The following is a 71,115-nucleotide window of genomic DNA, read 5'->3' on the forward strand; positions in this document are numbered from 1 at the left end:
GTCGGGGCAAATTTGAAGGCAAAAGATTGCTTGTTCAGGTAGCCAACTGATTGACACTATTGTTCCTCACCTAAACTAAGGCTGTTTGCCCTCCATTTTGAGGAAGTAGAATCTTGGCGAGGAGTGAAATGGGGAAGGGGAACCAGTGCTGCTTTTCTGGCAGACAAGGAGTCGGGGAGGGGCCCCACTACTTTATTTTTGTACAAAGGAAATGAGCTTTGCATAGCACTGATACCACTGATAAATTATTCACTCTTATGGCACCCTCATAGTCCTAACCCCAAACAACAAAGACGGCATTCAGAGTGGGAGGTGAATGATCTATGTGCCTGCACCCAGTGGGCCTGGCCCACAGAAACGCAGGGGGTGGAGCTGGCTCTGCCTTCCAGCACATGAGTCCCAAGCAGTCAGCTCAGGAGGCTCCATTATAACCAGAGAACAGCCTCATGCCTCACCTAACGGGTCACCTAGTAGCCTCCTCTGCCAGGAGTTCCAAGCCAGTTCTTCAGAGGCTCCTCATTCAGTGCAACCTACCACCCTCCCAACCCCCACTGCTCTTAGTTGGCACACACACGGAACCCAGAGGATCACAACCTGTTCCCACTCTCCTCTCTCAAATGCACAGTGCTCCACTTCAGCGGCCCGGGGTTCCCGGGTTCAGAACCCCGGGCACAGACCTACACAGTGCTCATCAAGCCATGCTGTGGCAGCATCCCACATACAAACTAGAGGAAGACTAGCACAGATGTTAGTTCAGGGACAATGTTCCTCACCAAAAAAAAAAAAAAAAAAAAAATCAAATGCATTCAGCACAGAGGGAACAAGTGAGTGAGATGACAGGGACTCTAGTGTACTCTGAGCCCATGTGCTCACAAGTTTAATCTAATACCTAATTCCTCATCAAGCCCAGAGAAAGATGGTTTTATCATCACTATTTTATAAATGGGGAAGAAAATGAAGCCCAGAGATGTTCAGATGCCCAATCCAGGATTTAAACTTGTCTTCCAATATCGTTCATTCAATACATACTTAAGTACTTGCTGTGTCCAGGGCTAGCACCAGGCCCTGGGAAAACAATGGTGAGCAAAGACACAGCTTTGTCCTCATGGAGGTGACAGTCTATGGAGGAGGCAGACATGAAAGAGTCACCCCAGCAGATGTAAAATTGCAAAGGTGACAAGTTCTACTAAAGCCTCCAGTAAGAACAATTGAGCGATATCAGGGAAGGCCTCCTTGAGGAAGTGACGTGAACTGAAAGCTGACGGTAGCTAACCGGGTGAAGATGGGCATGAAGAGGATCCTATGTGGAGGACGTGGCATGTGCAGAGGCCTTGTGGTGGGAGCAGGCATGGTGAGGGTGAGTCTGAAAGAAGGTCCAGGTGACTGGAGGGCAGGGAGCAAGGGGAGGCAAGGTGCAAGATGAGCCTGGAGAGGCTGCAGGGACCAGACCCTGCAGGGCCTTGTAGATCACTTTAGAAGTTTCCAGAGCAGTGGAACTTGAGAGTGGTTTTAGACTTTGGGGAGGAAGTGACAGGTCGGATTTGTCCTTAGCAACCACCACCCTGGGCCCAATGAGAAGCGGGTCAGAGTGGGTGTGGGGCTGCTGCAAATGAGCAAGAAAATAATGTGGATGGAAAGGAGAGATGCAGGATTGAAGAGATTTTTTAGGAAGTAAAGAGCTCAACGATGGATTGTACAGTGTGGAGAGTGAGGGGAGGGAGGCATCCAGGATGGCTCCTGTGAGCTGATTTGGGTTCCTGGGAGGCTGTATTCACTGAGACGAAGAATACCGTAAACTTTTTCTCTATCCCACACTGCCTTACGCTAAAGATTTGAAGGTGGTCACTGGGAGCACAAGTTCCTGAAAAACCAAATAGGTGTAAAAAGTGGTTTTCAACAAAGGGTAGTGCTTTTTGGTTGCCAGAATGACTGAGGGGCACTGATGGCATGGAGTGGGCAAATGGTGTCAGGGTTGCTGAACAGTCCTACAAAGAGAGCAAGAGTCCCACACGTCAAGAACTGTTTCATCCTGAATGCCAATAGCATCCTTAAGAAACACTATAAAATGCCGGGTGTGTATTATAAGAAACTATAGGATGTTCTAGGGATATTTGGAGGAATTGTCCTGGCCGTTTCCTCCCATAATACAATTCTTGGGATCAGATGAAGCAGAATGAAGGGATAGGTGGCACATGACACCCGTCTCATTTCCAACCTTAACTTTTTTTTTTTGAACGGGGGGTGGAGATATCCAGGAAGCTTTTCTCAAAATTCTGAACAAAAACGATGGCCTTCCTTTAAAAATCTACATGCAACATTTTGCATCTGTCCTTCCCCTGCCTGGAACGCGCCTCATTCCGGCGTGGGCTCCTTTTCATCTCCGTCCCACACCCAGCCCATCACTTGCTACCTCCTTAGCGTTTTGCTACCCTCACAGCACAGGTCGCTATGGGAAATCAACTTGTTTCCTGGTAATCCGCTTCCTCCATTAGAAAGTAAATTCCGTGAAAGCAGAGCCCTCGCCCTTCCTGCTCCACGCTGGGTCCTTAGCGCCCAGTTCCGCGTCTAGCGCCGAAAGCAGGGAGTTTTCATACTATTTCGGAAGGGTGCACGAACCCGCTACAGTACAACCACCGGATCCCAGTCCCGAGCCCTCAATCCGCGACGTCTCACTCCTCCGCGGCTGGCGCGAACCTTTTCCGGCGGAGGACAAGCAGGTCTGCGCAGGCGCGCCCCTGGCCCCGCCCACAGGCGACGTCACTCGGGCCGTTACGGCGCGCAGGCTGTTACGGCGCGCGATTTAAACCGCTCCAGCGACGCGGGGAGAGAGATGGGAACTCTCTGCCCAGGTGAGGCTGGGTGGGAGGGACGCGCTGCGGCGAGGGCCCGGCGCGAAGCGGTGCTCCGAGCGGGCAGGGCAAGCGGGCCTGAGCGGGGAGTGCGGATGTTCTCGGCCTTGTTCTCTGAGGGCCGAGGGGGAGTCAGGCCGGCGGCGGGGAAGGGACGGGCGGGCGGTGGAGTGCGCTCCGCCAATCAGGACGCGGCTCTGGCCAGCGTCGGGAGCGCGCGCGGGCCGGCCCCACTCGTCGGTTCCCGAGCGGGGTGTGGGGCGCCCTGCCCCCTGGGGTCCTGCCCCGTGCCTGGTGTCTCTCCATTAAGAAGGGGGTGTTCCTGGAGTGCACGTTAGTTAGGACCCTCGAGGCGTTGTGGTTACCGCTGTATGCTTAGCGCGCACGCATCTAGTTTTACATTCGTTCAGCAAGTACTGAGCGCTCCCTTTGGGCCAGACCCTCGGTCAGGTGCAGAGATACAGTAAAGAACAAAACAGACGGGATCCCAACCTCTGGGAGCTTGTATTTTAGTTGAGGAGACACAGTAAACAAACGAAACAATTACAGATGAGGCTGTGATTGAGAAAAGCGGAGTGGGGGAGGGGCCCCTATGGATTAGGGATTCAGGGAAGATCTTTTTTTTTTTTTTTTTTTTTTTTAAAGATTTTATTTATTCAGTTTTTTCCCCCCAAAGCCCCAGTAGATAGTTGTATGTCACAGGTTCACATCCTTCCAGTTGCTGCACGTGGGACTCGGCCTCACGTTGGCCGGAGAAGTGGTGCCTCGGGGCGCTCCCGGGATCCGAACCCGGGCCGCCAGCATCAAAGCGCGCGCACCCAACCGCCAAGCCACGGAGCCGGCCCTCAGGGAAGATCTTAAAGCAGAGACTGGGGAACGTGTTCCAGGCAGAAGGAGGCAGTGCAAAGGGCAAGCAGGAAAGCCTGGCTTGGGTTAGGACGGGAACACTGGCTAAATAGTGAGGTCACTCAGGTAGCCAGGGACTTTGTAGGTCTTGGTAAGAGGTTTGGGAATTTAGAGTTACGTTTTGGACATAGTAAATGACTTACCCGAGAGACAGTCAGGTGAAGGAGTAAATAAACACTTGGATAAGAGTTTGACACTTAGGGGAGTGATATGGGTCAGGAAAGTGGCCCATGGATTGAGAAATAAGTTTGGACATCATCATCATCATGTAGATCGTAAAACCGTGAGATGACCGTGAGATGACTAGGAAGACCCTGTAGAGAAAGCACCCAGGGCCAACATTTAGAAGCTGGATAGGGAAGGAAGAGCTGGAAAAACTCAGAAGAAAGTGGTATCATAGAGGCCAAGATTGTTTCACGAAGCAGGAGGTTGTCAGCTGTTTCAGATACTGTTGACTCTCAAGAGAGATGAGACCTGAAAAGTGACCGTTGGATTGAGCGACCTGGAAGTTGCAGGTGACTGTGATAAGATGGTTTTCATTAAGTTGGGGGATGGGAGCCAGACCGGAGGTGAGGAAGTGGTTGCAGAAAGTGTTTTTGAGCTCAGTAACCATCTGTTGAATGAACAGGTGCATGATATTAAAGGCAACGAGGGAAATCAAAGAATATTCCAAGAATTGAAGCGTGTGTCTAATTCCCATCTTGAGTCTCCCTCCTAGACAAGTTCCTCCCTCAGTGCTTCCTATTTCTATTAAGGTCTCTTCTGCCAAGGTCCAGCTCCCTTCCTTACCTTGCAGTGCCCACACCGAATAGTCACAAGCCTTTTTGGTTCAGTCTCTAAAAATGCCTCTTGCCTCCTTCCGTTTTTACTTTTTCTTTTGTTTGTTTTGACCTCAGCTGAGAGTCATGTTAATCATACACTTCAGCTGGTGGGAAGCTATTCGGGGAAAATGTAAAGTTCTCCTTGTATTTTTTTTATTCTCTTTTGTCTCTATTCACCACTCCTTTTCCCTTTCCCCTCACATGGGCAATCATTTAGTATTTATTGTGTATCACTGTTTTTAGTGTGTTCCTATAAAATGTTATATTGTACTTTTTTTTTTTGTGAGGAAGATCAGCCCTGAGCTAACATCTGATGCCAATCCTCCTCTTTTTTCTGAGGAAGATTGGCTCTGAGCTAACATCCGTGCCCATCTTCCTCTACTTTATATGAGACGCTGCCACAGCATGGCTCGACAAGCAGTGTGTCAGTGCGTGCCCGGGGTCCAAACCAGCGAACCCTGGGCCGCTGCAGCGGAGAGCGCGCACTTAACCGCTTGCGCCACTGGGCTGGCCCCCTATATTGTGCTTTTTTTATATCACCAGTTCTGAACCAGCTGAGATGAACATTCTTATTCTCATTTGGAGGATGAAGAAGCAGGTGCTTGGAGCATTTACTTGCTTGAAATTTCTCCAGTTGGTTAGTGATGGAGCTGGGGTTTGAAGCCAAGCCTTCTGATTCTTAAATCTGGAAACTCCCTCAAGGTCTCTCAGTTCCTTCATCTCTTTCTTCCAATGATCTTGTTTCTTGCCCTACCATAATAGGCCATAGCCACTGACTACCGTCATTATCAACAGCTGCAACCACTCTATCTCAGTCTTAAGCACCCCACTTCCACTCATATCTTTCCACCTCCCTCCCCCTTGTTCCCCGACGCCAACAGTCTTTTGACCCGGCAGACCTATGTTCTGCTTTTCACTGTCCCTCACCTCTCATGTCCTCGTTCCCCTCCTTACTTGGCTTACATGCCGTGGTCAATCAACATAATCGCTCCCTTTCATACACCTGTAACTCCTTGCCGTCTTGCTTCTTTACACTTGCTTGACAAAATCATAACCCTGGTTAATTCCGGCTCTTCCCCAGCCACTGCACACTGATAGTTTCAAGGGGCCCTAGAGCTGCCCAGCAGTCATACTGTATTCCCTGGTTCTTCCCCTCTCCTTCTCCTAGATGACTGTTCCCTAATCTCCTTTCTCTCCTAAAATCTCCAGTACCTCGTCCCTAGCCCTCACCCTTAGCTGCTGAGTTTTTGGTTTTTATTCACCTCCTATTTTACTAAGAAGATAAAAGCAATCAAAAGAGAACATCCACAAGTCTGCGATTGCACCCCCTCCCCTCTCTGCATCTGTGCCTGTGTTCTCTGCCTTCCTTCCTGTTGCTATGGATGGGCTGTCTGTGCTCTCAGCAAAGGCAACCCCTTTACCTGCTTGAGTACATGGTTTAGCAACTTTTCCCCTTTCTTCTGCATGATCTCTGTGAGTATTGGTTCCCCAAAGATGTCCAGAACCAGTGAATGTGTTATCTTACATGGTAAAAGGGACTTTGCAGATATGATTAAGTTAAGGATCTTGAGATGAGGAGGTTATCCTGGATTATCTGGATGGGCTCAATATAATCACAATGGTCCGTATAAGAGAGAGGAAGGAGGGTCAGAGTCAGCGAAGGAGCTGTGATGACAGAAGCCAGAGGGTGAGGTGATGGGAGGAAGGGACCACAAGCCAAGCAATGTAGGCAGCCTCTAGAAGCTGAAAAAGGCAAGGACACAGATTCTTCCCTAAAGCCTCCAGAAAGAATGCAACTCTGCTGACATCTTGATTTTAGACTTCTGACTCCAGAACTGCAAGAGAATACATTTGTGTTGTTTCAAACCACTAAGTTTGTGGTAAGTTGTATAGCAGTGATAGGAAACGAATATAATCTCTTTGCTTCATTCTTTCTACCAAGCTGGGGTTTTTTCCATCTTAAAATTACTTTCTTGACCTCACTTCCCTTTCAACTGCCTCCCTCCCATTTCTCTCCTTTTACAGCATAAGTCCTTGAAAACCTTGTCTCCACTTGCTGTCTCCAATTTTTCTTCTCCCATCTGTCTTAAATAGGTGCCTGTTTGACTTTCTCCTCCTCCCCCTGCTATTCTAGGAAAACTGCTCTTGTCGAGATCACCGGTAACTTCCAGGTTGCTAAACCAATCATCAGTTCTCAGGCCTCATCTAATTTGACCTCATTTCAGACCTCATTAATTTGGCAGTGAATTGTCAGAAACCCATCAGCCCCCCAAGGCACCCAAACTATAGAGGTTCTAGCCATAGAATATTAGAGTTGGAAAATGTCTTGATGGGAAATGTGCAGTGAACTTCCAGTCCTGTGACAGGCCCCAAGCCCCTCTTTAGATACGGGAAATGTGCTGGTGAGGTTTCTTGAGCAAATATTTTGTTCATCACTCCTTCCTCCCCTGAAATATTCTCTTCACCTGGCTTTTAGAACACCACATTCTCCAGGTTTTCTCTCTACCTCACTAGTTCACATTCCCCATCTCTTTTGCTGGTTCTTTGTTCCTTCTCTTTAAACTTTTGAGGTATTCTAGATCTCAGCCTTCTGCTCTTCCCTATCTACACTCATTTATTTGGTGTTCTCATCTAGCCTTAGGGCTTTGAATACTCTCTGGATGCTTATGATATCCAAATTTATATATCCAGCCCAGAACTTTTCCCTAAACTCTAGGCTTAAATATCCAACTGTCTACCCTACCCTAGTTGGATGACTAGTGAGCATCTCAAGCCTGGCGTGTCCCAAACTGAGCCCTGATCTTGCCTCCTTTCCCCACAAACAAGCTGCTCCTGTGGTCTTCCTCTGTCAGGTCACGGCAGCTCCATTTCGTCAGCTGTTCAGGGTGACTTTGGAGTTATCCTGATTCTTCTCTTTTCTCCTATGCCCTGCATTTAATCCATCAGGAAATCTTGTTGGCTGTGTCTTGAGACCATACCCAGCGTCTGACCACGTCTTATCACCTCCACAGCTACCTTTCTGGTCTGAGCCGCCCTCGTCTCCTGTCCTGGTTATTGGTAGTCACCTCTTAGTTGATCTTCCTGCTTGTCAATTCTTGCTCCCTTTTCAGTCTATTTTCAGCGTAGCAGCCATAGGGATCTTCTTGAAGCATAGGTTAGATCACTTTATTTCTTTTCTCACCACCGTCCTATCACTTCCTTTCTTGCTCCACGTGAAAGCCAAAGTCTTTACGGTGGCCCGGAAGTTGGGCTCCTGTGCCTCTCCCAGTTGTCCTCCCTTGCTCTGACTAGTTGGTGCTCCTGCTGCAGCAGGCCCTGGAGAGCCTGTCTCACTCCACTTGGCCACACTGGCCCCCTTGACGTGCCAGGCACGTTCCCACCTCCGTACTTGCTCTTCCCTCTGCGTCGATGTAGCTTCCCCCAAAAATCTGCACGGTCTGGATTCTGATGTTCCTTTCTTGGTGAAGCCTTTCCTGACCACTGTATTTAAAATAGCCTTCCACCTCCACTCCCCCGTCCTCCTCTTTCCCCTCCCATGCTATGCTTTATCTCCCCTAACATGCCATCTGTTTTCTAACTACTTCTTATGAAAAGGTTCAAACACGCTGGGACACTGAAAGACTAAGACAGTAAACAGCTTTATACTCACTACCTAGATCCAACTCTTGTTAACATTTTGCCATGTTTTCTTTATCCTCCCTCACACACACACATCTTTGGCTGATTCGGTAACAAGTTGCACACTTCATGTCACGTTACCCCTAAGTTGTTTCTCATGGGTCTCCCAGAAGTAAGAATATTCTTCTACATACCATAATACCGTTATCACACCTAGGGAAATAAAAATCAATTCCCTAATGTTATCTGTTATCCAGACTATATTCCACATTTCCCTGTTTATCCCCTAAATGTTGTCTATAGCTGATTTTTGTTTGACCAAGGATTGGCTGAAAGTTCAGATATTGTTTTTAGTTTGTATGACTCTCTGGTTTCGTTTCGAGAAGAGTTCTACTTTTTTTGTATGTGTGTGTGTGAGGACGATCAGCCCTGAGCTAACTTCTGATGCCAATCCTCCTCTTTTTTGCTGAGGAAGATCGGCCCTGGGCTAACATCTGTGCCCATCTTCCTCTACTTTATATGGCACGCCACCACAGCATGGCTTGACAAGTGGTGCGTCGGTGCGCGCCCGGGATCTGAACCTGCAAACCCCGGGCGCATGGAACGCGCCCTTGACTGCTGCGCTACCAGGCCGGCCCCACCTACTTTTTTTTTGATGTTGATTTGTTTAAGAGACTAAGCCGGTTGTCTTGTAAACTGTCCCACATTCTGAATTTGTCTGAAAGTTTCCTTGTGATATCATTTAACTTGTCCCTCTAGCCCTTGTATTTCTTATAAACTGGAAGTTAGATCTAAAGTCTTAGGTTAAACATCTTTGGCAAAAGTATTTTATGGGTGATGCTATGAATTTTATATTTTGTCCCATCAGGAGATGAGTAAGTTTCAAGTCTCATTTTTAGAGAAGCTATGTTTGATTGCTTGGTTAACATGGTGACTGCTAGATCTTTCGTTGTAGAAGACATTTTTCCCTTTGCAGTTAGCAAGTAATCTGTGAGTGATTCTTTGGAACATTCTATTTATTTTCCTATTTGTGTTGCTTATTCTGTGTCTCCCTGCTGGGATTAGAACCTAGCCTGTCTGACTTGATAGCCCATACCTCACTCTTATCTCAGCATCTTCTCTCTCCCTTGCCTGGCATTACGGTTATATGCGTCTGTTGTTCTGTTAGTTTGTGAGCTTATCAGAGGCAGTGACTTTTTCTTACCCACCTTTCTATCCCATTTAGTGCTTTAGATTCACAATAGCTGCATAGTGGATATTTGTCTCAGATCAACAAGGAAGCATCAGAAACCCATCACTCCTCAAGAAACCCAGACTGTAGAGGTTCTAGCCACAGAATATTGGAGTTGGAAAGGATCTTGGGGGGAAATGTGCAGTGAACTTCCACCCCTGTGACAGGCCCTAAGCCCCCCTTTACATGTGGGAAATGTTGTTGAAGGTTTCTTGAGCAAGTGTTTTGTTCCATCACTGTCAGGAACAATGAGTAACTCTTCTTCAGATACACGTGGAGACCCCCAGAGTGCCTCCTTACCTTCAGAACGAGTGTTCTCGATGCCCTTGCCCAGGAAAGCCTCTCTCAGTATTCCTGATACCCCAGTCCTTAAAGACTTTCCTCAGAATGACGATGAAAAGGAGCGACTGCAGCGGAGGCGCTCCAGGGTCACTGACCTGCAGTTAAATGCCGACTCGCCTCATTTCCTAGCCTCCCCCTCCAGCAGGTGAGTGTATTCTGGGCTGCGTCCTTGGGGTGGCCACCTTGATGTGGGTCTGGCGTCTCCACAATACCTCACCGGTTCTGGGTCTGGATTTTGACAAGTTAGTGTCGTGGATCCTTGCCAGAGTGTTTTGTTTTTGTTTTTTATTTAGGAATATTGATGTTTCAGCTACGATTCCTAAGTTTACAAATACACAGATTGCAGAGCATTACTCCACCTGTATCAAACTATCCACTGAAAATGTGAGTGTCTGCTGGTTTATCAGTGAAGATTTTGCAACTTGATCACAGGGGAAACTAGTCTTTCTTATTCTGTAGAGAATGCATGATCAATGATAATTGTGTACTTTTATTCTCCAGCGACTCTTCTTTTGTTTTTGGCTGAGGAAGATTTGCCCTGAGCTAACATCTGTTGCCAGTCTTCCTCTTTTGTATGTGAGCTGCCACAGCATGGCCACTGACAGATGAGTGGTGTAGGTCTGTGCCCGGGAACCGAACCTGGGCTACTGAAGCAGAGCTCCCTGAACTTAACCACTAGGCTCTGGGGCTAGCCCTCCAGCGACTCTTCTTAATGCTCATGTTTTTCAGTATGGTTTTACTGTTTCTTATAGACTTTTGGTGCTTCTTCTGAGAGGTTGCCTGCCACCTGCAGTGTATCCAGAGAGGCAGCATGGCTTAGGGGTTAATAATGTGAGTTCAGGAGCTAGATAGTAGATGGATAGGAGATTGTGGAGCTAATTGTGAGTTCTAGACCTAGCCTGAGGTGGAATCCTGTCTCTGCCACTTACAAGCTGTGGCCTCTGTAGAATGAGAATGAGAATAGTACCTGCCTCATGGAGTTGTTCTGAGGGTGACTGAGTCCCTTTGTGTGCAGTGCTTAGAACAAGGCCTGCACACAGTGAACACTCAGGGACTGTGTGCTTTCACTCTCCAGGCCTTGAGAATGAGGAGGTACACATGTGGATGTAGCTGTGTCACCAGGTGTTTGTGGGAGGTGATATCTGTGGCGAGATGTGGGGTATTTGCGTATAAAAACTTAGCTTCCTGTCAAGGTAGCATTATTTACATGAGCCTAAGCAATAGTAACCTTCCTGCAATTTTCTGTTTTCAGAAAATCACTACGAAGAATGCATTTGGCTTGCACTTGATTGATTTTATGTCAGAGATTCTTAAACAGAAAGACACTGAACCGACCAACTTTAAAGTAAGAAGGATGTCCACTTTTTCTTGCATCTGAATTAATAATGAGAATTATTTCTAATACTTAGCATAGCACAATAATTGAATTCTACAAATACATGAGAGCCTTTCTTGTTTAACACATTTTATTAGCTACTTTGTTTTCTTTCCTAAACTGATGAAATGTAGAGAAGATATCTTTCTGTTGTGTTCTGTTTATTCTCTATCATTCTTAGGGGAATCTTTGTCACTTTTTACTTGAGGGCAAGTAAATATTTCATGAAGCTTGCTGTATTTTGCCTGTTCAGAAGTTCCTTTTTATGCATACCATGAGTACAGCTCTGCTTGTTTGTCTAGGTGGCTGCTGGCACTCTGGATGCCAGCACCAAGATCTATGCTGTGCGTGTAGACGCCGTCCACACTGATGTATTCAGAGTCCTTGGGGGACTGGGCAAAGATGTGCCGTCTCCGGAAGAAGTCGAGAGCCTTGGTGCAGGTACGTGGGTTGGGATCTGGATTTAAGGGGCTTTTTATAGGGTGTGGCAGGTAGTTATTTGAGTAATATACTGGAATGAAGTCACAGGAAATCAATTTTCTCGTTCTGTTAAAGACATGGACATTTCAGCATTGTATATGAGAAGATACTCAAACACTAGAGTTTAACTTCAGAAAAGAGAAGGACCTTATAAAAGCTTTTAGATTTTATTTAGGCAAGACTGAGTAAACATCACCAACTAGGAATCTTCTGAATTGGGGGTCTTTGGAAAGTGACTTGTATTAGGAGCTAGAGACTTAATCTAGTAGTGTGGTTTCTCTAAGCTGCGGCTTAGATGTGCCTGTTGCTTTGAGAGAAAGGCACATGTTTAAATTATGATCACTCTTTAGCGATTTGAAGATCTTGAATTAATAAGTTCAATTACATGCTCCAAAGCAATCCTTGCAGTGCACAGTCTCATTCCTTCCTTTAGATGAAAGTGCTGCTGAAGCGGGAACAATCAAAAAGGCTCCAAAGCCAAAGAAGAAGCACTCCTACAAAACCATCGAGCAGAACGTAAGCAACCTCAACGTCTCCGAGGGAGATCGAAAATGTGAGGTGAGGAACTGTGTGCACGCTGTGGTCGCTGACAAGTAGGAACCTCAGGCTGAAACTTGGCAGAGCTAAGCCTGCCTTTCTGGTATGTGCTTGTTTAGGCCTCAAGGGAGTAAAATATTCAACTGGTATCTGCATTATCATCCTTTAGCTTGATAGTGAGGGCTGAAGGGGTAAGTCCCTGTTTTTCCTTCAGTATTTCAGAATGATTGAGTAGCAAGAGATGGTAAATTACTGAGAAATCTGATTGATTAAAACATTTATTTTCTTTCCTAGTACTTGCAGCCGTGACGATGCTAGCTAACATTTACTGTGTACTTACTGGGCACGCTCTGCTGCCCTAAGCCTGTGACCTATGTTGACTCATTAATCCTCACAACATCCTTGTGACATTTTATGAAGAGGAAATTGAGGTGCAGGGCTGTTAATTAACTTGCCCAAGATGATACAACTAGTAAGTAAGCTAGGATTTGAAGCTAAGTGGTCTGGCTCCAGGGTCCTTCATCTTAACAGCCTTACCATCTGGCAAATCCTAAAGAATCTGCTGAAAGAAATGGTACCAGAGGCCTCATTTGTAATTAGCACAATTAATTTAAAGCAAACAGGTGTCACTACAAAATTTTTAAAAATTTTGCTGTTAAAAACACTATCTCATGAACGTTCTTGTATATATTATCTTTGTACTCTTCTGGGAGTGTATCTATAAGAAAATTCTGAGACATGGAATTTCCATTCCCCTCAAAAAAAGGTTGTACCAATTTACTCTCCCACCAACAATGAACTAGATTACTTCTTTTTTTTTTTTTTTTTTTGTGAGGAGGACCAGCCCTGAGCTAACATCCAATGCCAATCCTCCTCTTTTTTGCTGAGGAAGACTGGCCCTGGGCTAACATCCCTGCCCATCTTCCTCCACTTTATATGGGATGCCGCCACAGCATGGCTTAACAAGCGGTGTGTCAGTGTGCACCCGGGATCCGAACCGGCGAACCCCAGGCCGCCGCAGCAGAACGTGCGCACTTAACCGCTTGCGCCACTGGGCTGGCCCCTAAATTACTTCTTTTACCTCCACAACATTCGTAAATGGTACTTAAGGTCACGAGACTAGAATTGACCACCAAGGGAATGATCATATGTAAAAAAAGGACTGAGCCCTGGAGTACCCCAATCTTAAAGAGTTCAGAGAGCTGAAGAAGAAACATCCAGTAGGTAGGAGGAAAACCAGGAGAGTGTGGTATTCAAATAGAAAGTTTCAGGGAGGAGGGAGTGATCAACCATGTCAAATGTGGCAAACTGAGGCCACTGGTGAGCTTGGTGGAGGGGCCCTGTGGAGCTGAAACTCATACCTCCAAGGAAGGGCTGCCACTTGGCTGGTGCTGGTGTCCCTGAGTCAGGAGGAGAGGACCCAGACCTCTGAGGAGGGCATGCTGGTTGATGCTGGTGTCTCTGAGGGGCACACAGTGAGGCTGGTTCTGTGACTGTGAGAAAAAGTGCAAATTGAATTCAGCTACTGGGACAGATAGGACCCACTGCATCTGGGGAGAAGAAGCACAGCTGGGTGACAAAGGAACAGGAAGCCTACAAGAAGCAAGTCCTTGCTCATTTTTCTAGCCCTGCAGTCTCCCTCTAGTGCCCCCTATTGGTGGAGCCCAACAGGGAGCTGCTGGCAAAGCTGAACAGTCCCAGACCCAGCAGCACAGAGCAGAGGATGGAAGGTGGGTTTGGAGCTGAGAGGTAATAGCTTAATAACTAGCAGAGAGGTAAAGTGTTGTAATATCTACTTTTATTTTGTTTTTGTTTTTGTTTTTTTTGGTGAGGAAGATCAGCCCTGAGCTGACATCCATGCTAATCCTCCTCTTTTTGCTGAGGAAGACTGGCTCTGAGCTAACATCTATTGCCAATACTCCCCCTTTTTTCCCCCAAAGCCCCAGTAGATAGTTGTATGTCATAGCTGCACACCCTTCTAGTTGCTCTATGTGGGACACGGCCTCAGCATGGCCGGAGAAGCGGTGTGTTGGTGCGCGCCTGGGATCTGAACCCGGGGCCGCCAGTAGTGGAGCGTGCGCACTTAACCACTAAGCCACAGGGCCGGCCCAATATCTACTTTTAAAAAGGTTCTGTTGGGGGGTGGGGTGGGGAGAGAAAGCAAATATGAAAAGTGTTACCCTTTGGGGAATCTAGGTAAAAGTTACACAGAGGTTCATATTACTGTTTCAACATTCTTGTAGGCTTGAAATTTTTCATAATGGGGGGAAAACAAGTGGAATGAAGACACTGAGTATAAGCTCTTCTTTTGAGGAGTTTTGCTATAAATTGGAACAGAGTAATGGGGTAGCAAGTAGAGGGGAAAGTAAGGTCTAGAGGTTGTTTGCTTTGTTTTAATGGGAGTATGAACGGCATGTTTACTTGTCGATGGCAGCAATCTAGTGGAGAAGGAACTATTGAGGATGCAGAAAAGAGAGGAGACATGCTGGAGTGGGGTCCTTGAGCATGTCAGAAGAGAAAGGAACAGACAGCATAGTTGGGGCTCGGCTGAGGAGCACCCATGGCTGATGGGAGATGGGGTTTGAGTGTGCGTGTGTGGGAGCATTCTGGGTATTCTCCTCTGGTTGTGTCTTTTTTCCCCCAATGGAATAGGAAGCCAGATCATCAACTGACAGTGAGTTATGGAGGAGGAAAGTGTTAGAGGTTTGAGGAGAGAAAAATATGGGAAAGAGTCAGTTAGGGTGGTGGGTGAGTGCATGGACAAGGGAAATACAGTTTGTTTGCCAGACGACACTTAGGATCTACTTGAGGGCAGCGGCAGATGGATTTGAAGTGAGGTCAGTCAGCATGACTTTGTGTCTTTCTCCAGCCGTGGTTAGCTGAGTGCAGGCATGGGGTAGGCAGAAAGCTGGATTTAACAGAGGATGTGTTTAGCTGAGTGAATGTAACACCGCTGGAAAGGGCACTGGTGTTAAGAGCATGTGCAAGGGAGTGGTTATAGTCATTGCTTATGGAATTTTAGCTGAGAAAAGAGGGGAGTGAGGGACAGTGGATTGCAGGGCCTGGTGGGGTCCAAGACTTCTTAGTGCTGGAGAGAGAGGAGTTGGGCATCAGAGAGGGGCACTGGAATTGAGCACGTGGAGAGGTTACAGTCATGGTTCCTGATTTCATTCAGGGAACAGGTAAGGGAGCAGGGCGGTATGGGGATCACGGTAGGATGTCTCCGAGGCCTGGGGTCCTTAAGATGAAGTCCAAGACCATTGAAGGAGAGGGTATCAAGGAGCTGAGAGGCCAGAGTGTTGGCTGGATCAATATATGGATATTGAAATCACCAAAAACTACCACAGCAGTGAAGTTGGAGAATAGGAATGAGCCAAGAGCTAATAGTAAAATCTTCCAAGAAGGGGCTAGACCTGGGGATAGGAAGATGATCGCAACACAGATGGGCAGAGGGTGGTAAAGTCTGATGTGACCTTCAAAGCTGAGGGTTTTAGGAATTGGGAAGGAGAATAGTCTGGAAGCTATAATGAGCAGCAAGGAAATCACCCATTGCACCTCTCGGCCAGTGGTTTGAGGGCTGTGGGAGAAGAAGCAGCATCGTTGGGCGGGCACTGAGTTTCATTAGAGCAGTGCTTCTCAGCCTTTGTCATTATTTCCCCCCTTCAGAGCCTTTTTGGATATTTTGTTCCTACCCCTCCCTCTTGAAATTATTAAGGAATAAGATTTTGTGAGATAGGGTTCAGGGTCGGAGAACCACAAATTATTGTAATTTCTAAGGTTTTTTTCACCCTCTCCCAAGAATCAGTTTTCACCCCCTTGAGAGTGATATGGCCCCCACTGAGAATGGATGAGTTAGAGCAAGTAGATGGAGAGAACCTTGAAGAAAGAAGTAGGGAATATAGGGAATTTTGCTGATGACTGACTGAGTGTAGAAGGGCCCTGGGGGAAAATATCAGTTAGAAGGAGGAGATGAGGACTAAAGAGGGGATGTCAGAGCCGTATAGGTTTTAGATCCTGGGAAATGTAGAATCCTGGGGGTCTTGGGTCTTGTATGTGTGACTAATAAATAAAGGAAATAAAGGGCAATGATGAGATTAGTCCTAGTGGTCTCACGCAGATGGTAGTGGTGAAGCTGAGCACACAGGGTCTCGGGGGCTGGGGTGAGGGGCCTTGCTAAGTGCCCTCTGAGGGATGGAGCAGTTCTACTCTGGGCTGCCTGGTGGCTCCAGCCTGTGGTGGGGTGAGGACTGTGTGTGGATGGGCAGGGAAGGGCCCGAGGAAGGTGGAACCACTGAGGCCGAAACCGAAGAGGGAGGGGAGAGGCAAGGGTAGCAGGCACTTTGGGGAAGGGAATTGTGCTCTTTTCCTTTATCTGTGTGTCGGCACTGACCCAGGGTAGTGCCAGATTTGGAGGCGAATGATGTAAAGTTCAGATCCTGGTTCCACTCTCTTAGCTCTGTGACCTGGGGAAAGGCTCTAAATCTCACTCTGTTAAACTGTAAAAACAGGTAACACTGGTCCCACCTACGTACAGGATTTGTGTTAGTGCATCAGTTCTGGCGAAGTGCTTTATCCGTGGCGTATGTTGTACACATCTAAAGGGGAGCCATGAAATCCTCCCCCACCTTCCCTTCCCCGATTCTTGTCTTTTTCCTCTTCTCAGATAATCTGAATATTTATTTCACTATCATTCTTGTTTTTGCTTCTGGTTCTACAGTGAAATGTTCGATTTAACAATATGGTTAGAAATTCTGTTTTCCAACCATCCTTTTTGTTACCAGGTAGACCTAATTCTGGGGAGCTTAGGAGGCTTGCACTAGCCTCTCCCATTGTTAGAAAGAGAAAACGAGAGTACGCAACACTGCTCCCTCTAAACCTGCGGTTGTCAAACCGTGGTATATTTATGCCAAGTAAAATCAAAAGAATCTTGAAGAAACACCAAGTATCCCAGTTCTGTAAAGCTTTTTTTTGCTCTGTAATCTGCCGTAAACTTGTAATAGCCAAAAGTACGGAAGATTAAAAGGGGAGGTATTGTCACAAACTTAAAATGTGAAGTTTCAGCTGTTTATGAACTTGCATTCTCTTGGAAATGGCGTGGAGATTAGAAAGCAGATGTTCTGTGGATGTGTGTAGACGAGTGGAGAACACTTGTTTGTGTATGAGCTGATCTGTTTTGGACACAGCTCTTGATTGTGCAAAATGCTTGCTGTCCTGGGATATTCCAACCTGATTATGCTCCAGTTCCTTATACCATGAGAGCACAGATGGATACAATGCAAGGAAGTTCAAGGCACAGTCTATAGGAGATCAGAGAGGGTGGAGGTCAGAGTTTTATCGAAGAGGTGAAGTTTGAACTGGGCCTTAAAGGGAAGGGTAGGTGTTTGTCAGGTGGACATTGCCAGGAAGGTGATTCTAGGCAGAGGCATAAGCAAAGGCCACGAAACAGGAAGGTGCTAGTTCTTTAGGGAGCTGGACAGTGACAAGTTTGGCTAGAGTGGAGGATTCACTCATAGGCTGAAATGACCCTGGACTTTATCCTGCAGTCTGTTGTCTGCCAAGGCCGCCTTTTACTGTTTCTCTTCCTTGCTGTGGACCCTTGGTTCAAAAGGTTCATCTACCCAGACTATGCAGTCAGCAATAATTCATTTCCCATCAAATTACTTGCAAAGATGTCAGTCAGATCTAATTTACATGAAAGAACCATTGTTCTCACACTGGCATGATATAATTCTAGACAAAAGTGAAGAAAGTTATGTTAGTGTTTTCAGCTTTAATGTGAGTCAATGTACAGTTTCTGTGTTGACTCTTTGAAAGGCTGAGTTTCATTAACTACTCGCACAAGACCTCTAGGGAGTGGGGCTCCAGATGGGAAACCATTGCTCTGGTTAGCATTTGAGGAAGGGAATGGGAGTAACAACACTGGTATTTTTAGGATAGGACATGAGAGAGACCAGAGACAAGGGTTAACTCAGGTGAGAGTTGTATTGGTGGCAGTGGGGGTAGGAAGGGAGGGATAGATGGTGGAGACGCACCAGGAGGAAAACCCACCAAGCCTGTGTAACTGACTGGATGAGGGGTAAGGAGACAGGGAGAGTGTGGAGGTGACATGTGCTCCTCTGGGACTAGGAAGATGATGAGATGGGCTTATTGGGAAGGTGAGAGGAGAATCTCACTTCTGGTGGGGTCAGGCTCAGAGATAAGGGGGCCAGGAAAGCCAGAGTGCCACTTCTGTTGTCATATCCAAGGTCCCCTCTCTTCATAGTAGCCACATCTTGAGACATCAGGAAGACCTGTGAACCCAGTACCCAACCTATTTCCTGTCGCAGGGCCACCTGTAGAGTCCCAGGTAGCTTTTGCCCTCTTGCCACATGTGCATGTGCCTGCCCTGTCCTTGTTCTTATGCCCTGTGTCCTTTTCTGCCTTTTCGGTTGGTGTCACATGGCTGCTCCACTCCCGTTCCTTGACCCAGTCTTGGGGGCCTTCCTACAGCCTCTTCCCTGTTTTACCCAGTCATCTAGCCCTGCTGGCTCTGCCTGTCCTTTCCTGGGTCTCTTGGTTGTGTTCTTCCAAATCTTTGAATGTTTCTGTTCAGAGGACTAATGGGGTCTTGTGAACAGATCTATCACACAGGCTTTTTAAATCAGCAGAATTGGTTGTGATGGCGTTCCTCTAGAGATAGCCGTTTACAGACAGTGGCTTGTGGAAAGAGACCAACAGAAGGATCCGTGTCCAGGTATACTGTAAACAAACAAATTGACACAGTATAAGTTTGTTACCGTTTACTGTGTATTTAAGGATGTACAATTATTCATCTGAGCATGTGCAGCCTTTCTTTTGAATTGGTGTCTGTTGGGATGGGAGTTCACCTGATCAGTTAGAAAGCCCCTCCACTCTTGATCTTGCACAGAGACGTTTCAATCCAGTATATGCAGCTGTGAATGAGCAGGGTCCAGTGAATGAGCTTTCATATTTCCTTTGGTTGCATCCTGTAATTTTTCGGTCACTCTCTGTTTTTGTGCTCAGATTGATCCCATGTTTCAGAGGACTATAGCCTCATTCGATGAGTGCAGCACAGCAGGCGTGTTTCTCTCCACCCTCCACTGCCACGACTACAGGAGTGAGCTGCTTTTTCCTTCCGATGCCCAGGCTCTTTCCACTGAAGCACCTCCTGAGTTCCCAGATTTAGGCTGGGTGGACATGACGGATTTAAAAGGTAAGTACACATAATACCTTTCACCAGAGCATTTTAGCCATCAGAAAAGTTTCTATAAAACCATGGGATGCGGTAAGCCCATCATGCTCTTATATTGCTTATTTCAATTACTCAGAAGGTTCTTCTGGAACGCCAAATTGGGCATCCTTTTGGGACAAACTAGCTTTCCTTCCTTTCTGCGGAGTCTAAGACAGTAGTAGCTAATGCTCACCATTGCTCTTGGTGTGTACGTGCCACACCCTGCAGGTGCCCCGTTAGAGGCTGGTCCTTAGTCACGTATTGAAGCCCTGGGCTAACCCTGCAGTATCAGAGTTTGGACTTGGGAAAGGGACTCTAAGAGACTTTTGTTGAGCCAGAGAAGCCTTGTTCTTATTTGTTACCAATCTAGGGGGTCCTGAGGAGAAGAGGGTATTGTGAATTGTTTTAGACTCCTCTGTGGTGGTCTGAGAACAGCCCTGTCCTGTTGTCAGCCGTTTATACTGTGTTGGCAAGGATTTTAACCTTCCTCCCATCCTACCCCTCCACTCCGCCCTCTGGGGGGACCATCTGAGAATGTTGTGACAGGCACAGGTGGGGGAATACCATAGCTGTACTGGTGTGTAATCATTTTTGTATGTTGCATGAACTTGATCCTCCTCCTCCAGTAACACACACAGATGTTACGGTGCCCATTCTCATCCATTCTATTCTTGTGTAAATTTTGCTAAATATAACGGTTTTGTGCTAACAACCTATTTTCCAAATTTATGCTCTCAACTGGGGCTCTAATCGTTTGAGGTAGGTAATCTGTGGCTAATTTAGTTTGGGACTAAAGTAAGTAACATTGCATGATTGGTTGTGCACTTAGTACACTTTAAGGGAGAGTTTTTGATTTCCCGAGTAGGGCACGGAGTCCATTTCAGAGTCAAGTGTCTGTGCTTCGGGTTTCTACCCAGCGTTTACTACATCTTGGAACGCGAGTGTGGAACCCACCTCCAGTGTGGTTGTGTGCCTGAGCCTCTGCCCTCTCCTTGGACATCAGTCCGTGTGACACAGAGATTGCCTGCCAGAGAACGAGAGGGGGCTGTGCCTCTCTTCTCCGTGGTGCTGCTCTGGTCACTCTGAGGGTGTAAGGAGTGTGCTCTATCTGCCTCTGATCCCTCTTTGCAACCTTCCTGTCGTCTCCAGGGCCCCTGAAGCAGTGTGCGGAAAATCGCCAGATCTGTCCTTCCCTGGCGGGCTTCCAGTTCACCAGTTGGGACAGTGAAACACATAATGAGGTGTGGTCAACTTCTGGACTTCTAAGGGCTCTGGGCGTTTCTCCAACAGCTCGTGGTTTCAGTGAGATGGCCCAAGATAATTTCTGCTCAATGGGAACCAAAACTGGCATTATTTAGCCAGGAGTACAGAAAATATTTCCTTTGGCACTTGTGTGGGGACTAAAACCTAGCGGGTAGGGATGGGATTGTGAACTCCAGCAGGAGCATTAGACAGCTGCATGATCCTGGGATCAGTTTCATGTCCTCTCTTCTCTGCTTCCCTAGGGTGAGGCAACCCTGCCATTCTGGGTGCACAGTTTTTATCAGATTTACTCTTGGATGTGGTTATCCCAGTGGCCTCTGGTCTCGTAGGCTGCTGTCAAGCTCGAGGAATTTCCTGCTCTTTGGGGTTGAGTCCCTTGGCACAGAGCTTCCTGAGAAATTGTCATGTGTAAAGCTTTCCTCTGTGTATTTTTAGCATGGCCCCCTTTAGCCTGCTTACTACCGCTTCCAAAATAAACGGTCTCCATGGAAAACTGTTTTCTCTAAACATGTAGTTAATGGATGCAGATTCCTGTTTCATGTTTTACAAAATGTGCCTAATGACAATACAGCTTCATCCTGTGCCACACAATATAAACTTCCTCAGCGCTTTACTGTCGTGAGAACACTGGCTCTGGGGGCTGGGGAGGGGAGAAGGCACATCCAGGGAGGCCGTTCCTCCAGCGGTGACTGGGGTGGTTATGGGAACAAGGAGTACTAGAGAAGCTCTCTTTGTCCCCTCCAGTCGGTGTCGGCCCTGGTAGACAAGTTTAAGAAGAATGATGAGGTATTCGACATCAATGCCAAGGCAGAGGAGAGTGACTGCGGGGACTCCCTGAAGGGGCCCCTGGAGGACGACTTTGATGCCAACGATGAACCCGACCACACCACAGCTGGGGATCCTGCAGAAGTCGGGAGCTCAGAGGAGCCCTGCCACATTCAAAGCTGCCAGTAAGGCTGTCAGGGCTATGTGAATTGTTCCCATAGGAGTTTTCCATAGTCCTTAACAGAGTCCCTGCTGGAATCATCTAATTTCATCTCTCTGATTGGCCGGGCTGGTGGGCCATGTTGTCCACACCGGCTGAGCCATTCTGACTCATGGTGGAATCACACCTGCCTTTGAATGTCTGCTCAGCCAGTTAGTGGTTATAAAATTGACATAGAGGGAGTTTAGGTAGAACTAAAATATGTAAAGTGCTGGAAAAAAGTACCAGGGATATAGTAGCTACTTCAGTGGTGGCTTTTGTTACCACTTGCATTTTAGTAGCGTGGAGCATGCTCCCTCTCTACACTCTATACGTAGTCTGGCTTTTGGCTACATCACTCTATATCGGTTATACACAGAAGTAGGCTTGTGCATTGCTTACATAAAAAAAGGGGCCCCTACCTGAAGGATCAGGCAGAGAGGGGGCTGGGCAGTGCTGGGTTACCAGAAAGGAAGACTGGGCACCAGCAGAGCAGTGAAAATGAATGACGCAAATAAAATTGAGCAGATTGAGTGGGAGGGGAGGTGGGAGAATTGGTCTGTAGTGATTTAACTTTTTGATTACTCTAGTAAGTGTCATAATAAAATCAGAACTTTGTTGGCTTTTATTATAGATTATATAAAATAATAGATTAGTATTGTTTTAATTTTGAATATGATTTGGAAGCAGGCTCCCACAATCCTGGAGAGCTGAGGGACTCTAAAGGTCTTGAATGGGCCTGGGTGTAGCAGATTCCGCTAGACTAGAACGAGCAGACCCTCTGATGACTCCTGGGCCTATAGCAGCATCTTTGCAAGCCCGGGACTGGGGACAGGTGAGCTGGTTTAGTATGGGTAAAACTTGAGGAGTTGTTCTGTAATTTCCCACTGAGGCAAAAATCCCTTCAAGAGCATGCTTGAATGTCTCCAGGATAAAAGAGATTGCTTTCTTGAGCTCAGTTTGTCTGCTCAGGTGGAAAAGGATCAGATTGATAATGTCTCTTCAAATCCAAGTAGAGGTCGAGGGGCTGAATGTTTGGCACCTCAAGGTAAAATTACCCATCTGTGCCCGTTGGCTCCTTCCTCTCTGGTTTGTACTGTTGGTGTACCTGCGATTTTGTCCCTGCTCCCATCCCATCTTCTAAGAAGTGAGGAATGGTAAGCAGGTTGATGGGATGCGCTCTTTTGATATCATTTTCAAATGTCAAGGAGCTGTCGCTTTTCCTAAAGATTGAGGTGACATCTGAGGAACTGACAGTAGCGAAGGGCTTTAGTCACTTTCATTTTGTTATTTTGAGCAAACTGGAGATGGTTAACTAGAGATGGTTATTTTGAGCAAATTTTGCACAAAGCTCTCCATTTCTCTCCCAAGTTTCAAACGGAACAAAATCTTGGAATCCATCCTACTGAGTGCATTAAGGGCAGGGGCTTAGGTTCCAGTCTAAGGCTTTGTCTTGAAATCCCCTACCCTTGGTATGGCGCTGGCCCCCTCCCAAGAGCTCAGGAAGTGTTTAAACTGAACAGACTTGACTCTGCCATGGATAGCTGTGTGATGGGGGGCAAGTGGCATCACCTTTTGGGGTCTTTGTTTTCTCATCCATAAAATGAAGGGTTGAGACTAGATGATAATAATACTATCTGATATTTATTGAGCTCTTTATTCTGGCTTTGTGCCAGACACTATGCCAGTGCCTTGCCTGCATTATTTCACGTAATTTATATAATATATAAAACGTAATCACTTAATCCTTGCAAGAACTCTATAATTAGGTCCTGTTATCCCCACTTTACAGATGAGAAAACAGGCTCAGAGAGGTTAAGCAATAGAGTGGAGCTGGGACTCGCCCAGCACCTTTGAACAATCATGGCTGCACACAATGAGCGTTGGATGGCAGGCTCCACCCCAGAGCACTTAACTAAGTGTCTCTGAGGCCGGGCTTTGCATCACTATTTACCCAAATGTCCCTGGGTGATTGTACTGTGCCCCCAGGGTTGAAAACACTGTATTGTACTGGAAGGCCTTTAAGGGCTTCTCTAGCTCAAGGTGGGGTGGGGGCTAAGCCAAATTATAAATCCAGTGTTAATGCAGGATGCCCCGTGTTATTGGTCTCTGGATGGCAACACTTTGACAACTGTGCACATTCTGCATTAAGAAGGACTCGTCTGAGAAAGTGCTTTACGTCCAAGAGCAGCCCGGGTGCACTCCTCCATCCTACAGCCGTGGGCCCCGTGTTCTCTAGCTGGTCTCTCTGCGGTGCAGGCATGCTTTTGTAAGATGCTCGCTATGGTTCAAGACCGCAGCCCAGACCACAGCCTGCTCCATGCATGCAAGAATGAGGCGTTCTGCTGTGCTAGGTGACATGCTAGGAGCCAGGCGGGAGGAGACCTTTGACCTGCAGGTATTAGTGCAACTAATGCCAAATTGAAGGAGGGGTCCTGTGGTTGGGGATGGGGGGAGAGCAGATAGAAGAAATAGAGTTCCTCCAGAGGGGGTTAGAGAAGTTTGATGGAGGAGCAGGCCTTGAAAAGTGGGGGGAATGGGTGAATTGTTGGGTGGGGGAGTCGGGACCAGTAGGGTGCCTGCCGCGCAGCTTTGTGTACTGAGAGAATTATTAAATGGCTAGAGTTCAAGCCTTAAGGCCCTCAGTCCAGCCCTGGCCCACTGACTTGCAGGGGTTGGGAGCCAAGCACTTGATAGCTTTGCCCATAAGTTCCCAATAAATTCCCAGCCCGACTGCCAAAACTTTAACAGAAGAATATCCGTGAGAGTTGAGTGGGGCTGCTGCTGAAGCCATCTTCTTTCTCCCTCTGGAGTTTACAATGCATACAGTTGTTACCTAATAACATAGGCTAGGCATTCTATAGACTATAAATATGAATTTTTTAATTTTTAAAATTGTTTTAGTTACACAATAGAAATACAAATACAGCTTCCTGGTTTTCAAAAAAACATTCTGTAGATAAAGGCAAAGTCCCCTTTTAAAGCTTTTTTAGCTTGTTCTGTAAGGCTTTATATAAAGAGAATTGATGTATATGGCTTGATACAGGTAAAAGCCCCTCACTGTCTGAAATTTCCTTGTTGCCTTTCCCTTTAGAGGGCAGTGTAGCAGCACTAATGTACTTTCTGATGGGTCAGAGGCCTCAAGGAGAAAGCTCCCCCACGTTCTAGTACCCTGCAGAAAGAGTGAAAAACCAAACCCAAACCACCACGCTGGACCGGCCAGTTGGACACCTCTCATGCAGCAAAGACTAAAGCTAGGTGGCTTAGCAGATAGAGTAGGAGGGGCCCCCACCATTTAGGGGACATAAATTAGAATAGCATCTTTTTCACTTAGTAGGAACCACAGCAGTGCTATTGGAGCCCTCATTTACGGAAGGACGGTGAAGAAGGAGAGACTCATCCTGTGTGGCAGGAAGCCTGTGTGTGGAAGGATCCTGAGGCTGGGATTCAGGGAACTGTGTCCAGCTCCCAGCTCTGGCATTTTACTAGCTGGATAGTCTTAAGTAAAAACTGAATTTCTTTCTGCCTCTGTTTTCTTGTCTCTCAAGTGGGTAAACTTGCATTTTATAAAGCCCTTTGAAACATCCAAAGTATTTGTATAGGTATGATCATATTGTTATAAAATGAAGAGAAGTAAAAGCACTTTGAAGTAAAGACTAAGGAATTATTAGTGATGAAGTATTTATATTGGACTTAGTCTTAGAACTGTTGCTCATTTGTGGAAAGGTAGGTAGGTAGAGCCTTCAAGTGCATCATATGCTGCTTTACATGTAAATATACTATTGTATATATCAATACGGACATGACTGTACATGTAAAAACATGATTTCACGTGCCTTACAGGGAAGAAATGATTCCCCTTGGGGATGGAGACATTAGGACCATGTGCCCTCTTCTATCCATGAGACCTGGAGAATATTCTTATTTTAGTCCCCGTACCATGTCATTGTGGGCTGGCCCGGATCACTGGCGCTTTAGACCCCGACATAAACGTATGTACTTCTAGATGGAACTTTAAGAAAAGAGATAGTGTAGCTGACCAGCTAGTCAGCAGTTCAGCTGACGAAGGGAAAGGCCCGTTGTTGTTCTGCTGTACTTCCTGATAAGCTGAGGAAGCATACAGATAAGCCAGCCTCCTGGTTGGACAGTCAGTTGGCCCGGCCTAGGATGAGGGATCAGTTAAGGTTGAGGCCTCTGAGTGGGAAGAGTGAGTACCTGGAGTCAGGAGAGCTGGCTCATGACTTTGTACTCCCCCCCACCCCCACCCCGTATCCACATGACTTCAAACAATGGCTGTAGGCGGGAATGACTGGCGGGCTCAGGGGGCCCACATGAGTTATTGTACAAGGCAGCACTCTGCAGAACTCGGAAGGGCTGTGCCAGCATTATATATTTTGCATTCTGTCTTTGAAAAGAAGGGATTAACTAGCGTATCGCTTTATTGTGTTTTGTTAGCAAAAACACAAATTATAAGTAAAGGATGAAAATTAGGTGTGTGATTTGCCTTTCCTGATGCTGTTTTGATGCTCAGACATGAATGCTATCTTGCAGTTGACAAGGCTGTCAGTAGATCTTGGGAGATGATAATGTAGGCCGCAGAGGTGGACAGTGTTGATGTCTGTGTCCATTTCTGCAGAAGACGCTGCCTCACAAGTAGAGAACAGAAAGAAGAATACCAAGAAAGATTTTGAAATCGACTTTGACGACGATATTGACTTTGATGTATATTTTCAGAAAACAAAGGTTTGTGCTCAATTTATTATACTTGTGCTGGATTTATCATTTATGCTTTCTTAAATTATTCTTTGCACTCCTCTTTCCATTTTAGATGTGATTTTTAAAAATTCATTTTAGGCGCCGGCCTGGTGGCATAGCGGTTAGGTTCACGCACTCCGCTTCAGCAGCCCGGGGTTCGCAGGTTCGGATCCCGGGTGCGGACTGATGCACTGCTTGTCAAGCCTTGCTGTGGTGGCGTCCCATATAAAGTAGAGGAAGATGGGTATGGATTTTAGCCCAGGGCCAATCTTCCTCAGCAATAAGGGGAGGATTAGCAACGGATGTTAGCTCAGGGCTAATCTTCCTCACACACACACAAAAATTCATTATAAATTTAACTCTTAGAGTAAAAACTCTTCATTCTCCTTCAGTCCCTAGAGGAATTGAGAAATAGTCCCAAACTCAGTGGCAGAGAATCAAGTTTAGAATATGAAAAATGTCTAGCAAAATTACTCTTTTACACAGAACTGGAAACTCTGATGATAGACTAATGCTGCCCAAACCCTTCCCAAGCTCCTTCCAAAAAGAAAATGTTTTGACCATTTTTATTAAAGATGCCTAAAAACCACTTTTTTTTTTTTTTTTTTTAATTAATAGGCTGCTACTATTCTGTCCAAGTCCACTTTGGAGAACCAGAGTTGGAGAGCCACCACTCTTCCTATGGATTTCCACTATGAGACTGATAATCTTGTCCAGCTGCATCTCAAACCAGGCACCAGGGTAAGGCTGTTCCTTGGTTCCCTGAGGCCACTGTTGTCGAACCCGTTTATAGCATTGGAGGTATCAGGTGGCTGGTAGTGTGACTGTCAGACAGTGCCTTCGAGGAAGAGGAGAGAGCATGAGGAGGAATGTGTGTTAGCCAGGGGGAGTTACCAGGAGATCAAATGGGTAAGGCAATCTGAAAGGAAAAGCTTATAGGATAGATGCACCCAAAGTTTTGGAAATACCTCACCTGGTTAGGATGCTGGATGGACACCGAGGCCTACATGCTGAAATGCTAGGGGGATAAACATAAAATCTTTTGTTGAGGTTTTTACAGGATGTTAGTTATTTCTGGATTCTCGCACTTTCTCATTGAAGTTGTAGATTGACTAGCCAGATGCCTTCCCTAGCCCACATTGCCTCCCCCACAGTCAAGGTGTAGACTCACGCCCACTGTGACACATAGGGGTAAAGTAGGTGCCAGGCATCTGACTGCAGTCCTCAAGGAGTTCCCTCGTGCTGCACGACCTGCCCGGGCTCCGTTTATGCCTGTTGGCACGAGCGCTCCAGACTGCCTGGTGCTGCACGCCGGTCACTGTTCACTTCATTTGCCTGTGGCTCTTCTGCTGGTGCTAGTAGCAAGTGCACGTCCTGCTGCCAGGTAACCAGGCAGCGGTTCATGCTAAGTTCTGTTGTATCTGAACCCTCTGCTCATTTGCATTCCTGGTTTTCATCTTGTGGTGTCAGGTATACAGACAGCTTACAGTTTCCTCTTCCTCATTTTCCCTGTTTCTCTACAAGGTCTTAATGATATGTATACAGTTCCCTGAAGTCACTGATATCTCACATTCTGTTTTTATAAACCAACCTTGATATAATTTTCTTTCTAATCAATACTATTCATTTAACAGAAATACTCTTACAAATGTAGAAAGAACTAATATAATGTTATGTGTCAATTTTCGTCAATAAAAAAAGGAAATGCAGAAAGATGCAAAATTGCAGCAGTAGTAGCAACTATGGCTACGGTCAGGATTGGTTAGATGCCAGCAGCAGCTTGCTCTAATCGGAAAATAGAGTCCTGGGGCCGGCCCCGTGGCTTAGCGGTTAAGTGTGCGCGCTTGGCTACTGGCAGCCCAGGTTCGGATCCTGGGCGTGCACTGATGCACCGCTTGTCGGGCCATGCTGAGGCGGCGTCCCACATACAGCAACTAGCAGGATGTGCAACTACGACGTACAACTATCTGCTGGGGCTTTGGGGAGAAAAGGGAAAAAGAGGAGGGCTGGCAACAGATGTTAGCTCAGGGCCGGTCTTCCTCAGCAAAAAGAGGAGGATTGGCATGGATGTTAGCTCAGGGCTGATCTTCCTCGCAAAAAAAAAAAAAAAAAAAGAGAGAAAATAGGGTCCTAAGGCAGAGGAGCAGGGCCAGGCTGCTGGGGAGCTGAAGGAAGATAGTAGGACACTTGCACCAAGCCTGGCCCAGCCTCCAGCTGTTTTCTGTGGCCACAAGGTGCCCTTCCCTCCCTCAAGCCCTTATTATGAGCATTTGAAGAATGTGGCCTAAGTGGTCATTTGCATTTTCAGATGTGAAGGTGATAGAACAAAGTCATTGGATCATTGCACTCCAGGAGTTGGTTTTTGGGAATTTTTCCCCCCATGATTGTTTCTTATAGAGGAAAGAACTTCTGCTTCTGATTATTCACAGGAATAAATTTCCGTCTGTGTAGTAGGGCAGCCAGGCAGCAGGAACCGGGGATCCCTCATCCTTCCAGCAGAGCTGCACTGGGAAATGACTATTGAACACTGGAAAGTAAATGCTGGGTTATTAAACACTCTGTTTGGCTAGAGACTATACAGATCAGCCACCCATCCAGTTTAATATCTTAAAGGGTGATTCTAATAGCAACCAGCCAACACATGAGGGGCATGTACCCTTCGTGAATCACTTCTTGTAAACTGTGGACAATTAAGAGTGTGTCCAGAGGAGAGTATTCCAAATGGAGAGGGATTTAGACATTGTGTCATATGAGGAACAGTGGAAGAAAGTGGGCATTTTTTAATTCAATAAATATGCATGTTTAATGTTATTTTTGGATTCGTATTGCAAAAACACTGAGTTTTTTTCAGCTGCTTTTGGAGTATATAGTTGTATTAAAATATTCAGTGTGCTTTTGTAAATTGTACACACCTTTAACCCCATTTTCTTTACCCCAAAGATACATACCCCAGATAAAAGTCACTGGTCTAAGGGCCTGCAAATATCTCAAGGGCTGTGGTCAACAGGCACTCCCAAAAGAGGAGGCAAACTTGTTCTGCGAAGCTCTGGAAGGCGGAACAAGGGCCCATGGGTGTAATGACGGGGAGAAGAGCTGGATGTTTCTCCCTGTCGCTAAGGAGGGAGAAGTGATGGCCTCAGGAGTGGGCAGGCTGCTTATGAATGAAAGCAGTGATTGAGTTTTCTGTCAGAATTGTTCAAGCAGCAACAATTGACTTCTTTTCAGATAGCTATAGGCAGTTTTGTTTTTAGTGAAGGAACCGTTTTTCAAATAAAATTGTGTGCAGACCTAGTTTCAAACCAGTTGCTCTGGTTTATTTGGGATGGATGGCAGCTCTGAGCCCTGCTACCCTGGGCTTGCTCTAGAATGGAGTTGTGCAGTTGAAAAGTTGGTTGGCTTAGATGACTTCTCAGGGCCCTTGGAACTCTAAAATTCTAGGACATTGATCATAGGGACTAAGATTATTTCCCCAACCTCTTGTAGTAGCTAGCTGCTTTTCTAGAAATTGCTTTCTGCAGTTGTTCTTTCTTTCATTCTAGTTACTTAGAATGGTCCAAGGCAAGAGGGCAGGGACCATGCATTATGAGGAAATTGGAGACTATGATTACAACAACCCGAATGACACCTCCAACTTCTGCCCTGGATTACAGGTAAAAGGGAAGAGCCTTGTCCTCTCTTCTAAGCATACGAGTCTCTTTCCTGCTCCACTCCCCCCCCCTTTCCTATATGGTGGAAGGCTGTAGGAACTTCTGAATCCCGTGGGATTTGTGGCTGCCTGCCCTGCCTCAGGCCTCAGGGAACTGAGCAGAGCTGAGGAAACAGCCGACACCCTGGCCTGCCTCACTTTGAGCCCTGCGTGCAGGAAAAAGTGGTCATACTCTGGTAAAGCAGTCAGCGTGGGAGGGCATCATCCCCTGTGCACAACACTCATCTTGCTATTTTGGGATTTCAAAGGAAAAGAAACACTCTTCCTCCTTTCAGGAGCTAATCTTTTGGCTGGGGAGACAAAACACATAAACATGTGAAGATGGTGTGTGCTAATGGGGTGGATCTCAGGAGACCAAGCTTGTAGCTCTGATTTTGGTTCTCACATGGTGAACTTGGGCAAGCTACTCCCCATCTTTAGTTCTTGGTTAGACTAATCTCAATATTCCTTCTGTGAATCTGCTAGCAAGATAGCAAATGTAGGTCACAGACGGGAAAATATTGGCCTCGTCTGTGTCCCTGTATGTGAGGAGAGGGAAAAGAATTGGAAGAAGTGTTTAGTCACCTTATTTTCTCACTTGGAGGAGAGTTAGGTTGTTGTATTTTAGTGAAAATCCAGACTGACCCCTTTACCAGTGCTTCTCAAACTTTTAGCATGCAGAAGAATCACCTGGAGAGCCTATTAAAAAACCACTTCCTGGGCCCCACCCCAGAGATCTGATCTGTTCCCACTGGGCTCAGTCCAAGAACGACTTTCTCACCAGCTCCCAGCAGGACCCCTGCTGCCAGCTGGCCCACAGTTCACATCTCTGGTGTTTCAGGAATGCTTTCTGTAAAATGAAATCCTAAATTTATTAGAAGCAAAGCGGACACTGTGGCAGGTGTGATTATTGAGTTCCTTTTAATTCTCACTCCAGAGGTCTTAGTCAACACGTACCTTCCTAGTAGGGTTTATGTGCAACAGGAAGATAACTAGAGGCACCTAGAAGTCCATCCAGGGCTTGACTCATCAGGAGCTCTGCTTTTGCTGTGTGAAGACAGAGTCTGTTTTGAAGGTATTTCTCAGCCCCTCAGGCAGCTTCTGCCAAACTTCAAGAGCTCTTTCCTTGCCCAGGCTGCAGACAGTGATTCTGAAGAGTCAGATGACTTATATGTGGGACCAGTTGGGACCCTTGATGTTACACCTGATCCTTGCCATTCACCTAAGACAACACAGGAGAACGGTGACCTGCCTGAAGCCCAAGGATTAGATATCACCACTTATGGGGAGTCCAATCTGGTGGCTGAGCCTCAGAAGGTAAAGATGAAGCCAAGAATTATATTTTATATTGTTTGCCTAAGATCTGTTTAATTTCCCTCCTGTATGAGTCACAATGGTCTTCGCTTGATTTTTTTTCTTCTCGATTATAACTCGTTGCTCCCCAAGTGACTGATTCTTACAGAGAGCTGTAGGGAATGAGCTGATGCTAATTAGGTATGTATGGAACTAGCCATCTCTCCAAAGATCATGGAGACTATGATACATATGACTAGGGGTGAGCCAGTCACACAAGTAGAGTTATGTGAATGAAGGCTGTAGGTAGAGAAAATGGGTTTCTATGTTGATTGGGTGAGGCTAGCTATTTGGCTGTGGAAAATCTTGACCAGATTCAATTCATATTAAATTATCATGAATTAAACATCCATCTGTTCCATACCAAGTGACAGGCTTAGTGCTTTCATATATATTTGATTCACTTATCTCTTTTACACTGGAATTCCAGGTTAGCTTTTTTTTTTTTTTTTAAAGATTTTATTTATTTATTTTTCCCCCAAAGCCCCAGTACATAGTTGTCTGTCATAGCTGCACATCCTTCTAGTTGCTGTATGTGGGACACGGCCTCAGCATGGCTGGAGGAGTGGTGCCTTGGTGCGCACCCGGGATCCGAACCCGGGCCGCCGGCAGCGGAGCGCACGCACTTAACCGCTAAGCCACGGGGCCGGCCCCCAGGTTAGCTTTAATGTAGATTGCACTTGATCAAAAAGAAATTAGATTGAAATGAGGGACTCTATTTTATTATATCCAAAGAAAGCTCTATGACTCCTTGGTTTTAACTAGATGATCTTTGAGTCCAGACTTTCATTTTACATTGAGTTGATAGTAAATGTTTCTTTCTTCTGCTTGCTTTTACTTTGTCACATTCCTATTTCAGGTAAATAAAATTGAAATTCAGTACGCCAAGACTGCCAAAAAGATGGACATGAAGAAGTTGAAGCAGAGCATGTGGAGTTTGTTGGCAGCCTCCTCGAAGCAAGCAGACGCAGAGGTAACGGGTCCCACTTATTCTCCAGGTGCCCAGCGTGTGGGAAGGGAGTGGCTGACATCCAACCCTCCAGGAGCAATAGTGCTAAGGCAGAAAGCATTCGTTCAGAAACACAAGGAAGACATCACACCTCTGAAAGAGAAGTGAACCACGTATATGAGCAGGCAGGTCACACAAAAGGTGATACAGATGGCAAACTGGTGCCTGGAAGATCATTCAGCCCTGCTGGTAACCAAAAAATACAAATGAAAGCATCTTCATGCTGCTTTACAATAACAGCTTTTGCAATTAAACATTGTTTTTCAGTATGGAGTTAAGAAAAAATTAGAGTGCTTATTCACTGTTGGTGCAATTTAAGTTGATAAATGACCCTTTTAGATAGGAAATTTCTAACATCTCATGTGCCATAAAATGTTTAAGTCCTTTAATAATTCTGATTTGGGAAATGTATTCTAAGTAGGAAAGTAATTAAAAAACACTTAGTATGCTGTCAAATTGTCTCTTTCTCCTTCAGAGCAAGGTGAAACCTTGATTAACTTATTCCAACTAAATGGAACTCACAGTCAACTAGAGTCCTTCCATCTCTTTCGGACCTCTTCTGCTCAGGGAATGTTCTGAGCTTTCCAAACTCAACCCATTCTCTCATACCTTCTCCTGCTGGCTGAGAAGTGAAAATTCATGATTTGATTGAGGGCCCTGAGCTGTGTAGTCTTAGATATCAGATAAAGCTTCAGTCATAGTCATAAGGTTTTATCCAACTAAAATGGAATGGGATGCAAATGTAAGAGAAATGTACTTGTTTTAAAAATTAGGAAAGGGGTTCTGCTTAACCTTCGATTTATTTATTTATTTTTTTTGTGAGGAAGATTAGCCCTGAGCTAACATCTGATGCCAATCCTCCTCTTTTTGCTGAGGAAGACTGGCCCTGGGCTAACATCCGTGCCCATCTTCCTCTACTTTATATGGGATGCCGCCACAGCATGGCTCGACAAGCAGTGTGTCAGTGCATGCTGGGGATCTGAACCTGTGAACCCTGGGCCACCGAAGCGGAGCGCAAGCACTTAACTGCGGTGCCACCAGGCTGGCCCCTAACCTTTGAATTTAAATGACTCGAAATACTCTATCCTCCAGGGAGTCTGGTTAATTAAAGGTTTATTTAAAAAAAAACAAAAACCTTTTGTTAAGAAGCTGTTCTAACATATTCAAAAGTAGGGAGAACAGGGTCCGGCCTGGTGGCGCAAGCGGTTAAGTGCGCGCGCGCTTCACTGCGGCGGCCCAGGGTTCGCTGGTTCGGATCCTGGGCATGCACCGACGCACTGCTTGGCAAGCCATGCTGTGGCGGCGTCCCATATAAAGTGGAGGAAGATGGGCACAGATGTTAGCCCAGGGCCGTCTTCCTCAGCAAAAAAAAAAAAAAAAAAAAAAAAAAAGAGGAGGATTGGCGGATGTTAGCACAGGGCTGATCTCCTCACACACACACAAAAAAAGTAGGGAGAACAAAGAATAGTATAAGGAACACCCACTTCCAATAATTATCAATGTTTTATCTATAGTGTCACCCAGTCCTGTCGTCCCCACCTAACCCCCCACCCCTGGCACCATGTACACATTCTGAGTTATTTTACTCAAATTCCTTTCATAACTTTCAAATTACTTTCATAACTGCTTGGCTGCTAGCAAGGAGGCAGCCCCTATTTTGTGTAAGTGTTTTAAGTGGAAAGCTCAAATCTACTTTTAGATATATACTCTGTACTGCCCTTGCCTATGTAGTCCAGGTGAAGCTATAAGTGATCATGGCTCTTTGTTATTATTTTGTCATTTTTTTCTTTTTTTGTTTTCAGAAGGACCTAGAAGCGTTTTTACAATTTCTCCTTTGCTGGAATTATACTGGCATTGACATCTATGTTTACCATAATTCGGTAGATGCCAGTGTTGGGGTCCAGGGCTGAGGCACTTAGTCCCTTTATGGATCCTTTTTCTTCAAAATATAACTAAGGAATTGTTTTGGTTTTGTTCAGATATAGACCTTTCTTTCTGGAGATACAACTTTGCAGGTTTATGTTGCTCTCTCCAAAGTGACCTGGCCCCAAATGTCTGATATGTAAATGTCCTCCTTCTGTTAGGCAAACCACAGTGAAAATGGAAAAGCAGGGGAGTTGGTGGACGTGGCCAATGGGAAGAGGCTCAGCGGGCTCACCAAGGACCTGCAGAAGAGGTGTGTGCCAGCAGACACAGGGCTCGCCGTCCCCTCCCCTGGCCCCAGCTGAGAGTGCTCCAGCCTGGCTGTCAGTGTGACACACAGACCCCTCCACACACCACCTGCTGTTTTAACACTTCTAGCAGTTTTTCTTGTCTGCATTGATAAATGAGTTAATATAGACTAACTTTAAAAAGGCTTTTCTCTGTGCCAGTGGCTGGAATGGAATAGGAAATATTTTATTTCCAAATAAGAAACTAGAAAAACCTGCTTATAAAATGCATCTGAAATATTTCTTTGTTTCTCATTAGTATATTCATTGGACATGTGTATTCATACTTGATGAAAGAGCCTTTGTTTCCAGAATTGCAGTGACCTAGCTAAATACTTGGCTCTTTGTTTCACAGCCTGCCTCCCGTCATGGCTCAGAACCTCTCTGTACCTCTGGCCTTTGCCTGTCTCCTACATTTAGCCAATGAAAAGGTAGGTAAATCTGGTAAGCGTGAGAGTATTCTCTATGTGTGTCAGCCTATTTGAGCTTTTTATTAGATCTTTCATGGGCAACCTCATAGGATATCTTAAATACAGTGACTTATGCAATACCTTCAACCCAGAGGATCGACCAGGCACCTCGAAGTAACTTAGGAAAAGGTCGTCAGGTATGATTAGCAATGAAAATGATGAGGAGGACCCAAATGGGAAAATTTTAGATGCTAAAATGGTGATCTCTCAGTTCCCAACTTGAAAACATAAAGTACTTTTACATCATTGGGTATCAAGGGCTTTAAAGGCCAGGTCCTGCCAGTGCCAAAGTCAAGACACATGGGAAACGTGGTGGAGAAAAGAGGGGGTGGGCAGAGGTGAGGATGAAAGGGAGACAGACGCAGGGAGAGAGAGTAGTAAGATATGGAGGCAGTGGCCAGCAAAGTGGAGTCACCAAGTACAGTGAGAGTCTTGGGAATAGATATCTGTCACAAGGAAGGTGACAGCAGAAGTGCCAACTGTGACAACATGCCAGGCTCCTCATAGTGTGAGGCCAGCCAACAGAGCTGAGCGGCTGTGGGACAGTTATTGAAGGAACAGGCAGAGACCATCTTCTCAGGATCCTGTTGATCCCACCTGGGAGACACCCCAGTGAGGCGGCCAGTAAGCCTGTACATTTGGTACTCATTGAGACTTGATGTCCTTGAGAGTCCCCAGGCAGCTGGTCCCTAACACTGACTTTGGCACTTACTATAGAGGCCCGTGGGCTGGGCTGTAGCATATGCCATGAGCCTCACTAGGGCTGGGGATGCATAGCTGCCGCTGGGCACCACCACTGCAGATTCTAACCCTTCTCTAGGAGGGTGCCCTGCCCTGGAGGGGCGGGGTGGGTATGAGAGTGTGATACCTGTCTGAACCTTGAAGTATAGTTTGAGAGGATTGATAAGATTGTAATGGAATGGTAGCATAAAGGGGGTGCTGGCAGAAGCACCCAGGTTCTCCTGTGTGCCAGTGTCTGACCTCACAATGAAATGAGGAGTGGTGATGATTGGCTCCATTTCCCAGGTCTGGCTTTGCCTTGCTTGGATTGACTGTCAGGCCCAAAGCAGGGAGGTTCCCCTGTAGGATGGCCTGTAGCACAGCTGCCAGGCAATCCAAGTGGACCTGCCACCAGGAATCAGGGACCACTTTTTCTCTTGCCAGTTTCTAAGCTCATGACCTCACTGAAGAAGAAGAAACTGTCCGTTTGGCAGAAGCTAGTTTTGATTTTGGGTGGGGAACAGGTATAGCAGAGCCACTGAGCCAGGACAACGTGCTGTGTGTGTTCGACTGTGGTGCTGACTGTTAGGCCTGGAACCACCATCTGGGTGTTCGCAACTGAGGCCTGAACAAAATAACCCAGCTTAGCTCCCAAAAGTGAACGGTATGCATCAGCCATTGAGGATGTTTGTGGCCCAGGAATGCTGAACTCACACGGCTGCTGGTTGAAGGCAGTAAGCAGTAGAGGCTGACGGGAGAGACGAGGTGTCCTGTTCAGAAGTCATGTCGGCAGGGCCGCGGGGCATGCAGCATGTGTGTGGTCATGGGAGAGGGTCGTGAGAATGTCTCCGTGTGATTTCTGACAGCCTAAGGTATCTGATGTCAGAAGCAAACTACATGAAGAAAGAATGACTAAGAGAAAAAAATGAATAAAAAGATAAATCATTATCCTGACAAATCCACAAGTGGCTCTGAAGAGAGTTCCCCATCTGAGGAAGGGGGCACACAAGCCATCCACCTGACGTTCAGAAGTGTCACTGCTAAGCTTTTCCAGGGGTGGCTGGAATCTCACACCATCCTTATGGACATAGGTGCTAGGGGCCTCTCCCGCTGCGTGTGATCCAGCACACACAGGCTCCTGAAGTGTACGGTGCCTCCAAAGCTCAGAAACTTACCCTGAGTCCAAATTCAGAGTGTTACAGATTTCACTCAGTTGCGCCAGTCCAAGAAGCATGCTGCCCTGGGCTGTGTGTCTCCGCAGAAACCTGCCTCTCCCCTGGGAGAGAGCAGCTCTCTGGCTGTCGGTTGGTTCCCAACTAGACTGAGCCAGGGAAACACCGCTGAGGAGTGTTGTGATTCCGTGGCTTCACCGGGGCTGGCAGTGTCTGGCTCCAGCACTGCTCCGCTGCCCCCAGCGGCAGGGCCGGCTTTGTTCATTTTGCTGTAATCGAGTCTCTCTTTAAGGGGCCTCAGAGCGCTCAGCATTTGAAGAATAGGGAGATGGCCCCAGATGTCCTGTGGGGCTGAGCACTGAGGCCATTACTGGGGCCTGGCTTTGGGCTATTTAAGGAGATTTGACTGGTAACATTGGCCCTGACAGTTCCCTTGACAATCTCTGGAGATCTGTGATAACTCAGAGCTTAAAGGCACCGAGAGAGATCTCACAACGCTTAGTACCAGAACATGGCCCTCTTTTTGGCCTGCCTTCTCCTGTGTCACTCCTGTCTGTATTCTTCGTCAACCACTCTGGTCACGAGCTTTCCCCTGCAGATATGCATTGTGACGGGGCTTGGGATCCGTGATAGACGCTGGGCCCTCTGCCTCCATGGCCCTGGGTTCTAGTCGTGTGTGACTCATTAGCCAAACTTAACCAATTTCTAGAACCTGAGCTGCAGAAATCACACCTGGTTGCTGGTGAAGTTAAGCAAGGAGGGCTTCCGATAGTTGTTTAGTCTGAGGGAACAATTGCCTGGGATTGGAGAATTCGTGGGGTAGATGGGTGGGGGAAGAACTGGGAGGTAGGGGAAGGGCTATCCGGAGATGGGAGAGAGCAGCTGTCATGGACGTCACCAAGGGTGAGATTGTGGGGCAGGAGGGGGAGGGCTTGGAGAAGGCCACATGTGGACAGGGTTAACAGACGTGTTGTGGCTCCTGGTGGCCTCCCCATCCACTTCTCTTACTCCTTCCAGGGCAAACAGCTTAGCTCTCGGGCCTTTTACAGAGAGAGATCGTTGTAGGAACCAGAGCCAGAGAAGGCTTGCTTTTGTTTTTTTCCCTGAGATTGGCAAGGATTTGGAACGAGCTTATCATGCAAATGATATTTGCTGTGACATAATTTTACTTATAATCATGGGACAAACCTGATTCTTTGTAGTCACTACCTTGCTGCCTCGATTAGAATTTGTTTTATGATCTGATGTTCTCAGAGTATCAAAGTTCACGTGTGTTTGATCTTTCTTCAGAATCTAGAGCTGGAAGGAACCGAGGATCTTTCCGATGTTCTTGTGAGGCAAGAGGATGAGTCCGCCGGTGAGCAGGTGGCAGCAGGGGGTTTGTCACCTCTTCACTGACCGGCACGTCTCCACTCTGGGTGCTGTGGTGTCGGGGCATGTGGCGAGGCTGTAGCCACTGCCCAGGTGCCTCTGTCTGTCCTTCTCCCCTTCATTCCTCCCATCTAGGAACCAGTACCCTGAAGGTCTGACCTTGAGTAACATCTCTCTCTTGGGGTGACCACCCAGGAGGGAGGAGAGGGTGAGGACGCTGTGTTCACTCTTTGTATCCATGTCTAGTTTTCGTCTCCTAAGTTGACCTGTTTTTCTGCACACTTGACTCTTGTAGAAGATAATGTCCTAGGAGGCACTTGTCCTTTAGCAGCCACCTAATCCATGTACATAAGGTATATCATAGTACACTTATAAATGTATGTATACTGCTTAAGAATAAAATCATGCTGAAAAATATGCTTGGCAAAATATTTGAGTACCCACTAGGGAAGTGTTAGACCTGGTCCTTGTGTCAAGGGGGATGCAGTCTTGTTAGCTGGACAAGACACCCGCATGTTGGTATGAGGCAGGAAACGCTTAGGGGCTGAGATGATTCGTTTTGTAGCAGAGTGGAGGAGAGAATTCACTGGCTGGGGATTCAGATTTTGAGATTGGTGCATTGGGCCTATGAATTCTGCTGGAGTGGGATGGTAGTAAAAATTGCTAACATTTATTAAGTCGTTACTAAGTATCTTCTGTGGATTACCTCATTTAGCCTTTTCAGCATCCCCATGTGGAACATATCATTATCACTCCATTTTCAGAGGAGAAACAGGTACACAAAGGTAAAGTAACTTGCATGAGGGCAGACAGCTCACTTTCAAGAGTTTGGCCTGGAATCAGGAAATCTGCTTCTAGAGTCTTTGTTCTTTGCTATGCTATATGCTGCTCAGATCACAGGCGCAGTACGTGTAGATATTGATCCAAGTAATTCTAGCTCTGGCTGGTCCTGGGGCTCTGCCAGAACATCCTATCACCATTCATTGGGTAAATAGAGATCTTGGATGTTAGGTCAGAAGCAGTGAAATATATAATTAGCATTTACTCCTGATAATAAAGAACTTACTTCCTAAGCCAAAAACCACACAAAACAAAAAACAATCTCTTCCCCTCAGGAATATGCTTTCCAAATTGTGTCCAAAATCTTACCCACTCTGCTGTATTGAGAGGGTTAGACTTGTGAACATGCTATAGAGGAAAAGCAGTGATGCCCAGTGAGAATCCACACCCTGTCCTGCTGGGACTGAAGCCTCCAGCATCTTTCCCCGTGCCAGGTGAGCGCTGGTCCTTGCACTCTCCTCTTTCCTGGGAGTAGAACTAGCCAAGCATGCTCCCTCTCTCCTTGCAGACACGTCTCTATAGTGGGATCTAGGCTGAGCCTGAACGGCCGATAAAACTGGCGAGGGTGGTACCAGCTGCTTCAGTGAGCTCCCCTCGCCCCTCCACCCTGTTTGTCCCAAGCCTCTCCCCCTCATTTACATGGTTGCTCTGTTAGAATTCATTTGGCTGCATATAATATCACTAGGTATGCAAGATAGTTTATTTCATATAAAATACATTGGGAGGAAGGTAGTCCAGGGCTGATGTGGCAGTTCCGTGAAATCCTAAGAGACCAAGGATCACTCCAGCTTTCCTCTCTGCCATCCCTAGTGTGTAACCATCCTTGTGTTCCAATGTGGCTGCTGGAATCCAGCCATTATGTCCATATTCTAGGCAGCAGGATGAGGGGTTGGGGGAGAAAGCAACCACTAACCTACTTTCTGTCTATAGATTTGCCCTTTCTGGACATTCACATAAATGGAATCATAATATATGGTCTTTTGTGTCTAGCTTCATTCACTTAGCATAACGTTTTCAAGGTTGATCCATGTTGTAGCATGTGTCAGTACCCCATTCTTTTTTATGGCTGAATAATATTCCATTGTATGGATAGACCACGTTTTGTTTATCCATTCCTCAGTTGCTGGACATTTAGATTGTTTCCACTTTTTGGCTACTGTGAATAATGCTACTATAAACATTCATGTACAAGTTTTTGTGTGGACATGTTTTTAATTTTGGACATATACCTAAGAGTGGAAGTGCAGGGTCATATAGTAACTCAGTTTAACCTTTTGAAGAACTGCCAGACTGTTTTCCAAAGGGGCTGCACCCATTTTACATCCCCACCAGCAGTGTCCAAATAAATGGTCCAGTTTCTCCACATCTTTGCCAATAGGTGTTATTCTATCTTATTATAACTGTCTCATTATGGTTTTAATTTGCATTTCCCTGAAAGCTAATGATGTGCCTTCATTTTTCTTCAATCTTTTTTTCCTCTGTTCTCAGGTAATTTCTATTGATTTCTCTTCAAGTTCACTGAGTCTTTTTTCTGCCATCTCCAATCTGCTCTTGAGCCCATATAGCAAAACTTTTATTTCAGTTATTATAGTTTTCAGCTATAGAATTTCCATTTTAAGGTAGTTTTTATTTCTTTTTTGGGATTCCTTATTTATTGATTGATTGTATATTTTCCTTCAATTTGAACATATTTTCTTTTTAATTCTTTCAATGTATTTATAATAGCTACTTTGAAATCGTTGCTAAATCCGACATTGTTAGCATGAATTTCTATTGGTTGCTCTTTTTCCTGAATATAGATTATATATTCTTGTTTCTTTGCATGTTTAGTAATTTTTGGTTGAAAATTGGATATCGTAGATAAAATGTTGTAGTGACTTTGGGTTCTGTCATGTTCTTCTGAAGTTATTCTGGTAAGCAGTTAATATGCCTGGATTCAAACTGCAGACTTTGTATCTCCTGTGGTAGGCGGTTATTGATAGCTGTTCTGTAGCTACCCACTGTTGCTTTTAAGGCCTGATTCCATAGGTCTTCCTTCTGCCTGTCAAGTTTGGTGGTCGGCCAAGGATTTGGGCAGAGATGGGGCGCATCCTCTCTGTGACTTCCTTGCTAGGATGGGGATTCTCCCACCTTCCAGCTGCTCTGCCTTCTCTGGGCTCTGTCCTTCCCCCCATCCAGCTTCAGGTTTTTGCCACATGAGATGCATGTGGGTGGGGAATGCCCTCAGGGAAAAGAAGCATCAGCTCACAGCTCACCCTGCAGAGCTCTCAGGAGTGAACAATTCACCAGGTTTCCCCCACAAGTGCCTAGTTGAACTGTCCGCTGGGGAAGGCAGCTGACGCTCAGAGTTGGTATCCTGCTCCTTCTGAGGGTCTCACACTGCCAGGATTTCCCCCCTTTAAATTCCCAACTGCTTCCCCAGTCCCAAAACCTGAGCTCTGGCGTCTTGAGCCAGTAAAGCCATGGTTTCACCCATCACTGTTTTCCACAGCCGTAGCCGTGGGGATTGGGCAGCCCCTTGGGGCCAGTAAACCACAAACTGGCAACGCTTACCCTTTCCAGTTGCAGTTGGGTTCTCGTTTGTTTTGTTTTTAATTAAAACTTCTGCTTTCCGTCTGCTTCCCAGTGTCTTTATTTATTTTTATAATTTTATTTATTATTTTTCCCCAAAAGCCCCAGTAGATAGTTGTATGTCATAGCTGCACATCCTTCTAGTTGCTGTACGTGGGACGCGGCCTCAGCATGGCCAGAGAAGCGGTGCATCGGTGCACGCCTGGGATCCGAACCCGGGCCGCCAGCAGCAGAGCGCGCGCACTTAACCGCTAAGCCACGGGGCCGGCCCTTGCAGTGTCTTTAAATATTTTTTTAATCCAGTATTTTACTGCTGGCATCTTGAGGGTTTCCATGCTCACTTTCACCCCTCTGCCGTGACCAGGTCACTCCTGCTCCTCTTTTTGGTTTTTGTGATTTTTGTGTGTGTTTCCCACTGCACTCAGATAGAATCCAAACACCTGTTGACCTCCATCACCTCCCTTTCTGTGGCTGACCCCACTGCCCCTCCTCCTCTCCCGAGTCTCCCTCCTGTTCATTAAGATGCCACTTTCTCAGAGTGGCCTTTCCTGACCTCCTGAAGTGGCCCTTGAGTCCCTCCATCACCTCACACTCTTTAATTGTCTGCATGACCCTTACTGCTATCTGAAATGGTCTCAGTCATGAAATGTTTCCAACTCCAGGATGTCAGCTCCCAAAGGGGAGAGACCTTACCTTCTGGATTCAGCTCCTAAAAGAGCACGTAGTAGGTACTCAATAAATATGTGTTGAGTGAATAAACAATCCCTTTGTGAGATGGAAAAAAAAAAGTGCCAATTAGTGAACAACCATAGGACACAGTATGAGTGTGTGTGTATGTGTGTGTGTCAGGAGATGTATCTCTGAAAATACCTAGCAGTAGGACGTTGGACCAGACTCCTCCCCATGCCTCAGTTTCCTCACTTGTCAGATAGGCATCATTGCTACATATCAGAGGCCTAATATGTATAGCAGTGCCTTGGGGAAGTTGAAGTTGTACAAGCATAAGGTGAATTCTACTACAGGAGCTTTGCCAACAATTTTACAGACATAATCTTTTAACGCCTTGTGAGGCAAATAGGAAGTTCACTGCTTCCCACTAGCGTTTGCTACACACCAGCTGCCCTATGAGACTAGGACTCCAGGGTCCTGGTTTCCAGGCCAGGGTCCTGTTTCCCAGTAATGGTCTGTTTAGTAAAGCAAAGGAGAGCCTCCGTTTGCTCGTCTACACATCCGAAGCCTGGGGGCACTGTCAGCATCCGACTAGAGAAGTCCAGTGCCTCCCTTTGGGCTCCACCGTCACCCAACTCGCCCCTTGGATTCTTCCGGCAGCCCTGAGTTCATCACACTCTATTCTTCTCAACAAAAGCAATTTATGAAATACGAGTCTGTGATTTCATTTGTATACCTTTGTAAGATTATCACATGAGTAAATCCTCAAATCAGGGGGGAAAACCCTTTGTCAGATTGAATGAGACAAGATCGCGTTTGTAGCTCTTGGTGGTAGAACTGTGTAGCCCGCGCAGTGCCTCTCTATCAGTGGGTTGATGTCTCAACACTGTTCACTTGGATTCAGTGTCTTGTTCATGATGCCCCTGCCCCATCTTGGCGATGACAGTTCAGACCCTGGAGCTGCAGTGGGCAGTGGTGGTCGCATTTCCAATGAAGATAAACTTCCTTTGTTCTTTGGGGCTGGTTGGCTGGAAAGTGTCCTTCTGGAACTCTGCTAAACAAGCTTATTTTATTTCGCCAGGAAGGAAACCACAGTCTCCCAAATTTCCCTGCTTGTCTGGGGGCCCATGGGGCAAACTGTTCCCGGTCTTCTGGGTCCAAGCCCAGAGTACTTTGTCCTAACAGGAATCTTTTTGCGTGGAGATAGTTTTCCCTGGATGAGGATGAGTGGAAGTCGTTTACAATTGGGTTTCCCAAAGTGGGATCTGGTGACAGTTCCTCAGGAATTAAAAATATTGCAGACCCCAGGAACAGGCAGACATGCCTGGAAGGAAAGGCTAAGGCATCGGAGCTGCCCTCCCTCTTGCTGGAGCAGCGATCAGAGCAGGAAAACAGATAAAATGGGAATGAGTGGACACCCAAAGACATTCCCTGGGGCCAGGAGAAAACGTGACCACTGTGGAAAGAAGAAATGAGCCCAGTGGGGCTGAGGCGCTCAGCGACCCCAGCGGATGTCCTTGGCAAGAACACGGGAGAATTGCTACACTGTCCACATGGAAGCCCAGTTTGGGAAGCCATTTCTCTGTTCTTAAGTAAGAGCACTGAATTCAGGATATTGTTTTAAAATTGTGCCTCTGGGTCTCAGTCACCTCCTATGTAAAACAGAGTCGGGAGACGGAAACCTGTAATGTGAACAGAGCACTTATTTGTAATAAGATTTGTTTACTAGGTGTGTAGAGTTGTCGATACTGAAAGGATAAGAAGAGAGCTCTGAGCATCAGGTAAGGAGCACCCAGCACCCCAAGGGAAACAAGGGGAATGAAGAGAGAAACTTAGAGACTTTGAAGAGGGCTCCATAGAGCAGAAACTGACCCCTGAGTGCTGCTCAGCTGGAGCTAGTGTCTTCCGGGGACACAGTGACGCTGTTCTGAGTGTTGGAAAATCTGCAAACTGCTGTTACGGAAGGAACTGCCCAGCAGGGGAGAAGAGACACCGCCGGGAGACGCCTGCAGGATCAGAAAGTGCACAAGAAAGCACAAGTCTCTTTCTCCAGCCCCGCATCTCCCTCAAGTGCCCCTCCACCCCCAACTCAGTGGCACAACCTAACAGAGAGCGGCTAACAAAGCAGAAATGGGGTTTGCAGAGTGCCCGACTCATCATCACCTGGCAGAGAATGGAAGGTGGGCTTGGAACTGAGAGACAGATACTTAATAGCTGGCACAGAGTGGGTCTCATCTCTAAGGGTTTCTAGGTTCCTTCTTTCCTTAACTACTTTTGTTTGAAATAGTATTTATATTTGTTTACCTGCCTTCAGTGATATGCTGGTAAATGTCCAATAACTGACTTGAAGGTGAGGCCAGGGAGGCCTTAAGGGAGAGGTGGTGGCACGTCTGCCTTTGAAGGGCAGATACGCGATTGATGGCAGTAGCAAAGGCCCGGAGGGAGGGATGTACAGGCGTGGCCGGGGTGCTGCTACCCTCACGCTTTCCCATCCCCATGTATGGCCTCCTTCCCTCTTCCATCCGCCCCACCCTTCCCTCATCTTCTCAACCCCAGGTCATCTCTATTTTTAATCTTCACTCCTGCTCCAGCAGGAAGCTCGGTCTGCTCTGCCCCATTCATCTGGGTTTCCCTTCCAGCCCCTCTCTCCTCCTTTCTCCTCTCCTCTCATCTTATACTCTGTGCTTCTGAGAAGGCTTTCTCAAGGCCCAGGCAGGAGCTGTTGTGGGCTGTGGGCTGCAAGACGCTCCAGCCCTGCCTTGTGCCACCCACCCCTCCCCCACCCCAGAGGCTCCGTCCGTGAAGGCACCCCCGGAACTTCAGACACCTCCGCAACCTCACTGATTTTCCTCAGCCTCCTGTTCCAAAAGACTGCTGCCACAAACCACTCCTCTAGGGAGATCCTTCAGCCCCCACTGGTCCCCCTGGGCAGGGCGACTGTTTGTTGATGACACTGTCTGCATCACCGCATCTCTGTGGTGCAGCAGCTCTGCCCTGCGGCTCTCAGCTCCTCTCTTTGGATGGGCTCTCGCTCTCACATTGAGCACCAACTTAGGTTCTGGGGAGGACCCTGCAATCAAAGAGGTCACAGCCCAGTGGAGGGACAGATGTGCACAACCAGTGGGTCACCCCAGGACAGGCACCTGCCTGCTTCTGCTCTGCTCACACCATTCCTTCTGCATACCACAGCCTTTCCTACTTTCTCAGTTTCACACAGTCCTACTTTCCCTTCAAAGCCCAGCTCAGATGGCCCCTCCTTGATGACATCTTCTCCAGCCCCCAGACTTATCCATGGGGCTCCCACAGCATCATGTCCAGCCCTCAGCCCCTTTACACAGTGGGCTCGTCCAGGGCAGGAGCTAGGGGCTCCCACAGCATCATGTCCAGCCCTCAGCCCCTTTACACAGTGGGCTCGTCCAGGGCAGGAACTAGGTTGAATGGATGGGTTGTAATAGATGGGCAGATGATGGACGGATGGGAGGATGATGCATGGATGACCAGATGGATGGGTGATGGGTGGGTGGAGGACATAGATGAATAGATGGTGTAGCAGTTTCCAGGGGCTGCCATACAAATTTGGTGGCTTAACACAACAAAAATGTATTCTCTCACAGTTCTGGAAGCCAGACGTGCAAAATCAAGGTGCTGGCATGGCCATGCTCCCTCTGAAGGGTCTAGGGAAGAATCCTTCCTTGCCTTGGTCTTCCTTGGCTTGTAGCTGTTTCACTCCAATTTGTGCCTCCACCTTCACATCACCTTCTCTGTGTGCCCTTTTCTCTTATAAGGAGCTGTCATTGGGTTTAGGGACCACCCTAATGCAGTACGTTCTTATCTTGAGCCTTACCTTAATTACATCTGCAAGGACTATTTCCAAATGAGGTCACATTCTGAGGTTCTGGGTGGACATGAATTTGTGGAGAGTGGGACACTATTTAACCCAGTACAGATGGTTAGACTTATAGATAGATGGATTAAAGGGTAGACATTGGATGGAGCGTATTAGATGCTGAATTGTGTCCCCCCAAACACTCATATGTTGAAGTCCTAACCCCCAGGACCTCAGAATGTGACTGTATTTGGGAATAGGATCTTTAAAGAGGTAATTAAGTTAAAATGGGGTCCTCAGGCTGGGCCCTAATCCAACGTGACTAGTGTTCCTATAAAAAGAGGACATTTAGACACAGACACGCATAGAGGGGGAACACCATGTGAACATGAAGATGCCCTCTACAAACCAAGGAGAGAGGCCTTGGAAGAAGCCAACGCTGCCAACACCTTGATCTCAAACTTCCAGCCTCCTGAACTGTGAGAAAACTGATTTCTGTTGTTTAAGCCCCCCAGCCAGCGGTACCTTGTTCTAGCAGCCCGAGCTGACTAAGGCACAGGGGATGGCAGCCTCCCTGTTCCTTCCCAGCCCTCCTTTCTGCCGTCTCCTTCCCCAGCGCATACACACGCAGCTCTTTATGGCCGCCAGCCTCGCTCACCACTCGCTCAGCTCCACCTGTGTGCCGCGTCCGGGCTACTCAGCTTCTATGCTTCCAGTTTCTCCAGCAGCTGGGCTTTAGCAGGGGCCAGGGGAGGGGAGGTCATATGGGGCTACGGTTCCACCTACACCCAATCCACATGATCCAGAGGAAGATTTGCTGATTTACAACAAGTACCCCCGACTGGCCCCCTGACTACCCTCAAGGGGACACCCATGATATGAATCACTCCCAACTGTGCTGTGTTTCATTTCTGCTCTCAAAGAACTGACTTTGTTGGTTTCTCCCCTCGGGGGCAGGTAGGGTGGGCATGATCATCCCCATTTGACAGATGAATCCCCCAAGGCACACAGCACATTGGTGGCAGGACCGAGAATGACACCTAGGACTCCTGATTGGCACTACCCACATTCCCTCTGGCCTCCTTCACTCTGCCTCTGCTCTAGTCTAACCCCACCCTCCACGCTGGGGGCTGGGTGGGCTCCGGGACCACATGGGCTGTTCTCAGTAGGCACACCCTGTAACTCAGGGTACCCAATTCTCCCAGGGGTCACTCTCCTGCCCCCTCCACCCTCCCCCTGGCAGACCTTGCTCATCGCTGGGGTGTTGGGAACCCCACTAGCATGTGCTGCTGCTGGAGAGAACGCCGCTCCTGAGACAAGAAGGAAGTACTGTCGGAAGTGGAAGGCAAGAGCCTCTTCCTTTTCACCTGCCGTTACCCACCAGGCCCCGATCCAGCACGCCCACAACCTTCTCCAGTTTCCTAATACTGTGAAAGATGGGACAGGATTTTGGGGCACCGACTGCTGTCACCCATCACCCAGCCCCCTTCTTCCTCAGCAGTAGGACCCTGGCAGTGTGCCCATCTGGACTCCCTGCAACTAGATGGGGTCATATGACTCAATTCTGGCTAATGACATCTCAGTGGGACTGATAGAAATGTTCTTTAAAAGAGCCTGTCCTTCCCACAGTCTAGATTGTGGGTGCGAGGTAACCACGTGACCATGAGGCAACCTTGAGAATGGAAGCCACATCCTAAGGATGCAGAAGATATAGAAAGAAAGAAGGGGTCCCGGTGCCTAGTGACCACGGAGCTACCAGGCCAGCCCTCCACTGTCTATGACAGGATTTCTTTGATATGAAAACAAAACAAATACACGTGTTCAAACCACTGTAACGTCGTCCTTTCTGTTAAATGCAGCTGAATCTCATCCTCACAGACACAGATGCAAACGGGCAGTTCACTGCAGAGGATGTACCCAGAGCAGGTGAGAAGATGCTCAATGTCATGGGCAGTCAGGGAAAGGCAAATCAGTGCAGCAAAGGGATCAGACTGAGGGGAATGACAGATAATCAAGGGTTTGCAAGATCGTGGGGAAACTGGTTCTCTCCTCCCACTGCTGGTGGAAGTATCAATTGGCATAGCTTTTTTGGAGGACAATTTGGTCGGCCCAGTGGCATAGTGGTTAAGTTCATGTGCTCCACTTTGGCGGCCCAGGGTTCACGGGTTTGGAGCCCAGGCGCAGACCCCCACACTGTGCATCAAGCTATGCTGTGGCGGTGTCCCATGTACAAAATAGAGGAAGATGGGCACAGATGTTAGCTCAGGGACAATCTTCCTCACCAAAAAAAAAAAAAAGAACAACAAAAAATCAAAAATAGAACTACCATAGGATCCAGCAATTCCACTTCTGGGTACTGGGGGGGGATCAGAATTGGTCACCCCAAAATGTGTCTCTTTGGCTTGATTATTTTTAAGAACAAAAGACTCTGAAGGAAACTTTGACCTTCCCCCTAACTGCCTAAAAGAATTTAAGATAGAAGGCCTGTCCCCAGGACAGGCCACCACCATAGATAATTCTGGGTATGATAGCCTGGGAGGATCCTTGCTAAGGCAATTTTTATCAAAGTTCTTCCCCTGCCCCCCTTGCTCTCACGCTCTCTCTCTCTCTCTATCTCTCTCTCTTCACATTGCCTGTAAATGGCTCAGCAAACATTTGTTTATCAAACACTTGCTTTTCCATCTCCATGTGAATTGCCTTCCTCCCCTTTGAAGTCCCAAAACACTACCCCCAACATCCTCTTTTGTCTTTAGCTGAAGATGGTATTTCAGGTGGTGGCTTTGGCCATTTTGGCGAGTTTCTCAGTTTTCCTGGGTTTCTCCCATGTATACATGTTATTAAACTTTGTTTGATTTTCTCCTGTTATTCTGTTTCATGTCAATTTAGTTCTTGCACCAGTCAGAAGGACAAGAGTAGAGGAATAGTTCTTCCTCCCTGACAGTACATATCCCAAAGAATTGAAAGCAAGGTCTCAAAGAGTTTTGCTATTCATTGCAGCATTATTCACAATATAATCAAAAGGTGGAAGCAACCCAAGTGTCCATTTGGGAAAACACACTGAAAACTATTTTGACCCAGAGTGGAGGTATCTGTCTGGGTCTGTGGGCTAAGATCCATCAGTAAGCCCTGGCTCTGCCACCAGCTCGTTCTGTGACGTGGGCAAGTCACTCCCTGTCGCTCTGGCCCTCATGTGTAGACATTGGGGTTGAATGGACCTCTTCCAGCTGGCACGGTCTTCATCTATTGAAAACAACAGCCCCAGTGTACCAGCCAGGAAAGAGCATGCCTTTCATGCCTCAGACTCATTCAGCCTCAGAATGGCAGGGGCTAGCTCCCGCAGAGTGGCCCAGGGACACAGATGTAAGATCTGGGACGTCAGCACCCTTGTGCTGGCTGAAAGGACCCATGCCCCCCAGTCTCTCTCAAGTTGTAACTAAAAGGTTGTCTGAAAGGACACATGAGGCCAGAACAAGGGTCTCTTCTCTGCTTTCCTGCATATGATGCATCCAGCCTTGTGCCCGGCACCCACCAAGCAGGCTGTGCCCCCAGGGGTTCTGCCCAATGCCTCCCAGGGCACACATGTTCCTCTCTGCTCAGCTGACCCAGACTGGCCCCTTCCGCTGAGCACTTAGAATTCGTGGGCTCCCAGCTAGGCTGGCTCTGGCCTCAACTCGGCCTCCCAGAGTCCAGCCTCCTCATTCTTTGTCCTCTCCTCTTGCTCTCAAGGATGACTCCTCCGATCCAAGCTCTGCTTTCCCAGTTTCCAATTCGCCACTCTGCCCTGGACTGCAGGCTGCTGCCTGCCTCGCTTCTGAATGTTAACACATGACTTTGCAAGGACGGTCCCATAGACTTAGCTACAAGCTTGATTCTGATTTCTCTTTACAAAGGATATCTTTGCAAAAAGAATTTTCCCATCGTGAGTTATTACCTTGAGTATACTTATGGTTGATGACATTTTCTCAGGCTCTAAAATTGTAATGTGTTACAGCAACTATATGAATCCTTATGGGACCGCAGGAAGTGAATGCTAAGATTGGGCTGCCCTGGCAAACTCAGGTGAACAGTCAACAGGACTGTGGTCTCAATTGTGGAATTCCTTGCTCGTCTCCACACCCCATCCCCTCTCCACTTACTTCCCTAAACCCTGCTCTGGATCTGAGTGTCCCCTGGGCAAGTGCCTCCTGGCACCCAGCACTTGGAACCACTGAGCATCAGATTTTAGGGAATGAATTGATGGGCTTGGGCCCACCACCCACCTCAATCCGGTCAAAGTCCATCTCTTGTTTTCTTACAGCATCACACAACCCACCCAAACTAGACCTTTGGCTCTTGTCTGCAAAGTGGCATTGTTACAGCAAAAATGCAAAGAGAAATAAAAGAAGTTTACTCTTGGCTTGTGAGGTGGAGCAGCCCCCTTGCCATGAAGGAGACACAAATTATCTGAGTTGGGAGAGAAGGAGGAGAGGAGGAGAGGAGCACAGAAAAGTTAGAGGCTAGGGTGGGTCCTGAAGGATGACGGGCCCATCATTGCCCTGGGCTAAAACCCCCAGAAGGGGCCGTAGGGGAGGGAAAAATAATTTTCCCTCTACCCTTCTAAGTTCTCTGCTGGGAATCTTGCAACAAGAGAATAACCAACAGAATTTTATTAACATGCATACTTCATGTGTGCATGGGAGATACCCAGAGAAAAATGAGTAACTCTCCTAGATGGCTTAGAACTCAGGCTTAAATACCATCTTCAGCTACAGACAAAAGAGAGAAGGGTGTAGAGGAGGCCAGTTATGGGGAGATGACCAAGAAAAGTATGGTGAATTAGAGTGTTTTGTTCTGCAGATTTAAGTGATTTCTAGGCTGATAAGAATTTCTTTTTGTTTTTTTTTTTAATTGAGGTAACACTGGTTTATAACATTACATAAATTTCAGGTGTACATCATTATATTTTGACTTCTGTATAGACTACATTTTGTTCACCACCAAAAGTCTAGTTGCCATCTGTCACCATACACATGTGCCCCTTTACCCCTTTTGCACTGCCCCCACCCTCTTCCCCTATGATAACCACCAGTCTGTTCATAGGAGTTTCTTTTGGTTTAGAGCCATCCTTTTCTTCCTAGTGCAAAGAGGGAGATACTTTTACAAAGGCAGATTTCCTTTATGAATGTAAATTTCCCTTACAAAAGGGTAACTTCTACTGTTTTCAGAGCTTTTCCTATGTCTGCCAGTTTCTCAAAATAATCAGCTCAAAATGATCCTCATGCCAAAGAGGTGTATCTTGGGGTGGCGTATTCTGATCTCCCACAGTCATATTTTGGGGTGGCACTCTCTGGTGTCCTACAGAGCAAAGGGGATCCTGATAGGTTGAAGACTCGAGAGCAGAGGTGGGGGCGGTACCGAATCTCTGGTGTGGGTGGAGAGGCCTGGAGATGCCCCAGGGAGCTTCCGTGAGCCCTCAGAGGAGTGGAAGTGGCAGTGAGCATGTAAGAGGGTGGACCTCTGGAGCCTGGAGCCTGTGCTCAGGGCCTGCATTAACCAGTGGAATGGGGCAGAGAGGGCCAAGGGGCAGTCTCCTCTTGAGAACCTAGGGCCAGCCTTGGAAAAGGAGGGTGTTGGGAAAATATAATAAAAACAAAATCTTGTCCCAAATCAGAAATCCTCTCCACAGAGGAAGTAGGAAAAGGAGCCTTTTTTTTTTTTTTTTATTGAATAAGCATTAAACCAGCAAGGGAAACCAGAATGTCATCTCAAAATATGCCTTTTGACATAAAAATTATTTTGAGCTAACGCAATTAAGAAGCAGCAAATGCAGGAAAAGCTTTCTCTACCCTCCCTCTTTTCTGCCAAAAGGTAGGATATAAATTCTCTTTTTACTGGAGACAAGACTCTTTTCAGCCCAGAGATGGCACCAGAGGAATCTGCAAGCAAACTTTACTCCATTCATTCCCTCCCACGCATTTACTTTCCCACAGTTTGCTGCCCTTGGAAGCTTGGCACTGCTTTCCTTTGTCCTGTCACTTCTCCACAAATGGATTGTTCTTTGTTGAAGATGCTAGATTAGCCAGAGTTCTAAGCCACTGCTTTGAGTTACACTTCATTTAGGTTTCTCCCATTGTATAGGTTAATAAATGGTTTGTTTTTCTTTTCTTAATCTTTTTCTCAGCAACAAAAAACCTAACAACCCAATTTAAAAATGGGCAAAATATCTGAACAGATGTTTCTCCAAAGAAGATATACAGATGGCCAAGAAGCACACGAGAAGATGTTCAACATCATTAACTATCAGGGAAATGCAAATCAAAACTACAATGAGATATCACCTCACTCCCGTCAGAATGGCTATAATTAACAAGACAGGAAATAACAAGTGTTGGAGAGGATGTGGAGAGAAGGGAACTCTCATACACTGCTGGTGTGAGTGCAAACTGGTGCAGCCACTATGGAAAACAGTATGGAGAATCCTCAAAAAATCAAGGATAGAACTACCATATGATCCAGCTATTCCACTGCTGGGTATTTATCCAAAGAACATGAAAACATGAATGTGTAAAGATACATGTACCCCTATGTTCATTGCAGCATTATTCACAATAGCCAAGACTTGGAAGCAACCTAGGTGCCCATCAAGGGACGAATGGATAAAGAAGATGTGGTATATATACACAATGGAATACTACTCAGCCATAAGAAACGATGAAATCTGGCCACTTGTGACAACTTGGATGGACCTTGAGGGTATTATGCTAAGCGAAATAAGTCAGAGGAAGAAAGTCAAATACTGTATGATCTCACTCATAAGTAGAAGATAAAAACAACAACAAACAATCACATAGAGACAGATTGGATTGGTGTTTAGTATGGGAAGTGGGGAGGGGGAAAGGGCTGATTAGGCACATGTGTGTGGTGATGGATTGTAATTAGTCTTTGGGTGGTGAACATGATGTAATCTACACAGAAACTGCAATATAATGATGTACAGCTGAAATTTATATAATGTTATAAACTAATGTTACTGCAATAAGAAAAAATAAAATAAATCTGTCTTTTTGTTAGAGTTGCAGGTGCAAATCCAAGATGAGTAGAGGTAAAGTTTTGCATCCCCCATCCCAAAATGCAATGCACTATCTCCCTTAATGTTTGCATTTCAAAAGATGGCTCCCAGGTCCTTGAGGAAGTATTCCTGAGTTGTGAGACTGGCTAGGGTAATAATCGCATATTTAGTCATTATAAAAATTTGCATACATTGAAAAGTACAGAGAAAGAAATGCTGAAAGGAAAGGGAATGGGAGAGGTCTCTTCCCTTATTTTCAACACAGAGAATTAAGCCTCTTGTTTGTAATTTGTATCTGCCTTTATGGGGGCCTCACTGAGCCCAGCTAAGTCTGCCTGGGCTTGTCCTGAATTGACCAAGATAATTTCTGCCACATAATGGAAGGAGAACTTAAGCCAGGAATTCAGTTCAAGTGGAAAATTTTTTTTAAAAAGTAGATTTTTTTTGCACATCTGTATTCCTGCTGAACACCATTTAAAGCATTTAAAGATAAATGAGATTTAATCCTCACAAAGATCATGTGGCTTTCTGACTGGAGGAGGTCCAGGAGCAACTTTCAGGGAGGCAAATACACACGTACCTTCAACTGGGCAGCTTTGCTGGAGGGCACAGCACAGCCACGTGGCAGCCACATTCCTGCCCCAGAAACGGACCCACCAATCACACCTTGGGCAGGAGCTCTGCCTAACACCTTCAGTGGCTCCCCCTGCTCTCTGGCTAAAGTTTAGGTGCCTACCCTGACCCCAGGTCCCAGAGATGTGTCCCAGCCCATCCTGACCCCTGGGCTACTCAGCTCCCTTTGGTTCCTTGAGAGCACCAATGCTGTTCCCTCTGCCAAAATCCTGCTCGGCTACCAGGTACAGCTGGGAGGACACTGCCTCTGTGGGCCTTCTCTGACTTCCCCAGGGCTCAGTGAGGTGCCCTTTCCATGTGCCTCCCCCAATAATCCCCTGAGGGCAGGGCCCTTTCTTTCCATCTCTGTTGCCTCAGTGCCAGGTACAAAACAGGTGTCAATTAGGGCCGGCCCCGTGGCTTAGCAGTTAAGTGCGTGCGCTCTGCTGCTGCTGATCCGGTTCGGATCCTGGGCGCGCACCGACGCACCGCTTCTCCAGCCATGCTGAGGCCGTGTCCTACATACATCAACTGGAAGGATGTGCAGCTATGACATACAACTATCTGCTGGGGCTTTGGGGGGAAAATAAATAAATAAATAAAATCTTTAAAAAACAAACAAACAAAAAAAAACAGGTGTCAATTAGAGCTGAATGAATGATGGGTGGGTGGGTGACCAGGGCCTCCCTCGCCCAGGGCAGCCCACCTTGCCTGGTCCTCTCTCAGGGCCGGCAGCCTGCAGCGAGCCTCTCCTGGGCTGCAGAGAGGTCCATTTGCTGGGCTGCAGGTGCCAGGAGACATCCTGGAGCCGCTGGTGTATTTTGCATCCAGCAAGCTCTGCTCGGCTGCGCAGGTCACTAACCTCCACCTGTCCGTTGTAAAGCTGCTTCTCGGCCCATATGGGCCAAAGAATGGATAGACAGACAGATGGACAGAGGGACAAATGCAGTGGGAGTGAGCTTCAGGGCCACAGCCTCACTCCTGCAGGCTCCTAGTACCTCTCAGCTCGTTTAGCCCACCATGGTGGGGATGCCCAGACCAGGAAATTGACCAGGAGGGTGCCTGACTCAGCCCAGGGCTACCCAGTCATGACAGAGCACAGGACCTGGGCACAGTCAAATTTAGGACCACGGGGAGGGTCAGGATGGCCTGTGGGGAGCAGACCTAGCACACAGTCACACAGCCCTGAGGGCCAAGAGCATGCACACGTGTGCACGTGCACCTGGTCTATCTGTGAGTGTGTACACCTGGTCACTCGCCCCTGTCTGCTCACACCTGGTGCCTGCCTAGGTTTGTAGCTGGGTGCACGTACATCTGGATCCAGACACATGTCCAAGCACATGTGTGGGCGTGTGAGTCTGAGGGGCAGGAACCAGGTAGGGTCCCAGTCTCAGGCCAGCCTGTGTGAGGGTAAATGTATGCCTGACCCCAGCATGTCTCCATCTGCATCCGGTCCCCATGGAGTGCAGACAGCTCTGCCGTTGATGGTTGTAGAAATGTCAGCTCAGCTTTAGGTTGGCTGGGGAAGAGAGATACGGCCCCTGAAATGGCCAAATTCAGTTTGCTTAATTTACATAAAGCACTAAATTGAAACACAAACAGGAGCCTCTGGGTAAAGGCTGGGCCCATAGGACTCGAGTCTTTGACAGAGGCTCCCCGTGTGGTCCATGCCTGCCCCGCCTCCGCAGAGGGGCAGACGCTGTGCTACAAGGCAGGCCTCCCTGTGAGCAGCTTGGGTTTGTCTCTGAGTAGGTGAGGAGTTAAGGCAGGGCTCTCTTCATTAATTTTGACTAAAATGGTCCCTCTTGGGTAGAATTAGCACCTTGCTGTATAGGGGAGAAAAACCTTTTCTCCTACCCTCTTAGGTTCTGTAAATTAAACTAACAAAGGACAGACTATCAGGAGAAAAGGCATACAATTTTTATTTTATGTGCATGGGGACTTCACAGAAAAGAAGCAAAAAACCCAAAGAAACTGTTAGACTCTGGTACTTTTATACCATTTTAATAAAGATGAATTGTGGAGAAGTGATTAGATAAAAGAAAGGGGGTTTGGGCTCCCAAGGGCTATAAATTGTGGGAAAGTGACTAAGAAATGTACGGTAAATAAGGTTGTCGAGTAGTTTGTTATGTAGACTCATCTCTGCAGTCTCCAATCTACTTGTTATTGGAGAGGGAACATCTTTACAAATGGAAATTGATGTCCTGCTTTTCTGCAGAAAAGATTAGGGCAGAGAGCTCTTGCTGTGTCTGCTGTTTCTCACTTGCCTTCAGCCCAAAATAATCCTTATGCCAAACTGGCATATTTTGGAGCGGCATATTCTGGACCTCTTCAACTGCATTAGCTGAATAGATCATCACAAACCCTGTATACTTGGGCACCTTGTGTTTACATGGTATAGAGAAGCTAAATATATTAGGGTCTGTTAATAAACATGAAAGCCGTGCTGTAAAGAAACGTGTTTCTAAAAATTGTGAGATAGTATATATTCACAAAATTTCCCAGTCTGCTCATACAGAATGCTGGTATGTGAGAGACAGTTCACCATTGACTACTTGTTAGTTTTCTCTATAAAGGAAAGGTTACAAATGGTTAAAAATCATAATCAATTTCATCATTTTATTTATTTATTTATTTTCCCCCAAAGCCCCAGTAGATAGTTGTCTGTCATAGCTGCACATCCTTCTAGTTGCTGTATGTGGGACGCGGCCTCAGCGTGGCCGGAGAAGCAGTGCGAGGGTGCGCGCCCGGGATCCGAACCCAGGCCGCCAGCAGCAGAGCGTGCGCACTTAACCGCTAAGCCGCGGGGCCTGCCCAAGATGTGTTTTTTAATAAGGAAAAGTATGAGGTTTGAAGGATGTGTTTTTGTTTGGGGAAAAAAGAAAGTAATTTTATTCTAAAGTAGAATAACTGGTTGTTCCAGAATGAGAAAGAGGAGAATGTAGGAAAAAAAACACCTGAATGAACATAAGAAGTTGTAAAAGGTTTTCAAAAAAGAGATCTTATCTCATGTAATCGAACTGAATAAGATTTGAATGGATTTATTTATAAGGTTTAAAAAAGGGAGCTTTAATATCAAAAGTACACTGGTGCAAAACTAGAATTTGGTCTTCTCTCTGTTAGAATGACAAAGGTTTCTTGTATTATTGGTCTGCTCTTAATAAGAGATTGTAAAAGGTTTTTTCTTCACCTTTTGAGTAATCTGCCTAGAATACCAAGATCTTGTGCCTTATCAGAATAATTTCTCATGCTTTATGCTCACCTTTATCATGTCCTTGATTATTTAAGAGAACTGAGAATTCTCACTTTTAAAAGAGCTAAGGGGGCGGGCCCTGTGGCTTAGCGGTTAAGTGCGCACACTCCGCTACTGGCGGCCCGGGTTCGGATCCCTGGCGCACCAACGCACTGCTTCTCCGGCCATGCTGAGGCCGCGTCCCACATACAGCAACTAGAAGGATGTGCAGCTATGACATACAACTATCTACTGGGGCTTTGGGGGAAAAAAAAAGGAAAAAAAGGAGGAGGATTGGCAATAGATTTTAGCTTAGGGCCAATCTTCCTCAGCAAAACGAGGAGGATTAGCATGGATGTTAGCTCAGGGCTGATCTTCCTCACCAAAAAAAAAAAAAAAGAGCTAAGGTTTTTTACATTCTTGGCAATTTTGTCTTCCCAAAATCAAATCCTAAATGAAGGATTTTTTTGTTTTGTTTTGTTTCATTTTGTTTTTTCCCTCTAACTGACTTTGCAATTTCCCTGAGGGCCCTGGAAAATCGCAGTCTTTGCTCTTTCACCTTGTAAGAAGAGAGATATTAAACTAACTAGATTATTTGATTTGTTAAATTGCCTAAAAAGTCATTGTCATATAAGAAGAGATGCTTTAACCTTTCATAGGTGATATTTATATGGATAAATATCATTATTATTATTATTTTTTTAATTTTATTTATTTATTTTTTCCCCCAAAGCCCCAGTAGACAGTTGTATGTCATAGTTGCACATCCTTCTAGTTGCTGTATGTGGGACTCGGCCTCAGCGTGGCTGGAGAAGCGGTGTGTTGGTGCGCGCCCAGGATCCGAACCCGGGCCGCCAGCAGCGGAGCGCGCGCACTTAACCGCTAAGCCACGGGGCTGGCCCCGGATAAATATTATTAATATAAATATTTCAGAGATTGTATAGAGTTCATAGAAATTGGTCAATACCCTTGCTATCCATGATATGTCCTGGTGTAATGCTATCAGTCATTATTCTGGTTATTATTTTTGTTATGTGTCACAGAAATAACCAAATTTTCTTGCCAAACAAACTCTCATCAGATCTTTAGAAGCTGACAGGTTCACAAAACTGCTAACCCAGGATCAACTAGAACAAGAACTGATTACATAGGACTGAATAAACTGATAACAGATTATTATGGTTATTGTTTTTGAACATTGCTAGTTCTTTAATGTTCTATTTTCCAGACATAAGGAATCCCTTTCACTTAAGCTATCTATAACTTATCATAGTTTAGTAGATTATACTTTTGTTAACAGAAATAATATATTTATCTTTTCTCCCTATCTGATCCCTCCAGAATTCAGAAACTCTTATTGAATATTCCTATGTCCATGGCAGTATAATTATTTGCATATGTTCAATAACAATCTCTTCTCCTTGTAACAGGACATAATTGGAAACACTGGTTAAATAACCAAGGCTTTGAGTGGAACGTGGTATTTCAGAATGATGCATAGAATCAGATATGACCAGACAGTTCTAAGGAACCAAGGTTGACTTTATGGAGCCAATGCTTACAAAGCCCTCTTGGAAAAATCGGCCTGGAATCTGGCTTACAGGGTTCCCGGCCTTATAGGTGAGTAAGGAAGGTCACTTCCCGGCAGGTCCAAGAACCTAGGGTTATCTTGGAGAGTTGAGAGGAGAGGAATTCATCCAGATCTATAGCGATTGCAAGTGAAATCTGCTGGAGAGTTCCTAGTGTGGCTTCCTAGCCTTGAGAAGGTTTTTAAAAATCTAATCCGAGATTCCTTATGAAAAGTTCCAGCAGAGCAAACTCAAAACTGCCTGTGTGTCCAATCACCATGCTTGCTGCTTTTATGCAAATAATCAAGCCAAATCTAATGAAACTAGGCTTGTTTTGTAAACAAGAACCAGAAGGGGATGACTGTGGAGAAAATTGTTATGTTTCAGTGGAAAACTACAGAGCACCCTTGTGGGTTCCATTTTGCACATTTTGCCAGTCCTTACCAAATTCTTAGTTCTTCTAGTGTTTCCCAATATCTGGCTACAACTCTCCAAACTAATGCTTCCAGTTTTTCTCCCACCCTCCCACTTGGCATCACTGAGAACTAAGACTGCCCCTTCCCTGAAGCCCCGCGAGCTAAAGCTGGACAACTTGACGTAACCTTCAAAGAAATCACCTTGCGGCCTTGCTGCTGTGTGGGCCACTCAGAAACTTCACCAGGTCACCCCAGGCCATCACCAAAGATGCTCAGACTGAAGACCAAGAGAGCCGCCGGATTGCCACGAGCCCAACCTCTGGAAATCTCGACCGGCTGCCCTCTGGACTGAGAAATGGGGTTTCCAACCGTTAACCTTTGCTTTTCTTTTATTTTCATAGAAATTCCCCTCATTAAATGCCTGAATGCTTGCACCATCAGCAGATATTCTCTGCTATGAAGTCCAGATAGATGGTGCAGCTGATGAACAAAAGGCGACTGAATGAGGAAATGGACTGATGTTGTTCAGAGGAAAGACGAATGTCTCTTCTTCCCTCAAACAAGAGCAGGGACTGACACAGATTCTCTCCCTGACCAAGCTCGAATCAGGCTCCTCTGAGCTTCTTCCAACTAGGCCTTGACCTTTGGACTTCCGTGTTCATCTCTGCAGTGTCCAGTTTTAGCAAGAGCTCCAAGTCGGCTTAGCCAGAATCCTCCAGCCTCCATATCTGATCACTCTCAATATCTGATCAGGTTCCTCCTCCTGCACCCCCCAGGTAATGTCGGATCACCTGGCCTGTCTTTAACAAGAATCCTGTTAGCTTGGTTAGCCAGAAACCCCCCTGACCCCTGAGGTCTCCTCTTAGTAATTTTCCATCCACTAACCCCCACCTGCTCCTGGTTATAAATCCCACCATCCCATGCTATATTTGGAGTTGAGCCCAATCTCTCTCCCCCACTGCAAGACCCCATTGCAGTAGTCCCAATACCCCTCGCCCTGGCCCCCTTGAATAAAGTCTGCCCTACTATTCTTTAACAAGGGTCGTGAATAATTTTCTAACACATCTCTGCCTTCCCTCTGAGGGAAGGACCCGTTTGGCTCTTTCTCCTCCATTTATGGGGCAGACGCAGGTGCCCCCACCTGAGGGCAGTGGCTCCTGATCCCCCCAGCTCAGGGCTCCCCTGGCTGCCATCTTATCCCCAGGGTGGGTCCCCAGGACTTCTTCTAGAGACACGCCTGGTCCTTGGGCTTTGGCCCCAGGACATCATGTCCCTCTGTGTCCTGGCCGTGTTTCTTCAGGCACTGCTCCCCTCAGCCTGCCATCCCCACATGCACCCCCTCCCTGCCCACCCCCCCCCACACTCCTGCCAGAGGCTGCTGCCCAGCACTGGCTGAGAGCCTGGCAGAACTGGGTGTGCCAGGGCCCGGGGAGCTCAGCGATGCTGGCCTGGCCCAACAGACGTCCACATCCCCAACAGTCCTCGCCTCCTGACCCTCGAGTCCCTTGGGGAGGGTGAGAGCTAGCTGCTAGGTCCAGGTCATAGCTTTGTGTTTCTCAGTGCACTTGCCCTGGGGGCTTCTCCTGCATACCCTGACACGGCTGTGCTGGGCGTGGACAGCCTTGTCGAGGGTAAGAGCAATAGCTATGCCCTCCCCTCACAGAGGAGCAGCAGCAGTGAGGGGAGAAGTCGCCTCCAAGGGGCCACTTCTGCTGATCATCCTGTCTGCCTGTGGGAACAAGCACAGGCGGGTAGGGTGGGGGCTCCCTGGGGCAGATGGGGGCGTCTGACTTCACATCTCCTGCTCTTTTGCCCCCAGGGACAAGCGGCCCAGGAACGGGGATGGGGCCGGCACTGCTCAACAAGCCCGGCCAGGCCTGGGGCAGGAAGCAGGAAGCTCATGCTGTGACCCTCCTCACCCCGCGTGGTTGATGGACACTGACCCACTGACCCCCAGAGAGAGACCTGTGCCTCCTCAGCCCCAGATGTTGGAGGACCTCTGTGGGTACATCCTTATGACCTCGTGGCCATCAAGAGGCCCAGCTCATGGGGGCAGATGGCCACCTCATCTGCTCTAGGAAGTTAAAGGCCTGGAAGCCCACAGCGGAGGTGGGCTCTGGCCTCCGTCTGCCAGGTGATGGCTGCCCAGCGTGAGCCCTGGGGTCAGGAAAGGGGACACCAGGGATGCCCTCCACACCACCCTCTGCAGCTTGGCAGATGCTCTGCAGAAGCCCTGGCTCTCCATCCTGCCTTGGGAGATGGCTGGGCTTCCAGTTTCCTGCGTCTTGGCGACTGAGGGCCCTCTGCTAGCATCTTCTCCAGGGAGCGTCCTGGCTTTCCAGGTGCTCTGTTCCTGCCAGAGTCCCACCCCACGTGGACAGGGACGCTCCGAGTTCCCTGGCCCCTGCTGGGCGTTCAGAACTTTCCCTCCATTATCCTTCATTAATGCCTCCCTCAGTCCTCCCCAGTGACAGACACCAGGGGCCTTAAATTCAAATGCAGGGAACAACAGCTAACGCATTAGTGAGCGGCACAGTCTCAGGGAATAAACCTGAGCCTCTCCGTCTGTTGTTTTCTTGTTTTGATAGATACAAGGATGTCTTGCTCTCTCAGCCCTGGGCTCTTCCTTCATGTTGTGCAAGGAGAGTGAGCATGGCCTCCTGCCCGATGGCTGCCTCCTGGGAAGAAAATTTGAGGTGTTTGCACAGAGGTTGCAAACTGGGAACCTGCAGGCTGATTCTGGCCCATAGACATGTTTTAATAGGTCTGCACTAACCTACGCAGTGAAGAGGTTTGCCATTAAAAATTAGAAGGTTTTCCATATAAACATGGATTTCCAGCTTTTCTTTAAAAAAAAAAAAAAAAGATGTGGCAACATTGGGTCCTAATTCTGGCAACAGGTGTGTGGAGCTGAGCAATGGCTGCCCTCACTCTCTCCACAGTCCCCATCAGCCCCCACAGTCCCCTTCAGCCCCCACAGTCCCCATCAGCCCCTATGGTCCCCCTCAGCTCTGGTGAATTACGTGGCATCACTGCCATCAGCACTCAGCTGCATCGCTCACCTGGCCCTTGCGGGGCAGGTTGGGGCAGCAGCATCCAAGATCCTTGAGAAGGTGGCTTGGGCAGGGCTTTCAGAACCGCCTGGCGGCCCTGTCAGGCTGCCCTGCCTGCCCAACACTGAGAGGCCTTGCCCCGGCCAGCAGGTGGCAGTGCAGTGTAGGGAATGGCATCTGGGCTGCGGCGCAACGGACAGCGTTCTCTGTCTCTATCCCTGGCTGGGAGTGGCCCTGGGCAGGCTCCTTCTCTCCCAGGCTGCAGCTTCCCCTCAGGTGAAGAATACTCATTGATGGATTTTTCAGAACAGCTTTGAGGTATAATTGACATACAATTAACTGCACATATTTAAATTGGACAATTTGACAAATTTTGATCGACATATGCACCTGTGAAACTATTACCGCAGTCAAGATCACGAACACAGCGATAGCTCCCAAAAGTTTCCTCCTGCCCCTCCCCACCCCTTGCAAATTCTTTTTAATTTTCTAGAAATTTTTGCCGGTCTTCTTGCTCTCACCATAATTATTTTCAGAGTCATCCATGTTGTTGCTTTTATAATATAGTTTATTCTTTTTTATTGCTGAGTACCATTCCCAGTGTGGATCTACTACAGTTTGTCTACCTGTCTACCTGGTGATGGTCATTTAGGTGGTTTCCAGTTTGGGGCGATTACAAGCACAGCTGCTGTGAACATTTGTGTACTTTGTGTGGGCATCTGCTCGCCTTCTCTTGCGTAAAGAGCTAAGAGTGGCATGGCTGGATCTTATGATAAATGTGTGTCTAACTTTTTAAGAAACTTCCAAACTGTTTCCAAAGTGGATGTACCATTTTGCATTCCTACCAGCAGTGCATGAGAGTTCTAGCTCCTCCACATCCTCACCAACGCTCGCATATTAAGTCTTCATTTTAGACGTTCTGATCGGAAAACAGTGGTATCTCATTGTGGTTTTAATTTGTAATTCTCTAGTGACTAATGGTGTTGAGCATTGTTTCATGTGCTTGTTTGCCATCTATATTCTGTATCTTCTTTGGTGAAATGTCCAAATATTTTGCTCATTTTTTTACTGGGTTGTTGGTTTTCTCATTATTGATATTTAGGAGTTCTTTTTATATTCTGGACACAAGTTCTTTATCAGATATGTGATTTACAGATATTTTCTCATAGCCTGTGGCTTGTCTTTTCATTTTCTTAACAGAGTCTTTTAAAGACCACAAGTTCTTAATGTTGATGAAGTCTAATTCATACATATTTTTTCTTTTATGGATCATGCTTTTGGTGTTGTCTCCAAGAGATCTTTGCCAACCCAAGATCACAGCATATTGTCTGTCTTGGTAAATAGCTTGTGTGCATTTGACAGAAACATGTATTCTGCTGTTGTTGGGTGGAAAACCCAATAAATGTTAACCAGGTCAAGATGGTGGATAATTTTGTTCAAGTCTTTTACATCCTTGTTGATTTGCTGCCTACTTGTTCTATCGATTATGGGGCGAGGGGTGTTGAAACCCCCAACTATAGTTGTGGGTTTGCCTATTTCTGCTTCCAGTTCTATCAGTTTTTGCTTCATGTATTTTGAAACACTGTGATTAGGTGCCTAAATGTCTAGAATTTTTATGTTGTCTTGATGAATTGACCTCTTTATCATTACGAAATAACCCTAGATATCCCCAGTAATATTATTTGCTCTGAAATCTATTTTTCCCCCCCAAAGCCCAGTAGATAGTTGTATGTCATAGCTGCACATCCTTCTAGTTGCTGTATGTGGGACGCGGCCTCAGCATGGCCGGAGAAGCGGTGCGTCACTGCACGCCCGGGATCCGAACCCGGGCCATCGGCAGCAGAGCGTGCGCACTTAACCGCTAAGGCACGGGGCCGGCCCTGAAATCTATTTTGTGTTATACTAATATATCCATTCTAGCTTTCTTTGACTAGTTTTAACGTGGCATATTTTTCCATTCTCTTACTTTTAATCTATTTGGTCCTTTATACAGACATATGCTGCTTAACGATGAGGATGTGTTCTGAGAAATGCATCGTTAGGCAATTACATCATTGTGTGCACATCATAGAGTGCACTTGCACAAACCTAGATGATATAGCTTACTACACACCTATGCTGTATAGTACTAATCTCATGGGAACATGTTGTATATGTGGTTCGTCCTTGACCAAAACATCATTATGTAGCACACGACTGTATTTAAAGCACATTTCTCATAGGCAGCACATAGTTGAGTCTTGCTTTTTTATTCAGTCTGGGAATCTCTGCCTTTCATTTGGGGTGTTTAGACCACTGGCATTTAATGTGATTTTTATGGTTGGGTATCAATCTACTCTCTTGCTATTTCTTTTCTAGTTGTCTCATCCATACCTTGTTTTACTTGTCCTTTTTTTCCTGCTTTCTTTTGGACTGAGTATTTTTATCATTCCATCCTATCTCCTTTGTTAACTTATTAGTTGTAACTCTTTGTCATTGTTGTTTTCATTGTTGCTTTAGGATTTAGAGTATACACCTTTAACTCATCACAGTCTCACTTTAAATTATATTACACTGCTTCTCAAATAGCATAAGAACCTTAGGATGTGAAGATCGGCACGGATGTTAGCTCAGGGCCAGTCTTCTTCAGCAAAAAGAGGAGGATTTGCATGGATGTTAGCTCAGGGCTGATCTTCCTCACCAAAAAAAAAAAAAAAGAAACTTAGGACAGCAATCTTCCATTTCTCCTCTCCTGGTTTTGTTCCACTGTCATACATTTTACTCCTACATATATTATAAGCCCTATGGTACCGTGTTATTGTTTTTGCTTTAAACAGTCAATTAAATATCTTTCAAATAAATGAGAAGAAAATCTTTCATATTTACCCTCATAGCCACCATTTCCGGGGCCCTTCATTCCTTTGCCTTTCCATCTGCTGTGATTTTTCTTCAGCCTGAAAGATTCCTTAACAATTCTTGTACTGCAGTTCACCTGGTTACATATGTTTGAAAAAAACATTATTTTCCTTTCAGTTTTGAAAGACACTTTTGCTGGGTATAGAATTCTAGGTTGATTTTTTCATTTGTTACTGTAAAGATGTTGCTCCATCGTTTTCTGGTTTACACTGTCTCTGACATGAAGTCCGCTGTCACTTTTATCTTTGTTTCTCTCTAAGTAATGTATCTTTTTCCTCTGGTTCCTTCTAAGAGTTTTCCTTTATCACTAATTTTAAGCAATTTGTGTCTGATGTGTCTTGGTGTTGTTTTTTCCATGTTTCTTGTGCTTTATATTTATTTTCTTTCTTGGACCTGTGGGTTTATAGTTTTCATCAAGTTTGGAAATTTTTGGCCATTATTTCATCAAGTATTTTTTTCTGTCCTCAACTCTGAGGACTCCAGTGACAAGTATATTAGGCCAGTTGACATTGTTTCACACCTCACTGCTGCTCTCCTTATTTTTATTTTTCAGTCTTTTTTCTCTCTGTGTATCATTTTGGATAGTTTTTGTTCCTACGACTCCAAGTTCATCAGTCTTTTAATTTGCAGTATCTAAGCTGCTTTTAATTCCACCAAGTGTGTTTTTCAGATCAGACACTGTAATTTTCACCTTTAGATGTTTTATTTGGATTGTTTTTATGTGTTCCATATCTCTACTTAACATAATTCATCTTCCCTCTATTTTTTTGAACATGTGGAAGACAGTTATAATAACTGTTTTAATGCTACTATCTATTAATTCTATCATCTGTGTCATTTCTAGGTCAGTTTTGCTTAGTTAATTGTTCTCCTCATTGGGAGTCATATTTTACTACTGCTTTGTATGCTTGACAAATTTTGATTGGATGTCAGATGTTTTGAATTTTATGTTGCTGGGAGCTGGCTATTTTCATATTCCTATGAATACTTTTGCACTGTCTTTTGGGATGCACACAAGTAACTTGGAAACAGTTCGATACTTTGGATTCTTTCTTTTATGCTTTGTTCCGCAGGGCCAGAGCAGCTTTTTTCTGGGTCTAATTTTGCCCCGTGGCTGAATCAAAACTCTTCTGAGTCATTTACCCAGCGCCCCATGAATTATGAAGTTCTCCCTTCTTGCTGATGGAAACTGGAGATTTTTCTGGCTCTGTATTACTTTCAGCATTGTGGCCACTAACGCTTTCTGGTAGTACTTTTCCAGACCTTATCATTTTCTTACATACGTGCTCCGATCAGTACTCAGGTTTCTAGAGCTCTGTGTGAAGCTCTCCCTTCCTGCCCTGCCTTACAGACCCCAGCCCACCTGGACTCCCGGCTCCGTCTTCTCATGTCTCAGAGACCCTGGGCTCTGTCTGGACCCTTCCAGGGATAATTCCCTGCATAATGGGACAGGAACCCATAACAGGGACCCTTCCCTGCATAATGGCCTGGAAACTCCAGGCAGCAAGCTGACCAATCACAGGGCTCACATCTTTTGTTTTTCATTTCTCTGGGATGACTGTCTTCTATTGTCTGCTGTCCAACATCTTGAAAACCATTGTCTTATATATTTTGTCTGTTTTTTCCAGTTGTTTCAGCCAGGAGGGTAAGCTAGTCCTTGTTGCTCCGTCTTGGAAGTGTAAGTCTCCACTGGTCACTTTTTAAATTTATTTTTATTTATTTATTTTGGTGAGGAAGATCAGCCCTGAGCTAACATCCGTTGCCAATCCTCCTCTTTTTGCTGAGGGACACTGGCCCTGGGCTAACATCCATGCCCATCTTCCTCTACTTTTTTATATGGGACGCCACCACAGCATGGCCTGACAAGCGGTGTGTCGGTGAGCGCCAGGATCCGAACCCGGGCTGCCAGCGGCGGAGCGTGTGCACTTAACCGCTATGCCACGGGGCCGGCCCTCCACCGGTCGATTTTAACCAAGCCAACTAGACTTGCTGGGAAATTATTCCAAGTGCAAATGAATAGTCCTGTTGGTCATGGAGGCCTCCTGTGCTAGAAAACCATGCCTCCAAGAAGGCCTCCTCTGCTCAGTCTCCAGCCACTGCCTCCTTGACAGTCCATTTCAAGGTCTCAGTGATGTCAATGTTCACATTGACTGAATATATGTCAATGAGGACATATATTCAGAAGTGAATCCACATACTAGCTAACAATAGCTAATACTGGTTTGGCTTGATTCTATGCCTGTTCTTAGAATTTTCACATGTATTAACTCACAAACCTGTACAACATCCCCAAGATGTAGGTGCTGCTATCATCTTTATTTTCGTTTAAGAACACTGAGCCTCAGAGAGGCTAAGTAGCATCTCCAAGGTTGCATGGCTAGCAATCCCAGATCTGCCACTTCCTAGCTGTGTACCCTTGGACACGTTCCTCACTGACCTCAGTGCCCTCAACTGCAACAGGCGGATAATAACAATGGTACATACACTGTGAGGGACTATGAGGACATGGCTAATTCAGTGTCTGCCTCATATAGTAGGTGCTCAGGAAATGCTAGTTACATTATTACTGCATGTGGCTGCAGGATCAAGCTCATTGGGTGGACTTTTGGGTTGAGAGGGCTTTTGGACTGTCTGTTTCAAGAAGACCTGCTGAGCCTTGCAACCCTGAGCAAGTCACCTTTCCTCTGGGGACCTCCCTCCAAGACATTAGAACCACCTTCTCTTTGCACCTTTTCACTCCCATCTTGTCCTCGTGTTCCTGAGGGCTCAGCACCCCATCCCCAATCCAGAACCTGCCCTTTGCTGCTCCCGCATGGTCTGAGTCCCTTGCTCCTCGGCCTGATAGCTATGGTCTGCCCTTCCAGAGCAGCTTTGGCCCAGGGTTCCTGCCTCACTACATCTGTGCCCTGGCTAGCCTCCCGCTGGCAGACCTCCAGTCTCAGGCCTCTTTGCTGCCCAGCTCCCGGCACACAGCAGTGGCGTAAATAACAAGCTTGTTGAATGAGTCAGTGGGGGCGTATGCACTGAGAAGTCAGGACCTCTCACCGTCACTGCGGGTTTAACCCTCGTGAGCTCTGGGCCTCCGCATGCCCGAGGCCACTGACCTCCAGCTGGACACTTCCTCTGGAAGTGAATTCGGATCATAGAAAGCACACACCTCCCTTGAGCTTTTGGGAACAGTCATTTGCGGTACTTAAGAGTACCTGGGGAGGCTGGTGAGCGCGCCAAGGTTCCAGGGGTGTTCCCGGTGACACTGTAGGAGACTGGCTTTGGGCTGTCATATTCCAGGAAAAGGTGGCTAAGGAGGAGTGCCAGGCATACAAAGGACTTTTTATTTATTTATTTTTTATTTTTCCCCCAAAGCCCCAGTACACAGTTGTCTGTCATAGCTGCACATCCTTCCAGTTGCTGTATGTGGGACGCGGCCTCAGCATGGCCGGAGGAGCGGCGCCTCGGTGCGCACCCGGGATCCGAACCCGGGCCGCCGGCAGCGGAGCGCCGCACCTAACCGCCAAGCCACGGGGCCGGCCCACAAAGGACTTTTTAAAAAAAATTATTTTATTGAGGTCATATTGGCTTATAACATTGTGTACATTTCAGGCGTACACTATTGTATTTCACTGTAGTCTGACCCTGTGGTGAAGGCAGGGCGGGGGAGGGAGCCCAGTCAGAGAAAGAAAAATGCCACGTCCTGGCTGCCACTTACCCAGAGGCCTGCGCTTCTTCCTCAGACTCCTCTGGGACCTCTGCCTTGACTTCCGCCGAGACCTGGGGCATCAGCGGCTTCTGCTCACCAGGGACAAAAATGGGTGCTGAGAATGGGAGGAGAAGGGGTTTCACTTCCAGCCACGCCTCCCCCCAGCTCCCTTGGGTGGGAAATGCACTCATCTCCAGGGACAAGCCCCCCTCCCTTGGAGGTGCCCACCCTAGCAGTGCTGGTGACTCTGGGGGAGGATGGTCTCTCTGTGGAGAAGGCTGCTCTCTGCCTGCTCTCTCCATGCAGACAGGGCCCTGCCAGACATTGTTTACCTGAGGCAGGTTTGTGGTGTCAGGAAGGACCCAAGAGGTTCCCGGTAACATTGCACGTCTGTGGCTGCTGGTGAATTTAGACCTCTGGCAACAACAGAAAAGGAAGCAACACTTTCTTATTCATTTTATAAGATTATTATTACCTAGATTCTAAAAGCAGATGAGGACGTTATGAAAATAGACAATTATAGGCCTATCTCATTTATGAACAGAGATAAGAAGTCCTAAATAAAATACAGGTCCACAGTATCTTATCCAGGATTCTGAAACCTGAAAAGCTCTGAAACTGAGAGATTTTCCATAGGTCATTTGGAGGCAGAAACTGAAGTGAAAAAAGGCCACTTATAGTCCTGATTTATCCCACTTAGCTTAATACTCAAAAGTTTGTGGCAGAAATTTTATAAGGTTTAATTATAGAGCTCTTCCCTAGATTTAGGTGTTACTCAATAATATGGTATGATTCACTATTTTCCCTTTCTAAAATCCAAAAAATTCCAAATTCCAAAACACATCTACAAGTTTTCAGATTAGAGACTCTGGACCCTAGTAATCTGAACCTAAATCAATCAATCTATCTATCTATCATCTATCTCTCTATTTATCCATCTATATTGCTATGGACTAAATCGTATCCCCCTCAAATTGATATGTTGAAGGTCTAACCCCCCAGTGTGACTGTATTTGGAGACAGGGTCATTAGGAGGTAATTAAGGTTAAATAAGGTCTTATGGATGGGGCCCTATTCTGACAAGACGGTGGCCTTATAAGAAAAGAAGGAGAAATCTCTCGGTATCTTCTCTCTCTCTCCCTCTCTCTGCCGTGTGAGGACACAGTGAGCATCTGCGCGTGCTTGAGTCTGCAAGCCAGGAAGCGGTTCACACCAGAAACTGACCATGCTAGCACCCTGATCTCGGACATCCAGCCTCCAGAACTGTAAGAAAATAAATTTTTGCTGTTTGTGGTATTTTGTTATGGTAGCCCAATCAGACTAAGACATATACGAAATCTGATTTATCCCAGGAATTCAAAGATAGTTTGACATTAGACAGTCAAGCCCTGTCCATCACGCGTGACCAGATTGAAGGGGAGGGAGGTGCAGGAGACAGGAGCGCACACCTGGAGCCGAGGTCCTGAGTGGGCACTCGGCCCACTTTGCAGCTGCAGCGCCACCCCAGACCACGGGCCTGAGCCTCAGAGGGCCACCTCTGCCCGCCTCTCTGCAGGGACAAGGAGAATGTCCCCCGGGGCCAACCCCCTGACCCAGGAAGCTCATGCTCAAACAGCCCTGCACGTGCTTCCAGGCCCTTGTAAACCTCTGCTCAGCGTCCATCCTCCAAGGTGGACTGTGCTGCCAAAGGACACGTCCCTGTCCCAACAGCCACTGTTTGAAGGGTGGCTGCTGCGTGACAGTGGGCTGGGTGTTCGCATATGTGCATGTGAGGCCCCTCGTGGTGTAGGATGGTGTGAGGGCCAGGTGGGCCATGGCCGAGGGCTGGGCCTGGCTTGCCCCACCTCACCAGGTTCCGGTAAGGAAATCCAAGGAGTCCAAGGATCCCAGATTTGACCTGGCCTTCCAGGCTGGCTGGAGGCATACTTGTCAAGGTAACAGGAGAAGAACATGTTTCAATAAGTTGTTGGCTGGATATAAAACTTCAATACTGAGACCTAGGGTGTGGGGGCCTGAGCTCCCAAGTGTTAGGAGCAAGGCCCAAGTCGTCCCCATCCTTGCCTCCTGGGGAGAGGAGGGCACAGCTCTCTGGTTTTCACAATCCCAGCTTAGAGTGAAAGAACTCTAAAGCAGAGGGGTCCTTACACACCCCTTGGTGCTGTCACCCCTCCCTTTGACAGATGGGACATGGGGCTCTGATACACAAGACCAGGGTCAGACAGGGCTCTCCCCACCACCCCAAATGGCCGTCTGGGGGTGCTCCTGCCAGTGGGTCGGTACATGTGTGAAGGACGTCGGGTGTGGCGCCTGCTGGGGAATGGGCTCA

The 71,115-nt window shown here is 46.8% G+C and overlaps 1 protein-coding gene across 3 annotated transcripts; it reads left to right on the plus strand.

Annotated features, from left to right (window-relative positions):
* The first annotated feature begins 2,751 nt into the window (after positions 1–2,751).
* Positions 2,752–38,779, plus strand: NCAPH (non-SMC condensin I complex subunit H). Of its 3 annotated transcripts, none has more exons than XM_014791633.2 (18): positions 2,752–2,849; positions 9,693–9,912; positions 10,061–10,151; positions 11,020–11,112; positions 11,445–11,583; positions 12,056–12,180; positions 19,183–19,372; positions 20,540–20,631; positions 21,398–21,603; positions 25,461–25,609; positions 26,254–26,360; positions 26,991–27,113; positions 29,912–30,022; positions 31,192–31,374; positions 32,270–32,383; positions 34,504–34,595; positions 34,985–35,060; positions 38,282–38,779. In XM_014791633.2, the coding sequence occupies exons 1-18, from the start codon at positions 2,831–2,833 to the stop codon at positions 38,387–38,389; spliced, it is 2,238 nt and encodes a 745-aa protein (XP_014647119.1). In that variant the 5' UTR covers positions 2,752–2,830; the 3' UTR covers positions 38,390–38,779. The 3 variants fall into 3 exon arrangements, with proteins under 3 accessions (XP_014647119.1, XP_004435970.2, XP_087282287.1); XM_004435913.3 differs by having other exon boundaries at positions 2,753–2,849; positions 9,669–9,912; XM_087426161.1 differs by lacking the exon at positions 2,752–2,849 and adding an exon at positions 3,743–4,270.
* Positions 38,780–71,115: the final 32,336 nt, after the last annotated feature.

Source organism: Ceratotherium simum, chromosome 40, assembly GCF_057802395.1.
Source record: "Ceratotherium simum simum isolate JZ-2026a chromosome 40, ASM5780239v1, whole genome shotgun sequence".
NCBI lineage: Eukaryota > Metazoa > Chordata > Mammalia > Perissodactyla > Rhinocerotidae > Ceratotherium > Ceratotherium simum.

Excerpts from the sequence above, each read along its gene's own strand:
- NCAPH (XM_004435913.3), top strand. Across the intron at positions 19,373-20,539 it reads GGACATGACGGATTTAAAAG|GGCCCCTGAAGCAGTGTGCG; the intron begins GTAAGTACACAT and ends TGTCGTCTCCAG. Across the intron at positions 31,375-32,269 it reads TGGTGGCTGAGCCTCAGAAG|GTAAATAAAATTGAAATTCA; the intron begins GTAAAGATGAAG and ends TTCCTATTTCAG.